The 56,078-nt window shown below is 31.8% G+C and overlaps 8 protein-coding genes across 9 annotated transcripts; 6 read left to right on the forward strand and 2 right to left on the reverse strand.

The window, feature by feature from the left end:
• Positions 1 to 3,046: 3,046 nt before the first annotated feature.
• LOC126675899 (glycine-rich cell wall structural protein 1.8-like) lies at positions 3,047 to 3,661 on the forward strand. Its single transcript, XM_050370241.1, has 2 exons — positions 3,047 to 3,432; positions 3,544 to 3,661. Exons 1-2 carry the CDS (start codon positions 3,047 to 3,049, stop codon positions 3,659 to 3,661), a joined length of 504 nt encoding a protein of 167 aa, XP_050226198.1.
• Positions 3,662 to 3,948: 287 nt separating this feature from the next.
• Positions 3,949 to 7,058, reverse strand: LOC126664208 (acyl-CoA-binding domain-containing protein 3-like). The gene is made up of 5 exons (XM_050356485.2): positions 6,190 to 7,058; positions 5,347 to 5,452; positions 5,155 to 5,252; positions 4,981 to 5,047; positions 3,949 to 4,232 (listed from the first exon to the last, which is right to left on the reverse strand). Exons 1-5 carry the CDS (start codon positions 6,888 to 6,890, stop codon positions 4,221 to 4,223), a joined length of 984 nt encoding a protein of 327 aa, XP_050212442.1. The 5' UTR covers positions 6,891 to 7,058; the 3' UTR covers positions 3,949 to 4,220.
• Positions 7,059 to 13,410: 6,352 nt separating this feature from the next.
• LOC126685827 (uncharacterized protein At2g23090-like) lies at positions 13,411 to 14,143 on the forward strand. The gene is made up of 3 exons (XM_050379796.2): positions 13,411 to 13,611; positions 13,805 to 13,845; positions 13,923 to 14,143. The coding sequence occupies exons 1-3, from the start codon at positions 13,536 to 13,538 to the stop codon at positions 14,040 to 14,042; spliced, it is 237 nt and encodes a 78-aa protein (XP_050235753.1). The 5' UTR covers positions 13,411 to 13,535; the 3' UTR covers positions 14,043 to 14,143.
• A 280-nt stretch (positions 14,144 to 14,423) lies between these two features.
• Positions 14,424 to 19,932, reverse strand: LOC126685816 (transcription initiation factor TFIID subunit 4b). The gene is made up of 14 exons (XM_050379785.2): positions 19,648 to 19,932; positions 19,440 to 19,545; positions 18,221 to 18,741; positions 18,024 to 18,119; positions 17,053 to 17,931; positions 16,497 to 16,621; positions 16,300 to 16,387; positions 16,029 to 16,164; positions 15,846 to 15,901; positions 15,715 to 15,771; positions 15,489 to 15,629; positions 15,267 to 15,332; positions 14,913 to 15,168; positions 14,424 to 14,841 (listed from the first exon to the last, which is right to left on the reverse strand). Exons 1-14 carry the CDS (start codon positions 19,684 to 19,686, stop codon positions 14,669 to 14,671), a joined length of 2,739 nt encoding a protein of 912 aa, XP_050235742.1. The 5' UTR covers positions 19,687 to 19,932; the 3' UTR covers positions 14,424 to 14,668.
• An 848-nt stretch (positions 19,933 to 20,780) lies between these two features.
• On the forward strand, positions 20,781 to 22,972 carry LOC126662967 (protein SYM1). Of its 2 annotated transcripts, XR_007636311.2 has the most exons (5): positions 20,781 to 21,132; positions 21,252 to 21,480; positions 22,038 to 22,162; positions 22,300 to 22,490; positions 22,665 to 22,972. XR_007636311.2 is itself a non-coding variant. In XM_050356396.2 (4 exons), the coding sequence occupies exons 1-4, from the start codon at positions 20,833 to 20,835 to the stop codon at positions 22,381 to 22,383; spliced, it is 738 nt and encodes a 245-aa protein (XP_050212353.1). In that variant the 5' UTR covers positions 20,781 to 20,832; the 3' UTR covers positions 22,384 to 22,972. The 2 variants fall into 2 exon arrangements, 1 of the variants encoding a protein (XP_050212353.1); XM_050356396.2 differs by having other exon boundaries at positions 22,300 to 22,972.
• A 2,344-nt stretch (positions 22,973 to 25,316) lies between these two features.
• On the forward strand, positions 25,317 to 26,570 carry LOC126665740 (uncharacterized). The gene is made up of 2 exons (XM_050358632.2): positions 25,317 to 25,784; positions 25,964 to 26,570. The coding sequence occupies exons 1-2, from the start codon at positions 25,605 to 25,607 to the stop codon at positions 26,423 to 26,425; spliced, it is 642 nt and encodes a 213-aa protein (XP_050214589.1). The 5' UTR covers positions 25,317 to 25,604; the 3' UTR covers positions 26,426 to 26,570.
• Positions 26,571 to 33,214: 6,644 nt separating this feature from the next.
• Positions 33,215 to 34,480, forward strand: LOC126665461 (uncharacterized). The gene is made up of 2 exons (XM_050358282.2): positions 33,215 to 33,562; positions 34,079 to 34,480. The coding sequence occupies exons 1-2, from the start codon at positions 33,481 to 33,483 to the stop codon at positions 34,267 to 34,269; spliced, it is 273 nt and encodes a 90-aa protein (XP_050214239.1). The 5' UTR covers positions 33,215 to 33,480; the 3' UTR covers positions 34,270 to 34,480.
• A 9,387-nt stretch (positions 34,481 to 43,867) lies between these two features.
• LOC126677528 (uncharacterized) lies at positions 43,868 to 45,200 on the forward strand. Its single transcript, XM_050372198.2, has 3 exons — positions 43,868 to 44,362; positions 44,633 to 44,694; positions 44,835 to 45,200. Exons 1-3 carry the CDS (start codon positions 44,260 to 44,262, stop codon positions 45,036 to 45,038), a joined length of 369 nt encoding a protein of 122 aa, XP_050228155.1. The 5' UTR covers positions 43,868 to 44,259; the 3' UTR covers positions 45,039 to 45,200.
• Positions 45,201 to 56,078: the final 10,878 nt, after the last annotated feature.

Consider the following 56,078-nt stretch of genomic DNA (forward strand, 5'->3'; position numbering starts at 1 on the left):
TATTTATATCGTCTGTTAAATTTTGTCGTTTATTTATAAGCGTTTGTTAAATTCAGTATCGTCTGTTAAAATCATTAGTTAATATCGACTGTTAATATCGTCTGTTAAAATCATTAGTTAGATAAAATAAAATTATTTTATATTATTTTTAGTTTATAATTATTTAAATAATTTTTTATTTTTAAAAAATTAATAATCAGCAATGATTGGGCAATTTAGTGCCCGATCATTGCTGCCCCAATGATTGGGGAGACAAAACTGTCTCCCCAATCATTGGGGAAGCGTGTTCCGCATTCCTAGAATGCGGAACACGCTTTAATCAGCTGATTATTAATTAATCAGCTGATTAACTGGTTCCGCATTCTAGGAATGCGGCGGTGGTCCCAGGCACTCTTCTGGAATTAATTCCAGAAGAGGCACAAGACTGGAATTTTGGGTGCCTCAAATATCAAAAACCCAATTTTATACAAATGAATAGCAAGGTTCCTAATTGTCACTATAATTTAGTTACAGAATGAAACCTGTGATTGGCCAATTGATGATTGTGTTTGAATCTCCTTTGCTTCTTTCTGATTTTTATACCACTCCTATGTTTATGCTAGAATTGAGATTTTTGTTTATTGGTCGCGTATTTGAACAATTTTGGATTTTTTGATTAATGACAATATCTAAATTTTATTAATTTTTTTCAGGGCGCTATCTATATCAATTCATAACTAAAATATATTAAAACTATAATTTTATAACTATATATATCATAAATTCTTTTGTCAAAGTAAAATTATATAACAATGATATAAATGCAATACCTAATTTGATTTTTTTTATGAAGCACACAACATATGGACATGGTGGTTATATGCGACACCACGTCAGGCCTGATATGAAAGCGGTTAGAAAAGAGATGGTGGTTCTATGCGATTTATATACTAGACTAAACACTTAACGCGGGGCCACATAAAATCATCATATCTTGTATGCTTAATAGCATTAAAAAGAATTATTCGGTGTCTATGTTGCTATTATATAAGTCTATTTTGACGAGAGGTACTTTGTAAAATTGTAATTCATATATTTAATATTATAGTCACAAATTAGAAGTTAGTTACCGTGCTATGAGAAAAGAAAGTTCATGTTAGCTTGACGCGACAAATTATATATAAACTATATACTAAGTTGGATAGCATTTTAGTTGAAGCTGTCATCAATAAATTCATAGAAGTGTAGGTTTCAAAATGGAAAAGAAAATTACCAATATTAAGTATTCAAATTGATGTGAAGTTTTGTCGGCAATTATTAAAGACCAAAAATTGTATGGTGGGTGGCATTGTAAGATACTAGTACAAAGCTTCAATAAAAAAAATCATAATCAGATGATAAGTAAGTACAACTGTAAATTTGGTGTGATTATATACATAAACCACCAATTGGTACTACATAATTGTTAATCTAGTTGTTTTGTGTGAACCTAGTAGATGGTTAGACATTATGAAATTTTTAGTTATTAAGGCTGATTTGAAAGGTATAATTAATTGATTGAATTGATCTTTCACTGTTCAGGACTAATTTGCAACTAAAAGTTGTGCTTATCTCACAATTTTTTTATTTTCATAATTAGTAGTTTCAAACAAAATTCATGGGTTGATAACCCGTCACTTTCCGATGCATATATACACAATCTTAGTCTAAATAATTGAAAAACAGTTAGCAATTAGAATTATCCTTTAGTTTACTCATTTGGTTAATATACAGTAGATTTAAATGGGATAGGAATACAATACCATGAAAATTTTGCAGATAAACAAAGAAAAAGAAAAACTGGTTCGAAATGTAGACAGCACCATAAATATAATTCTAACAGTGTTCAGGGCTGGTATTGGCTCGGTTTCAGATTTAATAGGTTTCGAGCTGGTTTTGACCGGGATGACTTCAGCCCGAACCAGTCCGACCAGGGCTAGGATAGTCTTTTCATCGGCCTGAACCAATCCGTGAACAGGACTAGGATAGTCTTATCATCGGCCCTTTCTATTTTAAGTTAAGATTATCACATGAGAAAGGGAGCAGTATGTGACAAGAGAATCCTATACCTAAAGCCTAAAATCATATATGATGATGTATTAATCTTCTATCTTTCATAATGTTTTAAGGAGCAATTTTTCACCCAAATGTCGTACCACGTCATTCGTGCAAAATACAATTAAAATGTGTGAATTATGCGAATTTTGTTTATAATAATTACAGAAACATTTAATATTCTAAAATTTGCACATTTTGTTAATTTGCTGCATTTTAGATGATATGTCATAATAATTGGGTGAAAACATTATTCTGTTTTAGTAAGAGATAATCTGAGATTTATATGGGCAGTGGCATGGTTTGTTCATTAGCAAACCATTTGTTGTCTTATTTTCTGGTGTGATGATTGTGATTCCTTAAAATTATAAGTAGCATCCTTTTTTATTAAAATAATTAGGAAAAATTATCTGTCTAAATCAAAATAATAATTAAAAAAAACAAATAAGACACCGCCATGTCAAACATAGCCTCAATCCTCATGTCCTATTCAAGAAAATTCACTAATATTTCATTTCAGTAGTATACATCCAGATTTATAAAGTTACTTAAGTTGTAAAGTGAAAAGAAAAAGTATGCAATAAGATTACAAACGATTGGGGAGTACAAAATGTGAAGGGCTCCATGAAAGACCATAGCCAGGCCTGTTATAGCTCCGCTGCTATGGGTCACACCTATGCTCTTTTCAGCACGTCTCATCCCATGCATAACCGCAGGTTCTTGCCAACTTGTCCAGTTAAATTTGGCACATGCCACACTCGCCCACCAATATCGCGCCTGGTGGTCATGCAAATCGCTTGGATCACCAGAAAAAAATGGCACGCTTCGGCTCATCCCTCACAGCCTGCAGGGATGTTATTTCTCATGCCAAAGTTACATATATATGCACCACTATGCAAAGCTCAAATTACGTGACACAGGTGAATTTCACTTTTTATTTTCTTTGTTTACTTTGACACGGGGAGAAAAAGTCATGGCAAGAAAAAATGCGGTATCATGGCCTTTAGCTCTGCTGGTTAGTTTTCTGCTTCTTGAAGTTGTGGTACAAGGAAGGTTAATGGATGGAGACGTCAATATGGGCCATGAGATTCGCAGAATCAACCGTGGAAAGGCTGGCCATCACCCCCTTGCTGTCGGTTATGGTTATGGTTATGGCTATGGTTCAGGTGGTGGCACGGGAGGATGGAGTGGTCCGGCAGGAGGTGGTGAAGGTGGAGGTGCTGGGGCTGGGACTGGCTTTGGTCAAGGTGGGGGCAACAGCCAAGGAGGTGGTTCTAGTTATGGTGGAGGAAATGGATATGGGTCAGGGTCAGGATACGGGGGAGGCAAAGGTGGTCATTACAAGGCAACCAGTTCTCTGTCTGCTTCAGAACATATGTCTTAACTCTTTTAAACTTTTAACATCCAAAATTCCAATATAGTCAATAAGGATGAATTTTCTCTAGTCATTATAATTTAGCAATTCTGTAGCTTATCCAAGCTTATCGTTAACTCTAATTCCACCAATTTAGAGAAATTCATGAATGTAGATGAAAATCGTTTTACAAAAACTTACTACAAGAAATCCAAATCTAATAAAATTGGTTAATCTATATGAAATGCTGGAATCAGAACCAAGTGATAAGGATTTAGATGGCAAAGAAGGGTCAATGGGACATCATCTTTTAACCAGTAATTTAAAACGTGAGGGGTATTGTTAGACATCCCTCCAAGTAATTTAAAAACTGGTTCACGTAATGTAATATCAGTATTTTCTTTTTCTTTTTTCTTTTTTAAGTCAAAGAATTTAATATCAGGAGATTAAATAAGAGTAACAAAGAACTCACAGAAGCAATCTCGAAAAGAATGAGCATTAACAGAAGATAACAATACTAATTTCATTCGACTATCCCAGCCATCCATTTAATTAAATGAAGATAAATATATTACAGGAAATTTATTTACATCAACAAGTTCTGATTACCACACAGCAATTTTAGACAATATAGCTAATTATAGACAAATTATAGATAACACAGACCAGGGAAATCCCTTACAAACTTGAGATCATTTTTATTATCGGCAACGAGTATTAGTTACACTTGTTTCTGGTCAAGCAAATAGAGAATGACCATTTGGGTTGGGACAGTCGAGCAGCAAACAAAAGCTCATTCTTTAGCCTGAAAATTTAAGCCCGACTCAGTTAAATGCAGTTCAAAAATTGTATTGCAAGAACAACCCAACCATGAGTAAATCAATTGACATAATTTAGCTGAAACAAAAGGAGTGACCTGATATAATAAATCATCATGGAAGTTCACATTTCGAATTTTTGAGTAAACATGTTATGATATAACAAACATCATGCTGAGCGAATCAAAATATGGCCAGAAAGGAAAGTTGGGAAAACTGACTGATTAGTCTACGAGAACAACTAAGCAAGTGCTTTCCTAGTGTACTTGATGGTTGAGTAGCAATGACAAGAGGAGATTACATCCTCAACGTTGCTAAATCACTAATGTACAAACTTACCATAAACTGCATATTGTTAAGTATTATTCTATATTTATGCATTGTCTTAAGAGTTGTAAAAATATTTCAAGGAAAAAAAAATTGCCCAAGAATCTTAGTTGCACCTAAGCTTAAGTTGAAGATAACACCATGTTAGATGTTCCAATAAGAGACGGTTTGATCTAACAATGCAGAGTTCAATCAGCAGGAAAATTGTATAACTATATCATTTTACAAGTAAATTTCTGTCATCACTAGATTTCTAATTGTTCTTAGCAAAAATGAGTATTATGCAAGAGAAAATACAGGCTCCAAACTATTATTAAACACTACATTAATTCAAACTCTTTTTATTTATAAATGAAGGTTTATATTTGATGACATTTAATGATAGAACATAAAACAAAATACACATACCCTGGTTTGCAGGTTTGGACCTTCAGTCGAGTCTTTTTTCTCAATGTGAGGCGTCTCTTCTGAAGTCCTACGGAAGAAAACATTGACAGAGAATGATAAGACTTGAAAGAAGGCTGCTATAAAAACAGATAATTTAAGTCAATTGAAACAGGAGTAATAAATTCCAATCAATACCTTTCTGTAATGCTTGAACCATTGGAAGAAGATGTACTTAAATCTGAGGCCAACACGCCCGGATTTTCTGCCTCAGATGATCCAGGTTCATCATTGCCCTGTAATATAGCATTGAGAAAATGTTCCCCTAGAGTTGAAAGTCAACAAAGGAACCAAAATAAAATTGCATTATGCCGCAATGGAGATACTTACATTGGATGTGTCATCCATCCAACCAGGGACCTTAGCCGATACAAGGGCAACATATTGCTCCATAGCCACCTCCGGATTCATATTTCCCAGCCTTTGCCAAGCATTCCTTGCACAACGTAAGCAGCGCCCTCCATCACTCACACATAGCAGCTGTCAACCCTGTTATTATAACTATCTATCAAACTATACCGTATAATTTGGTATAGGTAGGCCTTATGGTGTTCTTTTTGCAGATTCCGTTTTGTTAATCTTAGGCGGACAGATTTGTTAATAGAGGTGGATGGCTGCTGAAGACATTTTATATGTCTAATAAGCTGTCTAGCTTTTAGAAATAAATGAGGCATGAGGAGTAGGAAAAGGATAAGAAATGGATAGGCACAAGGGAACAAGGTAGATGGTGATAACAGTTGGAACTTGGAACCACATGAGACCATCTCAACTTGCCAAAGGAAGACAAAATGGCTAATACCTAAGTTTTTTTTGTTTTCTTGTTGCTAGAAAACAATCTAGTAGATGTAAGGAGAATGGGATAAGGACAAGAAGATACAAAAATGACATTTTCATTTTACATCCCCCAAGTAAATTACTAATTTCTTTAATGTTTTTTAACAGTCTCATCATAGTTTTTCTGGTTCATGACTCAAGCTTGATTGTTTTTTATGTGCACAGGAATTTGTTGTTCAACTTCAATATATCTATATTGCTCCATTTTCAAATATTTTCTCCATTATTAAAGTTAAGCATCTAGAGTTCATTCACTTAAATGTAACAAACAGCAACAGCAAAACATAACAAAACCATAAAATGAAAAAAAGAGAAGGTATACTGGAAGTATAATAATACCACTTGGCTCGAGCAGCAAAATGAAGCGGCATAGGAGGCTGCTCGCGGCATGGACCTTCAGTAGCTACTTTATGAAGAGCATAAAGTTCCATTCGCAAACCTTCTTCATCTTTCACATCTCCACATTCCACAAATTTAGCTGCTTCTGCAAACATCTTTTCCAATTCAGTCCTCTCAATCCCTTCCCAATCATCATCAATTTCAACGACTTCTATTTTCTTTTCATCCTTTTCTTTATCAAAGTCCAATACTGCTCCAATGATCTCATCCAAAACGACGTCGTTGCAAGCAGAGGATTTTTCTATTTCAACCGTTTCAGTTTCTCTGTTTTCTATAACTAAAACATCTTCTGACGATATTAATTTTGTCTGCAATTCCGTTTCAATTACTTCATCGGCGTAAACTGATTTCGATTCTCCTGATAATTTATCGACTGTCGTTGAAAAATCCTGGACGAATTCGACTCGTTTCTCACTTTTCAACCCCTCAGTTGTCAAATTATCATGAAATGATAGCTCCTCCATGGTAATCTCATCCATTTCTCCACTGGTATTAGCTTGATCGAGATTTTGAGTATTTGATAACTCCGGTTTATTACTATTATTAGAATCAGCAGCACCTAAAGAAACAAGTTTAGCAATGAGAAACGAAAATAGAACAGCGACAATAACCGTCACGAAAAGCTCTTGAAGCAACTCCATTATCTTCGAAAAATGAAGAAGATGTTAATAATAATATTATGAGAAGAGGTAGGTAGAGGGAGATGAAAGAAAAGTAATGACTACGGAATGGAAGTTAATTGAAAATAGGGGATATTTGCTGAGAAGAGCAAAGCATATTCTGCCTGCTTTCTCTTTTTCACTTTCGCCTTTTATTTCTTCTTCTTCTTCTTCTTTTATTTAAAAGACTTTTGATGAAGCTCAAAAACATTGAATATTTTCAAAAATTAAATGCTGAATTAATTTTTATTTAAAGGTATTTTAATTTAAAAGTTTCAGATTATCTATACTATATATAATCTAATACTATCAATTAAAAAATATTAAACTATTAATAAATTATTTCTAATATTAAATAAAATAAATTATTTCTAATTAACTATTATTTTAAATATAATTTGATAATTTAACAAGTTACACTACGAGACATGTGTGAAACACGTAAAGCGACACTAGTAGCTATTAAAATACATAAAATAAATATAATAGTTAGTAATCTATATCTATACTATATATAAAAGCACGGATGGTGGGGGGACAGACAAATTTACTAAATAACCCTGTATAATTTATAACTATTTAGAAACCTATTTAAAGACTTTATAGTCATTTAACAATTAAACAATCAATTTAATTATTAAAAAATCGAGTACTGATGTATTATTACTACTTTAATAATGCAAGAGAGACATGGCTAAATACTAAGTTCATTATCAATACAACACAAACTCTCTCTCGATTTTTCTACAATTCTTTAATTGTTTACGTTCATGTACTATAAACTTCAAAAGCTCTACATTATAAGGAGATCAATTACCAAAATTCTACATGTCTGCTTATTATTTGCTTAATATCCTTGCAACTCTCTGTTAAAAGAACACACAAGACATATTTTAAATAAAAAAATTAAGCTTACAATAATGCATGATAAACATGACATAAATTATTGACATTCAACAATTAAACAGCCATAAACAATTTTATTTTAAACCTAAATTTATATGTGCAAGTATGTGATGATGTTGTTCTGTTAGTTTAGTTGAAGGATATGTGCCCAACTAATTTTGCCAAATGAGATGTAATATTATCGATCTGTTGGTTCATGATTCCCAGAACAGTAATCGGTAGTGACAAAGTAATTTTCTTTTATTTTTTATAATTAAAAAGAAAAATTACATTTAAATTAAAAAAATAATTTTATTGATATAAAAATAAGTTACTGCATGTGATCCTATTATTGCTCTGATAATAATGCTTCCTAATAATAACCATTACAACAATATTTTAGCTACTATTTTAATTATTTGATAAAATATAAAAATACACAATTATTCTATTAGTTTTTTTTAGATAAATGAATTATTCTATTAGTTAAGTACCATTCTTCAATATTATTTTAAATTATATAAAAATATCATGAAAGGTAAACAAATTTCAACTGCAAATTATAAATAAAAGCAATGTAATTGTTAATGGATGTAAGTGTTTCCAAGGATTTTTGAGTCGAGATTTAATTTATTAGTTTTTCATAATCTAATTAATTTAACATTATTCATCTACAAAAATAATTTAGTATCAATTATACATAAAATATATTAATATAATTATAATAAATTATAAATAAATAATATCGATATCAATTAATTTAAAAAATTAAGTATTATTTTTATCTCTAATAAAAACTCTAAATAATTTGAAATTAATCATATGAAATACATACGTTGGTAATAAATATAATAAATCTAATTAATATATAACTTGACGAGTCAAGTTACGAGCCACGTGTGTAGCACGTAATGCGAAACTAGTACTATAAACAAGACTAAAAATTACTATTATTTAATAATTATCAATAACTATAATAATTTAAACTTAAAAAATAAAATAGAATTCTGTTATTATTAGGGAAAGTGGGTACCGGATGGCGAGTGGCGACGTTTAGGAAGTCACAGTGTCCGAAAAGCGCGCAACCTTCCAAATAACGAGTTTCTGACTTGGCGTCAGTTTGCGTTAACCGCCGTCATGCGGCCTTTCTTTTCTTTAACCTCACTCGCCGCTAAAGCTCTTTTTAACTAGAGAGATTTTTTTTTTCTCTTTAATGTTAAAGTTTGTTATTTTTATTTGTTTTGGCCTCTTCCTACAATTGAATTGTAAACATATTAGGATTTAGCTATTAATTTTTTAAAAAGTAATAGATCTAATTATTTAAAAAATTGAAATTATTTTTTATTTATAGCATGACCTAGGAAAATTTTAAATTGTATTTTATTTTCAATTTTTATATTTCATCTCTACCTTAATGAATTGAATTAACCCTATTTCTTTTAAAAAGGAGTTTAAATTAGTTCTTTATTTTTATTTTTTTCAAATAGAAAAAAATATGATATAATCCTTCTATTTAATTATTTTTAATATTTTCATCCACATATTAATTAAATTGTCAATTTTTTTAATTTTGGAGTGCAATGAAACATAAAAATAAAAAATATGATATAATTGAAAATTTTCCTATATCATGATATAAATGAAAAAATGTTATAAGATGGGTGGTTTTTAAGTAATTAGACCAAAATAATGCTATATGATCCTTCTACTTAATCCATCTTTTTTAACATATATGACGTTGCATTAAAAAAATTAAACGACATCGCTTTAAAGAAGGTGGATTAAATTAATGAATTATAAAGCTTTTTTTAAAATGAACTTTAAATTGTAAATTTTTATTTTTATTTTTAATACGCACAATAACAAAACAATTAAATTTATAAAATGCTTTTATAGTGCTTCTGACATCCATTTCTATATGTATATTGCTAAATAATTTGGGGGAACATTCTTATTATAGAGAATTTTTTAGATAAACTATCTATTTAATATGTGACACGTGTCATAATTATTTATAACAACTATTGAAAAGCATATTTATCATTTATCATAATTTTTAAGGGAACAATAGAAAGTCATTATCCGTAACCATGAGGTTTTACTATGTGTGTAAGACTTTAATTGGCTCAAATATGTCCATCACAAAATAAAAAATATATATATCATAACTAAGGAAGGGAAATTATAAGAGGCAATTTTCTACACTACGCTATTTTCTATTTTATTTATAACTTTAAGTGTCTTTTTTATCTTTACTTTTCTAATTTTTTTCTACAAAAAATACTTTTTTTTCATTTCACAAATAACTTTTTTTATTTTTTGAATGATTTAGTCTCTTTTTTTATAGATTTTTTGGTATTTTTTTATCGTGTTTTTAGTGTAACCATGATATATTATAGTGTATATGTTGTGTTTTTAATGTAATTGTGGTGTTTTTATAGTATAATATTAATGTGTGTGTGTGTGTATATATATATAGTATATCTATGGTGTTTTTGTAGTGTTTTTATGGTATATACCATAAAAACACTGCAAATGCACCATAAATATACTAAAAACGGCATAAATATATCAAATACACTATAAATACACAAAAAATATACTATAATGTAAATACATTATTAAAACACTGCAAATACACCATAAATCAATTTGTTTTTTTTACAAAATCAGTATCATTAAAATAAATAAACAAATCTATGAATAAGAGAAAGATAAAATAATTATATGAATAATAACATAATTTTATAAAAAAAATCATAGATCTACAATAAATTATTTATAAAATATTTAAATCATTACAAAAATCTAAAAAATTTATAAAAAGTCTAAAAACGATGTCGCGAAATCCATAGTGCGGACAGAAGAGACAAATGGAAAAGTGCGAATGAAAGAGATGAACGGGAAAGCAACCAGAGATGACGATAAATTTATCGGAAGCAGATGAACAAAAACGTGAACGGAATCCAACGAACGGAAAAATAACCGGAAGAGACAAACAAAAAATCAAACGTAAAAGAATAAAAAAAAAAAGAATTTTGAGAGAAAAAGATAAGAGAGAGAAAAGTGATTGTGATTATGCGAAAAAAGGGCGAAGATGATGAAATGTGGGGTATGTAGTTTCTTTTTGAGGGCATTTGATTCAATTTTTCGATAGAACTTTTAATTTTTACTTTTTAAAAAACTTCATTTAAGCATTTGATAAAGTTTTTTAAATTTTTTTTGGAACTTTTGAAACTTTCAATAGTTATCGCTGTTTTGATTATTTTATTTATTTGGACAAAATTATCCTTGTTAAAATATAGTATTGTTTCTATAACATATTAAGTTTTTTTAAAATACTTTAATTATTTATAAGTTATATTAGAGTAGCTATTATTTAATATTTTTTAATAAATCATAAATTTATTTTTATAAAAAAATTAATTATTTTTATTAAATAGATCATTTGTCTAAGTACTAATCAATGATAGCTGTTAAAAAAATGCTTTATAGTCTACAAACTTATACTTTTTTTTATTATCCTCTTACGTTCAAGATTTTCATTTGTTAATTTTTTCTAGAAAAGTTGGTAATTTAGAAATAAAATTGACATTTTCACTTATATTTGTTGTCATATTAGATAGTATAATAAATAAATTAACAAAAATATATTAAATAACAATATTGTAAAAAAAAGGTTCACAATTGAGATTATTTAGTTTTATAGGGGATAATAACTATTCCATATATTAAATAAGTGGCTATTTTTTTTATTTTCAAACAATTTTAAAAAACATAATTAATATTTTAAAATTAAATATATTTTTTTTGTTTTATTATACTCTTACTAAATACTAGGAGTAATTTTTTATTTTAAAATAATGGTAATAAACGATGAATAAAACTAATATAAAAAGATTAAATTTAAAATTAGTAATTTATTAAAAATAATCAAATATTTATAAAAAAAGTGAACAATTTATTATGGCAAAGAGGAAATGTTTTTTTCATCCTTGTGACTGATAAATCAAGTAGAATTTTCTTAAGTTATAATGAACGTGAGAGGTTAAATTCATTTAATTTTTATTGTAAAAAAAAATGAATAGCGTACCTCAATTTAGTGTAGTTTATACACTTTTTATTATTTATTTTCTATAAAAAAAGTACAAATTAAATGTACTTGCCTCTTATGTTCATTAGAATATGAGACGATTTTGATCCGTGACTGACCAACAAAAAACTGAATAGACCAAAATTATGCAAAAAATTTGGATAGTATTAAAAAAAAAAATTAAACCGAATAAAGATAGTTTATTAATTTTTTTATTATGAATGTTTAAGATTTTAATATTATATCTATATAATTTATTTATTTTTATGTACGATAACTAAGATACGCGATAGATTTTGATGATTATTAATCTTTCTTGAAAGAATATATTTTTAAAATTAAAAAACTAAACCAAATTTAATCTAAAAACATACTTTAAAAAAGATAAACTTCATTAAATAAAGAATGATCTATATAAATAGGAAATGACTTTTCAACAATCATCTACGAGGGCTTTGTAGCTATTAAATGGACCACCCAATGAAAACTACAAATTACAAATTGATATTTAATTTTTGAAAATCCAAAGTTTAGATTAAGGATATCAATTAAGATAAGACTACTTCAGTGATTAGTGTTTGAGTGTTTATCCCATGCAACCGTTGCGCCACGTCATTTTTACATCAAGCCAATGAGCATTTGCGATAGGGAATCTTTTAATTATTACTTATTTTTTTTATCATTCAATTTTCCACATGGCTAACGCATAATTGGTTTGTTGCACGAATAACATGGCGCAACGGTTGTGTGCAATAATTTTTCTTAGTGTTTACCCGGCAATCCTTCTAGACGACGGTCTGAACAACAAAATCAATATTTTTTAAATCAAACGATTTTAATTTTTGTAAAATGGAACCGAATTCACGGATGCGCACCCCTTATTCGGCATAGCGGCAGTGGACATTGTTAGTTGAGAGTTGAGGCATTTATTAGGTTGGGTTGCACTTTGAATTGGGTTTGGGCTCCACCATTACTAATGTGCTAGGAGTGGGCCTAGGTACTACCTAGCCTACAAGTGGACTTCCAGTTGTCTGATCTATATTAAGCTTTGATGAGGACAGCACATAGTATTTAAATTGGACACTATAAATATGAATTATATTAACAAGACACCACAAACACTAAAACTTGACAACCAAAATAAATCTAAAATTTGTAAATCATTCATCCTGGCATGGGAGAGCCATTTGTTTCCTAAAACTCATTTGCATACCATTCTACCAAAAATAAGAGATCTTGTTGATGTCTTTTTTTCATAAATAATAGTAAAAATATGAATTCAAATTACATATAATTATATTTACGAGAAATTTAAATACAAAAATCATGATTTTGAAAATCTAATCTCTATCTAAATAAAGTAAAAGAATCTTCCCCTGCCATTTTTAGTCCCATGCCTCATGACCCTACTTTTGCATCTTGTACTATTTGTCAATAAACGACGTCGCTTAATTCTGAAGCCACAATTTCTTTTATATACTTCCAAAATAAAATAGACGAGACATTTTAGACCGTCATTTCTGGCTCCCACTTTCGCTGCCGTATGTGATATAAATACATACACCTGTGTAGATAGAAATTGCTATACAAGAAGCTTTGGTAGCAAAATTGTCGGTTTCTTTTATTTTCCAAGGCAATCAGAGAAAAAAATGGGCGGTGGTAATGCACAGAAATCCAAAACTGCTCGCGAAAGGAACTTGGAGAAGCAGAAAGCTGCTAATAAGGGTAAATTTTAATTACTAAAACCCTAATGTTTAATCCCACCGCTTGTTTCTCTGTAGATTCATATAGATTTTTTTTTTAGATTGATTTTTTGGTTGAAATTGAAATTTTATGGACCATCTTTGATTATTTGGTTATAGATCGTTTTGATCTAGGTTTTAGTTATATATTGAGTTGATGATCTGATGTTGTACAGGAAGTCAGCTTGAAACAAACAAGAAAGCTATGTCTATTCAGGTACTGTTCTGCCTATTTTTTCAGCTAATTATTTGCGAAAAAATGGTTGGTAATTTGATGTGATAATTTGGTTGCAGTGCAAAGTATGTATGCAGACGTTCATATGCACCACAACAGAGGTGAAATGCAGAGAACATGCAGAAGCAAAACACCCAAAATCTGATGTATTTGCTTGTTTCCCTCACCTTAAGATTTGAACTTAATGTAGAGATGGGTAGAACCCTCTCATATCCTCCTCCTGATTTCCGAACTCTCTTGGTTATCAATTGCTATGTTTATGAAATATGCTTCGTTTTCATCTCTCCATGCTTTTTGTTTTGTGTATGAACTAAAAACTGAATTTGGATGAATCAGCCGGGTCGCTTCATCCAGGATGTGTGATACTAACACAAACACAAATGCTATACTTACAATTCTACACGACAACTTTTAGCTCCACAAGTTTTAGCTTTAATGCTGGTGGCATAGTTCAGCTAATTGAGTGTGAGAAACTAAGACCTTTTTTTTGTTGGAAAATCAACTAAAAAGACATGCTCATTTGCTCATTGTACCAGTACAATTTATAATTTATATGATAATTTATAAGAAAGTTATCCTTTTTATATAAATAAAAGGCCAAATCCCAACTAAGAGTAGCAAATTAACCTTATCAAGAGATGGCCTTCACACTATAAACACTTGCATTTATATAAGTTACATGAAATGAGTTTGAATCAAACAACAATTTCCGGTCAGGACCCATCACTCGGTCCAGTGCTTTTATTCCCCGCAGTAACCTAGGAAGCTCCGATCTCTGGCCATGGTAGATTGAGGGGGAGACGGTCTATTCTGCCGGAGCATCAGACCGGATTCTCTCATAGAGTCGATAAATCAGCGTAGACTTCGACATCTGGGGTTCTCTTTCCAGTGCTGCGATTACATCCTTAACCGAAATGGAACGAGCCACTGCAATTTGCGACACACTTGCTTGGTTTCTTCCAAATTTCCTTCCCCCTCCTGAAAGAAAAAACTAAGGACAATAAAACAAATGTAAAATCAGCATTAAATTGAGCAGTTCTTGCACGCACTTGATGCAGCTGAAGCACTCCTCTTTTCAAAATCATGAACATCCTTTATCGTTTTTCCACTTGCTGATAGAGGTTTGCGGCCACCATGTTTAGTTGACGGAGAACCAGATGTGGCCTCTGTCCCGCCTCCACGTTTCTGGCGGGCTTGCTCAGCCATGAGTTGCCATTTTGACAGCATGTCATCTCCACCAACTGCAGCCCGAGCAGCAACATTTGCAGCTGTTGTCCTCATTTTGTCATCCTCTTCCTTGTTTACCTGCAAATTAATAATTTTCCGTTTCCTTTTCAGAGGCTTCCTCTAACTTACTCGAAAAGGTAAACTTCTAAGACTGAATTACAATGATCAAATGATACCTTGACTAATTTGGCACGACCTTCATCTTTCTCCTTGTCCCCCTCTACTCCATTATCGCCTTCAGGCTGCATTCGTGATTAAGCAGGGAAATTGAAGGAATGTATAAGTAATTATATACAGGTTCGGTAAATATGTAATTTATATCACTCCCAGGGTCTTTGTTTCAGCAAAATTGATGGAAAATTAACAAACATGTCACACAACACATATGAAGTACCCACCTCATTAACTTTTTGGAGCTTTTCTGCTTCAGTTTGCTTTTTTTCCCATTCTTCCTTCGCTTGCCGGTTCATTGTCCTGATCTGTTGCCCGACATCTGAGGTAATTACAGTCCGATGTCTAAGCTTCTCAGCATCAACTCGCTGTAGAGATCTATAGAAAGTCAGGATTTAAAGAAGGAGAACAAGCTATCAGGTTATTTCAAAATAATCAAGAAATTGGGCTCACCTGCTTTGATACCCTAATCAAGGTACCAATTAACCCACGCATTCTTTCCTCCACACACTGTTAGATAGAGTTTCATAAGAACATGGCTCGTAAATATCAATTAACAAAAGACTAAGGAGCTAGTATCTCACCAAGGAGAGGCATCGCTCCACATCACTGTTGATATTCTTCAAACCACATTTGGCCACTGGAATGAGAGGCACACCAGATATTGTAAGCGATTTTACCGGCATTTCTCATTTATAGATCATTCAAGAGCATAAATGAATATAATTAAATCAGACATAAGAATGGTGATGGAAAAAAAAATTAACTGATCTCAGCCAATTTCTTCTTCAATGGAGTTTTCTGCAAAATCAGCCTTTCTTCTTCTTCTTGGACAACCCTCCGAGATGCTTCTGAAACTCGACTGTCTTCCTTAGGCACAGAAAATAGTTGCTCTTCTTCTTCCTATTCAATGAAATAAACAACGTCAGTACCACGACAGAAGGTTTATGAATATCTTTCATAAAAACAGGGAAACATCATTATTTACTAGTGCATATTTTGAAACAAGCAAATTGACATCAAACAGAGAGGACATACCCTTAGATTAACTCCACTGACAGCAGTGACGTCATTCAGTTGTTCAATGCTTTGATCCTGAAATTCCCCAGATACTTTTTGCTTTTTCCTGCATAGGATCCATAAATTATTTTAACATACTCTAGTAAAAAAATTCAGCAAATAGAACTAACACGCTATCTGACATCTCAATCCATATGGTGTTTAGAAGATATTACCCTGACATCGGTGGTGAGGAACTAAGTGCTTCAAATGGCTTCTTCTGGCCAATTATAGGTTTTTTTATAGGAGTTCTTGAATTAACTCCTGTGGTACCAGCTACTGCTGGAAGTCGAGAGCCTACCTATTAATTGTCAAAACAAGAATTCCAAAATCATCAATAAATGACTCCGAGAACAAAAAAGAATGCCAAAATAACAGAGACTCCAAATTCATAAGACTCTAGAGATACAGATAAGAAAATCTGGAAAAGATAACTTTAGGAATTTCAATAATTTGGGGTGCAATATAGCTGTCCTTTATTTTTCTTTGTTGATCCAAATTCTTAGAATAGGAATAATTCTAATGTCCGATTTCTTAAAGGTTTGGGTTATTTTATTACATGCCGACCCTTGTATTTGGAATTATTCAGTTTCCAATGTATAAAACTTCTAAACTTGTTTTGCATTTCAGGATGCAATTCTATGCTACACATAATGCCTTGACCTAAAATGTATGCGCATTCAAATAACAACAGAATCCCAAATAATAAAATGCAGATCAAAAGGAGATTACTTGGATGTTAGGGTCCATTTGGGTCGGAATGGAAGGGGAAACTGAATTTGAGGGCCCCATACTACTTGGTGTAGGAAAACCAACTTTAGAAGACTGCTTCTCTAAAGGCTCATTCTTTAAATTTCCTATCACCACATTTCCTTGCTCAGCAGGTACAACAGACAAACCATGAGGATTAGACAGCAAGGGTTTCTGCTGATGATCGGTGGACTGTTCAGTAGGTTCTTGTTTCACGTAATTTATTGATTGAAATGGCACAGAGCCTTGCTCCTTGTTTGTAGGTAGTTGATGTGGCACTAGAAGTGGCTGCATCGCTGATTTGTTTGTAAACTGCGACATGGAACCACTCTGCACTCTATTTTCAGTAACAGAATTAGGTCGCATATTCATCATGTTCATTGCTTGTGTTGAACCTCCTATTTGAGTTGAACCCGAGGTAGGATGCGACATTTGCCGCATTTGTAAATCGTGAGGTTGTGGTTTCATGGATGATCCGGACGTATTAATGTTTGTTCCAGAATATGTGTGATAAGTACCTCCGCTATTACCACCATACATTGGAAAGGAGTTCTGTGGGAAGTGCAAATGTTGTTGCTGCTGGTGATGCTGTTTACTGTGGCCTGTCACTGATGCTGAAGTGCGCTCCCTATCTTGACCAAGTATGTTAGCACTGGAGGAAGACAATTGGCTTACTTGCAATCCATGAGAGTCTGGCTGATGTTCCCCTTCTCGAGGTTTCTGAGTATTACTTTCTGCAGATTGATAACTAGAATCACCCTGCATATGGACTGCTGAAGAGGTAGGAGCACTTCCAGGCATTCTCACATTGTGTTGACGTGCAAAAGCTTGAGATTGGGACTGGGATTGGTTAGAACCTGGCTGCAAGTATGGACAGACTGCTTTTTAGCCCAATATAAACAGCATGATGCCTAAGTTAACTAAAACAACATCATACCCATCGGTTTCATTACCTGAGATTGTAATTGTGCCACTGCCAGTCTAAGCACTTGGTCTCCTACAATGCTTCTCATGAGCCTGACAAATTGGTCTTTCACAATGTCATTTTTCTAAAAATAAGAGAAGGAAAAATCAGGACAATAGACAAGGTACCAAATCTAAAGAATACAGGACATAATAGAATAATGTGATATTCATGTTAGAGATCAACCCTCAGTTTGTTAAACAAAGTTTGAAGCTGCATCTCTCTATCTTTATCAAGATGGGGCTTTAAGGCAGGCAGCAATAATGCAAATGGTATCTGCTTGCCTTGATTCTTTAGAGAACCAGGCTGCTCCATGCCCGTAGTCTGTTGATTACCAATTTTCTGTACCATCCCAGCATCTGAAATTTGCATTTTGTCAGCCTCATGTTTTGGCATAGGCATTCTTTCAGATACCTGCATACCAATTGTTTGAGGAGTCTGGAGGGGAACTTGTTCTGCACGACTTTGTTGAACGTTATCTTGAGGTTGTTTCTGTTGTAAAGGGAGGTAACTGGATTCCCGATTGGCATCATTCCGCAGTTGCTGATTCTCATTAACAGAGTCCTGCTGCTTCAGTTCTGTTACCGAGGAGTGATGATCTTGCTGTTGTTGTTGCTGATCTGAAACTTTCTTATTTTCATCTTTTGCAGTATTTTGCCAATTTGGGTACGGCGGAGTAGTAGTTTGATTGTTTTGACCGGAAACAACTGCAGTTTTAGAGTTGCATACATTTATATAACCGAAAAGCCTTCACGTAGGCTAAAGATAAAACAAATAGAATGTGCTAAGGAATAATCATAAATTCATCCAGAAATAATTTTTTTGCTCTTATTTGTTTCACTATTGGTTGTCCCACGCATCCTGATGTTTAATTTATCTTCCTATAAAACTGTAAGTACATAATTCGAGATGATAACAGGAGATTAACAGCTCTAACTAGTTGTAAACGGAGTAGCCATTATAACCCGAAACACCCTTCAAGAATAATGCTAAGATAATATCAGGTATCTAAAATGTGGAAACAATGCATTAGAATCAAGTAACCATAGACTCCCATAAACATGATGTACCAAATTCCCCCGCATCCAAGACAACTTCTCCATCCTATTTGCAGCTTAATGCTTTAGCTATCAACCAGGCCCCAATAAGACCTTGTAATTACGGCTTAAATGCGCCATTGAAAGACGCAACTGGCCACTTTTCATCGAGATGGAACTAGTATCACCCGTAATTTTATTTCAAATTAAATTATCAACCGCGAAAAGAGATGACAACCAATGGCATATAATTTCCGTAACTTTTTCATGCTTTTTCCTACTTCATTATTTATATTCAACAAATTTCAGAATTCATATAATTGCAACAGAAAAACGAACAAATTGCAATCAAACTAACAAAACAACACCTGTAGCCGAATCAGAGGGATGAGAACTGGAGGCATCTCCTCCAATATCCCGATTCAATGCAGCCTGAAAGGCGTCCACATCAGCACCGGAATGCAGACTTTCATCCTGTAAGCATATCACAAACGGTCCCCAATTAAACTTAAATAACAAAATCATGCCCTAACAACCTCAATTTCTAAGCATAGTAGATAAAATTGAGCCAGTTACCTCGTCTTCTTCGAGAAGCTTCATTATTGAAGGGTCCATGATGATGCGTCACTGCCTCTCACTCACCTGTCGCTAACACTACCCCACCGACCGGTAACTCGAGAGAGATTTCGTTCAATTAGAATAACGGAGCTTTGTTTTTAGAGGAGAAACATAAATATGCAGAAGATTAATGTAAAATCTGAAGAAAGAAATAAAGTGCATAATAGATAGGTAACTATGTAATATGTTATATTCTGGATTTATAGGGTCGTATTTTTCTTTCGAGTAGCGATATCACAAATTATGATGTGATCGAACTTCGCAATCTGGCCTCCTTATATAGAGGCCGGTGATCTTAGAGCAAAGGGTTATTTTGGTGCCTAAATCTTTTCATCATGAACAAAATTTACATTTAATTTTTTAATTAATTAAAGATAATTTTTTATATACTTTTTTTATAAAAAAATAAAAATAAGTTTATAAAAAATAACGATTCATTATTTATGGTTAAATTAATCAAATATTCTTTTTAAGTTTAAAAGTGAGTTATTGTGGAGCCATTATATTTAATACTCATATAATAAGATTATAATGGTATTTTAATAATTTTAACTATAATTAGTATTAAATATGATAATTTTTTTATCTTTTAGGAACATAAAAATGATAATTTTTTCTATTTTTATGGGATATGGACTATTGATTAATTTTTAAATTATACAAAATAAATGAGTTTAAAGTTCCAATGACCTAATTTAAGAGTTAATTCATCTAAAATAAAACAATATCATCTTTAATTAATCAATAAATAAAAAATATCATCCTTAATTGATTATAGTAACAGAATGTGAGTCAATTGACCTAATATACAAATTCAAGATTCACTATAACCCTTTATTCAATGTTCTTATATTGGATTTTCTTTTCTAAATTCAGTTATTTATAGTTTATATTTGAAAATATTGTTTGAAAATATATTTTTTATATTAAATATTAATCAGTTTATAAATTAATCTCTTAATATAAAAGTTATAAATAGCTATTTTTGTTGACAAACCAATGAATAGCCCATTTGTTTATCCACAGAGACATTGAGGAAGGTGTTTATGAAGTTCCGGCCCACGAGTCTTTGGAAGTTTCTTCTTTTACGCTCGAAAGCTGAGGAAAACTAGAAAAACCCATTTTTATTCTCTTCCCTTCAGAATGTCCCCAATAATGCAAAACATAAGAAATGTTGGCAAAAGTTGCTTCTCAACCATATTTTCCCCTGAAGCTCGTCTAACTTCAAATCAACAATGGAGGTCAAATTTCTACACTCGCTCTCCCACCACAACCAATCCTAGGCTCATCTCTCCCACTCTATCACGTCATTTTTCTACACCCCCTTCGAAATCCAGAATTGGATTTATCGAATGGTATTTGGAGAAACTCAATTCCCGCCCAATACTCACCAAAACCATCACAACTTCTCTCATTTTCGCCGCTGCTGACTTCACTGCTCAGGTAAACCGCACAGCGTTACTTATTTTTCTAGTTCGATAAGCATTATTTCTGAATTGAGATTCGGTAATTACAGCAAATTGTAACCGTTTATTTATTTGTTGTGACATGTTAATGATTAGATGCTGTCATCTTCTTCAAGTGGTTCATTTGATTTAATAAGGACAACACGCATGGCTGCTTATGGATTACTAGTATTAGGGCCGTCGCAACATATATGGTTCAATTTAATGTCGAAAACTTTCCCAAAACGTGATGTGTTGTCTACCTTGAAGAAAACTTTTATGGGACAGGCTCTTTATGGACCTGCTAATGCCAGTGTTTTCTTCTCCTACAATGCCGCTTTACAGGGTAATCGACTAATCGGTTTTAGTTTTTGCCAATTTAACTTTCAGTTCTTGCTCATGTTGTTGTCTGCGTTTTATTGGAGGGCCGTGGTAATTTAACTTTCGGTATGCCTATCATCAGATTAAGATAGTTGTCACTCACTTTTAATTTTGACTTAGATCGGATCTATAGGATATATACCTGTAATTATGTATGTGTGTGTGTATATATATATATAGATTATGCTTTGCCATTATTTATCATGTCTGTCATACAGAGTCTTTTCGTTGTCTTGCTTGATCTGCAACAATTCAGTGTAATCTCGAATAGAAAGCTAATTTTTTTGCTGTCTTGCATGAACTGCTGCAGTTTAGTGAAGCCTCAAACAGAAGGCTATAATTTAGTTGTGCTTAGCCAGCTCCATTTTACTTTTTCTTTGAAATTTTAATCAGCACCATCCGCTGCTTGCATGGGAGAGATGCGAAATAAACTGAGACATTGTCTTCTGGTTTAGCTGTGTAAGATGCTATATTAGTTCTTTGATATTCTGTTTGAGCTATTTATGTTGGTGTCAAACTCAGGTGAGAGTGGGGATGATATTGTTGCTAGATTGAAACGTGATGTGCTCCCAACTTTGAGAAATGGTCTTATGTACTGGCCTATCTGCGATTTTTTCACATACAAATTTGTTCCAGTTCATCTACAGGTATGTTTCTCCATTTTTTATCTTGTCAAAGATGTGTAGGAGTCAATTCTGAGACTTCATTTGCTTTGCCTATAGCATGAAGATGAGGTTATCCTGATTGCTAATCTAACATGGGTATTTATGATATTTGTTTGCAGCCATTGGTCAACAGTACATGTTCATATTTTTGGACAATCTATTTAACATACATGGCAAGCTTACAAAAAGTGGAAACCAGTTAGTGTTTGTCTTTTGATTGATAGCTTGTACCCATTTCAAGTTTATTTGAAGGAAGAGAGGAACCCTGCAATTCTACAATCTTGCCATCTCTATCAATCATTTTTTTATGGTAAGAGTTCTTTTAGTTCTTGATTATTAACCTGTGCTAAGGAATTTAAGTTTCATATCCTATTATGTACAGTTTTGGAATTCGAGTAGTTTTGAACAGGGTCAGGGAGGATTTATGTTATATGGTGTCTAAAATAAATCACAAGCTGTTCATTTCTCTTCTTTCTCATGACAGGACGAGATTGCTATCATAAGTGTATGTGTTCTACTGGAAATTCTGTAGACAGTTTGATGATGATCACATTTTTAATTTGGTTACTTTCTCTTCGCTAAAATATTCATGAGTTCGGTAATGTCGGTTTACTCTTCTAGCTCTCTTCTCTAGGAATAATAAATATCTTCAGCCGCCAGTTGGCAGCAAACAATGCATTTGCTATGAGCGAGTAACTGAGTTTCTTATGTTGTGATATTCATACTGTTTCTCCTTTAAACAATTGACGAAATTCATCAAATCATTTTAAAAGCTATATACATTTTTATGTCTTGACATGTGTTTAATACGGAAGTTATATAATTAGATTGAGATCTAAAGTACTTGAGTTAAAATGCTGATGTGCTTTCTGCAGCATAATCCTGCTCATTTTTTTTTATAAGATCCATCTTATTGTAGTATGCATGATGATAACACATTAATACATTATGCATTGCTATCAAATATCAATTTATGTTTATATCATGAGTTGTTTACATCCAAATACTAGGATTTGGATCAGTTGTTGCATTGAAAATGATAGTTGAGAGTTGTCATATTCATACCTTGTGTTCATCATTCATTTTCATCTAACAAGAATAAGGTGAAATTGTGAATGTCAGTTGTCATTTGCTCCCATCTCCCAGTTGGTTTGACGTGGATTATAGTGAGCACTTTGATAACAACTCGGATGGTGACAAACTTTAAAGGGGAAAGTACTTGGATTTTTTTTATTTGCATAGGATACATCTAAAAGTAGAGGCAATTAATAAATTTTTTATATAAAATTTAATTATACTGTGACAAATAATCGATTACACATGACAGGGGAAAGACTATATAGTATATACACTCCAATGGGGTGGGCAAAAAAAAAAACCCGATGAAACCTAAAACCGGAAAATGTTGTCAATAAATTTAGGTTTAAGTTTTAATTTTTAATGATTATGGTTAATGTTTTTAGGTTTAAGATTTAAAGTTTTAAGAACTGTGTTTTATCAAAATATGTAAAATATGTAAATTTGCATATTGTGATTAAGGATTTAATAAAATTATTGATCTAGTTTTTTAAAAAATTTAATTATATATCAAAATATGTAAATTTGTTTGCTTTTTTTAGATTTTATAATAAAAAGCAATCTTTCTAATAATATGCTTTTAGTATTTTATTGATATTTAAAAATTAAAAATAGAAAAGAGATGCATAAAATTCTAAAATTACTTTTCACAAATTAGTATAATCAACTTATTCTTTTTTTTTTGTCTATAGTCCTGAATTTTAACAATAATAATAATAATAATAATAATGATAAATTATGGTGGATAATATTGATAGAATTTTCATCATATTTTATTAAGTCTTATTCATATTTTTGGACAATTGTATTAATAATAAAACTTTAAAAAATGATAAATAAAATTATAATCTTAAATAATAAGAGTAAGTTTAAAATTTGAATAAGAAATTATTATTAAAATTATAAAAGTGATATAAATTATTATATTCTGTTGCATCGCGCAAATAAAATACTAGTACTATATGATTAGAGATATTTTAGTGGGTAAACATCTACCTATTGTGTTTTTTTTCAACTGAGATAAATTTATTTAAGAAGATCAAAGTACAAATATAAAAGAAATATAACAACAAGCAATTATATGGTCTTTCTCAGATATTATAATCTAATAAGATAATATGAAACAGTAATTTTTTTAGTAAAAGATAGTAATCGGAAAAAAAATTAAGAACAAAATCTTGCTAAGGTGTCATCTTGGTGCGCAACAAAAAATAAAGTTCCGCTTGAACGGTGTTTTAACTTGATTCTCGATCGATTATATCGATAAACCGTTTTGATTCTTTAAGCTTCAAATCTTGTAGACATATTCTTCATTATGAATTAAAAGTTAGAAAACCATCAACAACTATCGAATTAAATATTAAAAAAAAACATCTAAAATAAAATATCGAAAAAATCTTCAATATTTAAAGGTTCATGAATCATCATCTAAACAAGAAGTTTTTAATATGTAAACCAAAAAAAAATTAAAATTTCTTTTTTGGATCATAGATACTTAACATGCAACTCAAAATATCTTGATAAACCAAGAATTTTCAAAAAGTGTCAAAAAATGAAAACACAAAAGCATACCATGTAGAGGTGGCCACGGTTCATAACCCGGCGGTTCCGGTTCAGAACCGTCGGGTCACGGTTCAAGAAAAAGTGGAACCGGCCCGGAACCGCCTAAAAGACGGTTCCATGACGGTTCGGAACCGGACGGTTCCGGTTCCGGTTTAAGACGGTTTAGATAAACAATTAAAAATTGAATTAAATTTTAATTATTAAAAAATATATTTTAACAATAAAATAACTGACGGAGATAGTATTATAAGAAAATAAAGAATTTGAAAAAAAAAAATTAGCATATTAACCAAAAATTTAATTAAAACAAAATATAACATATATTTTAGGGTTTTTTGTATGATATAGCACATACTTTAGCGTTTTTTTCGTTTTAAGCACATACTTTAATTTGTTTCAACCGGTAGCACGAACTTTCAAATATTTTTATTTATTAGCCCAGACCTCATTTCCGGGCTGATTAATCCTACGTGGCACGCCGGAGGTCCATGTCATCTTCCAGCGTGCCTCCACCATACGACGTCGTTCCCTGCTCCCTCCAATACGCTCTGTATTTACTCAATACGGCGCCGTTTTTGTTAATTAAAACGGCGCCGTTTCACTCAAACCCAAATTCCCCCCTTTCTCCTCACTCCCGCCCGACCTAATTTCTATTTCCCTCTCAAATCCCTAATAAAACCCCTAATTCCCCTCTGAAATCCCTAATTCTCCAAATCCCTAATTCCCCTCTGAAAAATCCCTAATTCATATCCTCCTACACTTGGTTTCTTGTTACCAAGTTTGAATGACGAAGCATAATTACGAGACAAGTACCGGAAGCAGTGCCGTTTACTCTGAAGCAACGAGTTCAGAATTCAATGCCATTCCTCAGAAGCATTGCTGCCATGACGTTGCTGCTTCTGTGTATACGGCATACACGAAAGGGAACCCTGGAAGGAGGTTTTACCGGTGCAAGTTTAGAGAGGTAAATTTTCTTATGACCTGCATTTGATAAAGTTTGTGTCTGCTCTTGGATTTGATAAATTTTGGGTTTGGTCTTGTAGTTGATAAAGTTTGGGATGGCTGTATGTTAGGGTTGTGACATTTAGGTTGATAAATTTTGTTGTTTTGTCTAACTATTATGCATTTGATGGTTGTGTGAAGCATGATGACTGTAATTTCTTTGAGTGGATCGACCCAGAGGTAACTGGTCGTGAAAGAAAAGTTATGACCAAGTTAATTGATAAGAGGGATGCACTGGAAGAGGCATTGAAGGTGAAAACTGAGGCGGAGTCAAAGCTTAGAATTGAGCTGCAAAGCAACACATGTAGGATGACTGCTTGTCGAGGACTTCTAGGTGTGATGAATCGGAAAGTGGAGGAAGCTGATCGTAAGAACCTTGAGCTGCAACAAACGGTGAATGAAATGGCTGAGATGAACTCCAGAGTTGGGAAGCAAGCTGATAAGCTTGGAGGCATCAAGGCTAAACTGTTACAGGACAAAAGGAGTCTACAGAAGAGAAATCAAGTGTTGATGAGGATCATTTGGTTCATAATTATGCTGCTTGTGATTGTTTCAGCGATTTCTTTCAATTATTGTCAGACTGTTCAGAAGCTGCTGGAGTAACCTTGATGGTTGTTAGTTTATAGTAATGTTATGTTGATGTTAATGTATTTTGGTTGTAGAATGCTGGTCCTTAAGTTGCTGTTAGAATGTTAATGTATTTTGGTTGTAGGATGGTTTATTCTGTTTATTATGCAACTTTATTAGGATGGTTTATTGCTGTTAGAATGTTCAAGTATTTTATGCAACTTTATTATGAGTTTATGCAACTTTTGAGTTTATGCAACTTCAAATTCATACCATATATAAAGCATTGCAGATGCAAAATGGATACAAAACTGCATAACCTAAATAGCATAACCTGTATTAGTAATAGAATGTATGTAACTAATGTAATTTACAAACTGTCATTCTATCAAAACCTGCTACAAGCAGGTGCAAAAAATGGGTCTAGCAGAACCAGCAACAATCAGGTTCCACAAAACTAACCTATAAACCTGCAACAAGCAGGTGCAAAAAACTGGCATTCCAGTTGCAAAATAACTGTTCTAGCAGTTACAAAAAGCCTGCATAGCAGTTTCAAAAAGCCTATACAATTTCAACTAATCTAAGGCTAAGGCTTAGTTACACTAGCTTGAGAACTGGAGGTCCCATAGTTTGGCACTCCTCCATTTCCAGTAGCCCTTCCACGTCCTCTGCCGCGTCCAAATCCTCCACGAGGTGGCTATAACAAATTACAAAGCAACACTATCAACACATTGTTTACTTATTAAATGGTTTTGCAAGTTAAATTATGAAAACCTTACCCTTGTGTAGATGTTGCCACCAGGTTCTGAATATAACCTGGTAAAGCCACCATGTGTTGGAGCTGTGGCAGCCATATTTGGCTGAGTTGTGGTAGCCATTCTTGGCTGCTGGTATGGGGTGTGTGCAGTCATTCTGGTTCTTGCCTGAGATGAAGCTGGTGTACTTGCACTTCGAGTAAGCCTGCCTCCAGGAGCCTTTGCAGCAGGTCCCTTTGCAGCAGGTCCCTTTGCAGCAGGTCCCTTTGTAGCAGGACCCTTTGCAGCAGGTCTACCCCTCTTAGGTTTAGGTGCACCTGAAGATTCACCAGGTTGGGCTATAGGATGCTTTCTAGGTCTCCCTCTTGGAGCCTAACAAATACAGAACACACCAAATTAACATCAAAATATCATGATAAAACATAGCAAAACACACAGAATTTACAATTAAATAAACTCACAGGGGGCTTGTCTGGTCTCCTAACTGCATTGTTATATTTTGCGAGACAAGTTCTTTTGTTATGCCCAACTTGATTGCAAATTTTACATGTCATTTGAACACCATGCCTGGTCATCTTGTCCATTTCCAATTCCTCAATTCCCCTTCTTCTTTTTTTCTTGGGCCTCCCTGGCATCTTCTTGAAAGGTGGGGGTAAAATATTGTTACCAGTTGCTTCAGGCCACATTTTTCTCCCATTCAATGGTTGTAAAGCATACCTATAGGTTTCAATATATAATCCCACACTATAGCAGTTGTCCACAAAATCTGCACAGTCTTTGTGCTGCCAGTGTATACTAGCACATGCATGGATACAGGGTATTCCAGAAATTTGCCAGGCCCTACATGCACATGTACCATTGTGCAGGTCCACCACAAATCCATCCTCCCCAATGCTAACCTCAAATGTGTCACCCACTGCTGGCTTGACAGAACACATCCTACTGTAATATTTAATTTCCTCTAACTTTTTTCTAATCCTAGGACAAATTGTATCAGTTACCCCACACATATGTGTCAGTTTAGTGTGAGTCCTCTCCATAAGATTAACCCTAATGTCCTCTAGCATGTCTATAATGTGCTTGACCCTAGCCCTAACAATGTACCCATTGAAGGTTTCACATATGTTATTGTCTATCATATCATTTTTACTATGCTCAGAAACATAAGCCTTACAGAATTTGGTGGGATCCCTTTGTATGAAGTCCAAATAGGCTGCCTCATTTTCATCCATCAGTTTTGTCAAAGCCAACTTCAAGCCAGCCTCATAAGTTTGTCTTGCTGCAATCCAAAATAATTTCTTCAATGCCTGACCCTTGAACTCTTTCTTCCAATTGCAGTACACATGTCTTGCACAGTTTCTGTGTTGGGCCAGGGGTGCCAGCTTTGCTATGGCATTGCAAAGGCCCTGTTAGACAAATATCCAAAACATGCCTAAAAATTAACCCATGTCAAAACATGCCAAAACATTAACTAACAGTTTATAAGCATTTAACATTAACAGTTTATAACTAACACACTAACAGTTTGCAATAAAATAGGGTTCATACCTTCTGTTGATCACTTATAAAAGTCCAGCCTAGCCCATCCCCAAGATTTAGCTCCTCAAAAACAATGTTCATAAACCAAGTCCAAAAATGTTCATTCTCACTTTGAACTACTGCCCAAAACACAGGATACATCTGATCATTCCCATCTTTTGCAACTGCAGCTAATAGGGCCCCACCCAATTCTGTTTTCAAAAAACACCCATCAAAACCAAGCACCAACCTGCAACCTCTTTTGAACCCTTCTCTTAAAGCACTGAACCCAATAAAAAAACCCTCAAATGTACCATCAGCTTCATTAATCAAAAAATCAAACCTGCCAGCTCTATCAACCCTCATTAACTCTGCCTTGTATGACCTCAATAGGGCATAATGTTCAGTAACTGAACCCTTTAACATTTTTGTAGCCTCATACCTAGTTCTATAACATTTGGATTTTCCTGCATCAACTGCATACTTCTCCATCAAATCACCTGCCAATTCCTTTACATCCCAATTAGGATTTCTCCTAAATTTTGAGATAAATTCCTTTGCAATCCAATTAGATGTAGCAGCTCTATTCCTTGTTACTCTACTGCATGTGTGATTGGGTTGTAGCTTCCTAATAGCAAAAGTGTTTTCCTCCCTTATCAAGCTAGCATACAATCTCCATCTACATCCCTCATGACACACAGCCTCAAACTTATTGAAATTTCTCCTAACAATTTTCACATTACGTCCATTTACAATTCCCCACTTCTGCACAGCCTCCTTTAATTGTTGGCAGCTTTCAAACCTCATGCCTACTACAAACTGCAAGGACTTATGATCACATCTAGGGTCATAGACCTTCCTCATCTTCCTTTGCAGTTTATCTACCTCATCCAAGTTCTCTTCCTCAGATGTGCCAAGAGAATTCACATCACACTCACTGTCTCCATAATCAGAAGCATACCCAGCCGCCTCATCTGCATTTTGAATTGGTACCTCAGCACTATGATCAACAGTTTGTCTACTGAAATTATCCAGACCAGACACTGCAACATGGTCATTGGATACTACATTTTTATTTTTCTGGTGGAGTAACCTTCTAGAGCATATGTATTCTTCGTCGTCTGACATCTCATCGTCGTCTAATCCATCATCAGTTTCAGACCCATCAGGATAGTAGTCTGCATCTTCAACCTCATCCTCTTCAAGTTGTGCCAAGCCTGCCCTTGTATCTTCTCCAGTTCCAGCAATGGGTGCCTCCAAACCACCAACATCTTCATGTTCTTGATCATTCTGTTTCTGCTTCTCATTGCTTGTGGTTGCCTCAAATACACCTGATAATGAAGTGGCTGGTTCATTTTCAAATTCTACCCCTGCTCCACTAGCATTGTCAACCCCTGCTGCACTAGCTTTGTCAACCCCTGATCCACTAGCACCTAAATTGTCATCTACATTGTCTAACACTATGGAGTTTTGAGTAGGAAGATAGTCAGCCACTGCTTCACTCCCACCTGCATTGTCACAAGAATCCAGTTTCTGCCCTTCCACATACACATCTATTTTATCATTCCCAAGCATAACAAATTTCACCATCTCCAACACAGCTTTATCACAATCTAATGCTCTTAATCCACTTTTTAACGGCATACCAGGGACTCGATATCTAATTTTACTGTCTTTAAACCCTAGTTTTTCAGCAAACTTTTGAATACATAAAAATTGAACCCTATCTGGACAGTAACCATAATCTGCCTCTATTCTTCCCCCCATGTAAATCATATCACCACTGAAAGTATGAAAATCCCCATCATAATGATACCACATAGAAAACCCAGATTGCAATATTCGTTGCTGCATACATATTTTGTTTATCAATTAAAATGTTTCTTACCCTATAGAATTCAACTAAAGCAAATAACAAAATCAAAAAACTTACCTCAACTAGAGATGGAGTGAGAGGACTTCCACCAGGAGGAACAAACACATGCACTGGATTCTTCTTGTTCTTTTTCATAGCGATCGCAAATTAAGAGATCATGCAATGGAAAATCGTTTTAGGGATGATAACAATTTTAGGGATTTCAGAAGAGAATTGGGGATTTTAGGGATTTGAGAGGGAAAATAGGAATTAGGTCGGGCTGGTGAGGGAAAACGAGGGGAAAGGGGGAAATTTGGGTTTGAGTGAAACGGCGCCGTTTTAATTAACAAAAACGGCGCCGTATTGAGTAAATACGGAGCGTATTGGAGGGAGCAGGGAACGACGTCGTATGGTGGAGGCACGCTGGAAGATGACATGGACCTCCGGCGTGCCACGTAGGATTAATCAGCCCGGAAATGAGGTCTGGGCTAATAAATAAAAACATTTGAAAGTTCGTGCTACCGGTTGATACAAATTAAAGTATGTGCTTAAAACGAAAAAAACGCTAAAGTATGTGCTATATCATACAAAAAACCCTATATTTTATTGTGAAAATAAAGATATTATATGATAAAGATATAATATGTATTTTAAATATATAATGTATATTTTTTATCAACGGGTTCGACCCTTAAACCGCCGGTTCCGACCTGGAACCGCCGGTTCACGGTTCAACAAATCTGAAACCGGCCCGGAACCGCCCTTTGTACGGTTCCGGGCCGGTTTTAGTCCGGTTCCAGGTTTGACCGGTTCCGGACCGGTTCACGGGCTGACCCGGCCCATGGCCACCTCTAATACCATGCTCTATCTATGGAGTAATTATTTGAAATAAAAACAACATAAAAATGGAAATTAAAAAAAAGGTGGTGGAAGAGGTAATTTTTCGATTAAGAGACTAGAAACCCACCTTCTTTAGACTACATTTGTTGAGTTTTAGCTAAAGAGAAGATAGAGAGATTTTTAAAGAGAAAGAGCTCCCACGAACTAGTGTACTGTGGGTTCAATTGAATCTTAGAAAAAGCCTACCTATTGTGTTAAAAAATCTAACAACTGAAAAAAATTATTAGATAGACTCGGTTCATCACGTCATTCATGAACTGAACTAGAATGATTATAAGGTTGTAATTTGATTCATTTTAATGACCTATTATACAATAATTGACTGAAATTATGAATGACGTGGTGGACTAAATCTACTTAAAAAAATTCTCATTGAATATTTATTGGCTATACTTTATTTATGCTTCACCAATTATTAACTCAATTTTTTTTATTTAGGAGTTTTATAGAGGAAATCTCTATACCATAGCTGTTCAATCCAGCTTTTTCGTTACAAAATAAGCATTTTTTCGACTTGATCAAATCAAGCTAATAATCTTCTAATTACAGCTCAAAATAACACCATTGAATTAGTAATTCAAATTCACAATTTTGTGTATGCTTTGTCTTTGGTTATGTAATAAGGGGAAATGGTATGGAGCTTGTAATTCATAATTATAAGAAAAAATTAAACTAGCGGTGTGAAATTTTTTTAATTTTATTTTAGTGTTTGAATTTTATTTTATTTTAAATTATCATTTTAACTTTTTAAAAGTTCATCAAACGGGTCATTTTAATTTCGATTGTCGAACTATGAACAAGTGCAAATATAAATTTTAATTTTGCTGATATGATTTTCCTTTTTGATTTCACATACATAATTTTAATTTTATTTTGCACACTGGTGATCTAAATATGATTAAAGATACTTAAAATTACTTGTTTGATGTATTTTAAAAATATGAAATAGTAATATAAAAGAAATCAAAATTCAAATACCAAAATAATTAATTAAAAAAATTCCACCATGATGTTATTTTTTCTTATTTTAAAGTCTATTAAGATGAATCAACCTTAAATGAGATCTTTTGAGTTATTATTTTATAATTTTTAGAGTTTGAGGTGTGCATGTTCATTTTTGTTAAGTTGAATTGTAACAACTAACAAATCAGTGATTAAGACTCGGTTAACAAATTCAAACTCTTCCTCTCATCGTTACATTAACAATCAAAATTTCCAACATAAGTAACTACGTGTAATAATTCCACTACCCTCCATTGATTCAATATTATTTTTTTCTAATTTTAACTTATTGTCCCATTTCAAAAAACAAACAACAAAAATAATATCTTCGCGTGCCGTTGTACGTTGGTGACATAATTTCTCCGACCAACCCGTCTTTAATTGCCACGTTTCTTACTCGTGACCACAGATAACACCTAAAGTTAACACTAAACTCACCCTTCTCCATACCGCCTTGCAAACACGCGGCAATTTGTTTTGCCAATCTCAACTAATCTGACCTCACGCGACTAAATGAGAGTGGGACTTTTGAAATACACTGTGTCTCAACTGGGACCCGTTCAAACGATTAAGAAGCAGAGGAAGGTCATCGAGTCATAATATCTTCACATGGCTCGTACGATCTCAAAAAGTGACCTCCTATAGTTACGTTCCACGTGGTCATAAAATATCAAGCATCGGTATATTCTCAACCTAAGCATTGGATCCGGACACGGACCCATCGGACACGTGGCGCTTTTATAAGGCCTGTGGTGTAAGCTGGAGTCACAAATAAATAAAATAATTGTGAGAGATTTGGAGGGAGGGAAAAGAAAGGGAAAGAGAGAAGGTGTAGGCAAGTGAATTATTAGAGAAGTTTCAATCTGATTTTGTTTTTGCATAATAAATACAGGAGATTTGTTCATTTATTTGTGTTTTTTAAGTTTGTTTTTGTCAATTTTTTTTGGTTAATTTGCAGTAATATCTGCATCGTCTTCTCTCTTTCTTTCTCTCCTTCTCTTGGCCGGAGCCGGGGGGAGCAAACCGGAGAAATAAATTAGACAGTTCCGTGGGGTTATATAATGGAGTGGTTGGATAAGGTGATGCATCCTATGCGAAGAGTGTGGAACGGCGTAGCTTTGCGTATCGGAATTCGCAAACGAGGTAAATCTTGTTTTCTCTAACCTTCCAGTGTCGTCGGAATCGTTCTCTTCATTGTTATGTTGCCGACTGTTGTGTGTGAAGTATTTGTTGTATGGTTGATTAATAGTATTTTTTTTAAGTGACATGATCATATTTTAATGCTTTTACAGTGTCCCCTGTCTCCATTTATTTGATTTTTTTTAAGATTAAGAATGCGACATAGGCAGTTCTGTTTCGAATTCTTAAGATATGCAGTAGGCCATGTGTCGGTCTCTGGTCGCCGGCCGGTGACTGTTACAGGTTGTGAAATTGCTTACAAAGTTATAATCCCCGCCGGTTCTTATGGTAAATTTGAAACTATAGATCCGTTCACTTTGGTCAAATTATGACAGCTGTTGGTTGATTGCAGTTATATTTAGGCCTAAAAACTATATAAATTACGAATTACAGCTAAACCTTTTATTTTTTGCAATTTTGTCCTAATCTATCAGGTTTACTGCAATTATAGTTAATAATGAATCGACTTTCATTTGACAGGGCTGTTGAAGCTGAGATATGATGTTCACGCATGTGAATATGAGGATGTGCGTATAATGTGGGAGATGCTGAGACAGAACGAAACTAAAAATGGACGACGATCAGTAACCAACTTGAACCAGAAGAGATGCTTCTGGAATTGCTTCAGCTGGGCAAGGTCCACTCCGTATTTCGGCCGCAACTACTGTTAAATCTCTCTGTTGTGTGTGAAAATTAAGCTCTTAGAGACTAGTCGTCCGTTGCATTTTCGTCTGTAATGGGATGTGAATCGGGTGTTCATTGCTAATAAAATTCGAGATAGTCTCATTTCCTGTCTTTTTGTACATGGCATCACCTTTAGATGAATGTGACTCTTCCTCATTGCTGTGCTTAAATGATATATGATGTTATGTATTTCTGCTATTTCATTATGTGTTTGAAATTAGTTTTAATTTGTGATCGTTTTCTTTCAAACTAATTCAATCAACGTTTTTCGTTTCAAAAACATATTGGAAACTTGATGTTTCATTTTAACATATAAAACTTTGAAATGCTACTGTTTTGCCGTATCTAGGTACAAGTGTTATGTCTTTCCGTATTTGTATACGCCTTGCATAACTTTCAATTTTCAAACTCTAATTTTGGATCTGTTAAATCGGTATCTGTCCTTGTCCTTGGTGGTTGGGCTAATCAAATCACACGGAATCATGAAGCTTGATTTGGTGAGCAGATTGGTGAATTATAATAATTTAACTAAGGTTTTCAGCAACGTATCAATTGTAGTGGTGTGAGAGTTTTGAAAGCAATGGTTCTTTACTTTTGCTTTTAGCAGCCTTCCTCTTTTAACTTCTTTTAGCAAGGGATAGAAATATGGCCAAATGTCTTAAAAAGGTCAAACTTTTCATAAAAATTTCACAAAAGTCCTGACCTTCTATTTATCTATTTTTCAATTTTCAAGTCATTTTTTAGTTTTTTCCCAGTACCTCTACTTACAATCTTTTGACCGTACTATTTTTACCATTAAGTTTCTCATAGTGCTTTAGTGGTACAGTCGAGCCTAGTTCTAAATACTGGTAAATCTGAACTTTATTCGATTTTAAAATCTAAAACTTTAAATTTAATTCGAATTCGTTCGAGTTTTATTTTAGGAGTTCAATCGAACTTAGTAGAATAATTTATATTCAAAATTGACTCGATTCAGTTTATAAATATATATATATACTCTAAATTTCATCCGAACTTGTTTTGAGTTTTATTTTAGGAGTTTAAACTCGAACTTGGTAAAATAATTAAAATTCGAAATTACTCGATTCAATTTAATTATCTATATAAATATGTAATTTTAAATTTTAACATAAAAATAAAAATATTATCTTAAATATATAATTTTAAAGAGTAAAAAATAAACTAATCAAAATTTAATTATGCTCGCGAGTCCAAACTGATTATCTTGATATTTGAACTCGACTTAATAGTTAATCTGAGTTGTTCGCGTTCTAGCTTGTCTCAAATATTTTTTAAGTCAATGTTAAATAGTTGTGAATTAGGTCGAACATCCCAATGATAAAGTAAGTTTCTTGATCATACAATTAGAAGAAAAACAGAATTTTGATCGAGTAATAGCTTTTTTCCCTTTCACATATCACATATGAAATGCGGTCATCTTTCACATCATCGATATCACTATATATCAGCGTGTAGTTTTCTTCTCTAAATGCATTAGTTATCATCATTTATTGTGGAAAATTATAAGCTGCCGCTAGAAGATCAACACCGCTTTATTTTTTTTTATCATCACTTTTCATTTATTTCTTGTTGTAAATCATAAATTTGCAAGTTTTATTTATCAACTAAAATCATCTTTATTCGTTTATTTATTAAATTTTTATCTTTTTATCGTAAATCATAATACATAAATATTATTTATCAACTAAAATCATCTTTATTCGTGTTGTTTGCATAAAAATAATCCGCCATTCGAATCTTTTAATTTACGATTGGGTTCTGTCTCAATTTGATGCTCTAATCGGTTAAGTCGATCAGGTCTCGCAGAACATGTTTTGCAAACAAATCATGCAAACTTGTCTCGCAAACCAGTCTTACAAACAAGTCTCACAAACTTGTCTCGCAAACTAACTTGTCTCGCAAACTAACTTGTTCCGCAAGCGAACTTGTTCCGCAGTCGAAGTTGTTCCGCAAGCGAAGTTGTTTCGCAAACTTGATTCGCGAATTTCATATGCAAACTTGTTCCGTAAAAAAAATAAAAGTAACCAAACTATACTAAATTTAACAGTATCGATCCGGAGGTTAAGAAATCTAAGCGGGATTGATATCCATCTATTCCTAAGTTAACCAATCGTAGGGATTGAGAATAGAAAAGCACATGATTTTGAATTGGTTTTTGTTGATTGATTTGAGTTGTCTCTTTATTAATGAAAAACATGATCTATTTACAGAGACAAATTCCCATGATAGAGAAAATAAAATGAATTAGAACTGAACAACTAAAGAAAATCTATTGTAGTGAGACATAAAGTTTTTATTTTGATTTATCCAAAAACTAACTAATAAATAATTAAAAAATAGATAAATAGCTCTTGTGCTCAAAAAACCGAATTAGCTCACATGAGCTCTTTTTTGGACCGGTGTAAACACATTTATTTATTAAATTTATTGCCATAGCTCATTGGAAACTTCTTTGTCCCTAATAATCAACGTTTACATGTGACAACATTTAACAATGGATAGGGGCTTGTATGTAAGATAGGCTGGTTGTAATTGTCATGACTCATAAGATCTAACTAGAGCTTGTAAAAAGCGGTAGGATTTGAGGGTTTGCCCAGTTCTAACGGTTTCTGTGGTTTTCACGGTTTCTTCTGGTTCAAACGAATTGAATTGGAAATCCGAGCTTTAAGTAAGAATTGAACCGGGGAGACCTTTACAGTCGTATCGGTCGAACCGGTTAGCCTGATCCGGTTCCTAAAACCATGTTATATATGTAATCCTTCAAAAAGATTCGAAATATCCATTGGATATTCTAAAGTTTTTTTTATTTCATAGAGTAGTGTTAATTAAACACAAAATTATTAAAGCACACTTAGAAACTAATCATATTAATATTAAATGTGCATTTTGATTTGTGCAAGTCATTAATTTATAGATTTATTTCACGAAGTTATAAGGAATAATTTAATAATATTAATATAAATTAACTATAATTAACAGCATTCTTAATTTGTATAAAAATGTTGTGTTTTTATGAGATGGAGATGAAGTGAGTATTTAGGGGCGTTTGGCTTAACTATGAGTGAAATTTTTCGCTTTTACTTTTCAAAAGGTTCTATTTAAACGTTTGATAATTTTTTTAAAAAAAAATGTTACTAGTTTTTTCTAACCCCCAACGGATATTGTTGGACAAATTATATTTTAATTTTTTTTACCAACAATTGATAGCTGTTTTGATTTATATTATAGTAGATATAATTAAATAATTTTCAAAATTAGTAATAGAATTATTAAATAATTTAAAATTAAACATTTTTTTTATTTAACTTTATATATTTTATTAAATATAATACAATATATTTATTATATAAAAAATAATTATATCTTTTCAAGTAATTTAATACATCGACAGTAATAATAAATAAAATCCAAAAACGTGTATTGTCTATCGGCTGACAAGTTCAGTAATCAACAATATATATTAGCTATTAGCTCGAAGTAGCGGCCGAACCAAAATGACCTTAAAAGACCTTTAATCATCTAAATAAATTCATCAAACCCAAACATATACTCCCTCCGATCCATAATATTTATCACATTTGACTTTGGTACAAGAATTAAGAAAATAATTAATATGTCTTAATTTGTAAACACTTTTACTAAGTTAACCCTACATTGAAACTTGTTTTCATTTATGACTACCATTTTTATTTGTTTATTGTATTCTTTCAATAAATTAATTGGGGGGCAAATATGGAAAAATAGCAATTAATGCTCTCTTGATATTATAACATGACAAATATTATGGACCAACACAATTTTTCAAATACGACAAATATTATGGACCGGAGGGAGTACATGTTAGTCTGATTCAATATTGTGACATCTTAGGTTGTGCTTTTTAAATTTTGAATATTTTTCAACCAAACATATCAAATTAAATTAAGGGTTAATATATAAAAAACATGAACTTTACACGTTTTCTCATTTTAACCACGCAGTTTAAATTTTTTCATTTTCATGCACAAACTATCACTTTTTCCTAAATTCATGCACGATGCTGAGGTAGCATTCATTTTATTGGTGTATAATGACCTCCACCTCAACAAATTGCACCAATGGAGCCGTGACATCTCAGCACCGTGCATGAATTTCAGAAAAAGTGGTAATTCGTGCATGAAAATGAGAAGATTTAAACTGCGTGATTAAAATGAGAAAACATATAAAGGTTGGTGAATTTTTATGACATTAACCCTTAAATTAATGAACATAATTGAATTCAAATTTTGAGCCTTGCGTAAAATAGTTACCTGAATAAATCTGGAGTTTTTGACGGATTAGTGCCTATAAAATTAAAAAAATTCATTTTTATGCCTGTGAAAAAAATTAATTTCCATTTAATGTTTGGGTCCACTCAATCACCGATCCATGATTGCAGATTGAGTGGCAATAGATCGTGGATTGGGGGTTTTTGATATTTTTGTTCTCCCTAACAAGGGGGAATTCCTATTTTGTGCCTCAGGCCACAAAAATTCTATTTTTGTGCCTGAGGCACACCAGCCCGCAATGGCTAATAACGGGCTGGATACCAGCCCGCAATGGCTGTTTGCGGGCTGGTCTCTCCCCATGATTGGGGAGAGAGTAAATACACTCTCTCTCCAATCACGGGGAGATATTTTTTTTTAAAATTTATATACTATTTAAATTTATATATATTATATAAATTAATGTGTAGATTTTTTAAATTTATATATATTATATAAATTAATGTGTAGATTTTTTAAATTTATATATATTATATAAAAAAAATAGTTAAATTGTTGAATCAAAAATTTAAATTTTGTATGATTAATTTTTAAAAGTCTAACAAATAATAAAAATAGAAAAGAAATGACGATTAATAAAAAAGATGATTTTAAACTTACCATATATAAAAGAGAAACATTGAAAAAGGTAAGCAATAATACACCAAATTTTTTCACCATAATTTACACATTAATTTTAGAAGTCCAACAAATAATAAATGAAAAAAATGGCAATTAATAAAACTATTCTACAATTTCGATATTAAAAAAGAATTGAGCGTTTTTCCGAGTAATATGTAAGCGATAAAGATAAATTAATAATAGAATTATACATAATAATAAACAAACCATAACCCATAATTAAATTAATTTTTTTATAATTTTAGTATCTCAATTATTAAACGTATTTATGTAATTTAATTTTTAATTTTATAAAGTATAATATAATTATAATTATAATTTTATCAAACTCCAAAATTTGTACAGAAAAACTCCGCATTACATAAATTCTCTATAAATAATAATTTGTAGTTCATACGGAATTCACGAATACCATTGAATTGAAAAAATTATTTTATATAAAAATGAATAGATTCAAACAACATTTCCATGCAAGCACAAACGTCATACTTCGATATAAAATTTGCTATGCTCAAATTTATCGCATCATTTCGCTAAGTCACGTCTATATTCATCAAATCATGTCTAGGTTCATTCTCCAACAGTAACCATTTCCATTATTACAAATAAAAACAACACGCATATGAATGTTTCCATTCCCTCATCTCAAACAAATATTACAAAAACATCAAAACTCCCACTTCAAATAGGGGATGCTGCCCGCAATGGCTGTTTGCGGGCAGCATTAACTGGCCCGCAATTAGCCATTGCGGGCCAGTTAAACACCATGATTAAGGGTGATTAACTGGCCCGCAATGGCTAATTGCGGGCCAATTAATGCTGCCCGCAAACAGCCATTGCGGGCAGGTGGGCCCCAGGCACAAATCTGGAAATTTTGTGCTCTGGGGCACAAAATTGGAATTCGCCCTATAAGGGGGGAACAAAAATATCAAAAACCTGTGGATTGGTGTGAAGAAGCAATCTGCAACCTATGTTTGCAGATTGTTTCTAAATTGTTTGGTTAATTTATCTTTTTGATATTCAACTTATACCAATGATTATTAATTTTTTTTTATTATCAATATGAAATATGGTTAATGGTCTCCTCAATCATTTATTTTTTTTAATTTATACAATGTTTTTTTTAAACTTTTCAAAAAACTTAACGATCAAATACTCGATTAAACTCGATTACTTACGTATTATTTAAGTGTAAATTTAATTATAAGTGTCCGAGCAAGCAGGTCGTAGTTATAGAATTTTAAAATTTAAATTTTAATAATCGGTTTTGAATGGAACAAATAAAGTTTATAAGGTAAATAGATTATAAATTAATATATAAATGTACATCTCTAAATGTAGAGTTAAAAGTTTCGGATAAAACCTTGATATTAAAATGTCGAAAATTGAAAGTTTCGACGTAATTCAAAAGTATATAAGTTAATATATATATATATATACATATATAAAAATTAAAAAAAAGGAAAAAAAGAAAAGGAAAGAGGTGTGGAGTATGGGTGGGGATGAATAAAGTTTAGAGATTAAATTGAACTTTTTTCTTTTCTTTTTATTTATTTATTTATTACATATATATATATATATATATATATATATATATATATATATATATATATATATATATCTTAATTTATATACTTTTATATTACGTCGAAATTTTCAAATTTCGACATTTTAATTTCGGGGTTTATCCGAAATTTTTAACTCTACATTTAGAGATGTATATTGATTTATTAATTTCTATTCTGTTTACCTTCTAAACTTTATTTGTTCTTTCAAAATTGATTATTAAAATTTAAATTCCTAAATTTAAATTTTAAATTTTTATAATTAGGCCTACTTCCGAATACACCTATAAATTATATTTACACTTAAATAATACGTAAGTAATCGAGTTTAAGCGAGTATTTGATCGTTAAGATAAAAAAATAAAATAAAAGAAACATTATATAAGTTAAAGAATGAAGGATTGAGGAGACCATTAACCATATTTCATATTGATAATAAAAATAAAAATAAGAAAGAATTAATAAATTATTAATTTAAGTTAAGTATTCAAAAGATAAATTAGCCAAATAATTTATAAACAATCCGCAAATATAGATTGCGGATTGCTTCGCGGTCTATTATCACGCAAGATCGCGGATTGGATGGACTTAGGCATTAAATGAGAATTAATTTTTTCACAGATATAAAAATGAAATTTGCTAATTTCCGTAGGCGCTAATCCATGAGAAACCCAGAAATCTGAGTCATGGGCTGAACCCATTACTATATGCTCATTGGCCTACAGAAAAAATAGTGTGATACCAAGTGTAATGCGGTGCGTTTTGGGTAAAAAAGTGGGTCACGTGCTTAGACCTAGACCTATAAACTTCTTACCAGTTTCATTTTTTCACCCGCAGAATCAGAGATATAGGGTTTTAAGCTCTCCATAGAGGCGGCTTGAAGCAAAGTTAATCTCTGAAGTCAGACAACAATGGGTCATTCAAATATTTGGGGCTCTCATCCTAAGAACTATGGTCCCGGTTCTCGTACTTGGTACCTTATTATTGGATGATTATAATTGCTTTTTGTATCTTTAATTGCTGTTGATTATGTTTACATTTTTACGTGTTTGTATTCAGTTTGTGCTTATAGTTTAACATTTGGTTTTATGTTTGGGATCATGTAGCCGGGTTTGCGGAAATCCTCATGGACTGATCAGGAAGTTCGGCCTCATGTGCTGCAGGCAGTGCTTCCGTAGCAATGCCAAGGAGATTGGATTTATCAAGGTAAGTTTCATGTTTGCTGATGATGTTTCGTTTATTCTTTAATTGTTTAATTTTCGCATTTGCCTCGCATTATTGGTCATGTTAAGGACTAGAGTGGAGACTACATTTTTAACAGTATGGGAACTCTTCATTTAATTTATTGGAGCTTCTTGTTTATGTTTTTATATTTTATCCCGAAAAATGAAAATTGGCGTAGAATTAACCCTGAACTTGTCTTTGAAATTATTGAATTGCTCTATCCTAATTTATATCTGGGGAAGCTTATCTTGGATTTTTCTGTTTCAGTACCGTTAACTGTCCGGTGGATCTGTTATTGATTTCGCTAGACTGATCAAGCATGGTGCTGAGAAGATTTCTCTTTTTTTCCTCTCTTGTTCTTTCTAGTGATGTAATGCCGGATTATGAATATCTAAATTTAGTATGAGATGTTTAAAATTTCAACAGCAGTACAGTAATTTTGTTCCCTGGATTTTACTTAAAAATATCCACCACGTATTCTGATGTTTTTCTCTTAATTCTGTATCATTTTTTGTTTATTATTTAATATGGATGATTCTGTAGAAAGGTAATATGTTAGCCTAATGTTGGTTTGGTTTGGGTGTCTGCTTCTTCTCGTAAACTATTGTTTTGATATCGAAACTTCTACACCGTGTTCCCCTGTTCCTTCTACGTCCTGTTTACTTTTAATGTGCCGCTGTTGATGCTATATCGTTCATATGTGCATGTTTTTCTGGTTTGGGTTGGCATACAGTACCTTTTTGATTCAGTAAAGAACGAGTTTGATAGACGTATTTGTAAGTTATCCGCAGTAGCCTCCAGCCTCACATTCTGATTGATTATTTTTGCTCTCAGTATGTATTTTATGGCATTTCCTTTCAATAGACAGTAACATGACAAATTTATATCTGATTGCTTGCATACTTCGAACTTCAAAGCACATGCTTTTTCGCTTGCTTCCATGCTTAAAATTGACTAGAAGCACATAGCCCATAATGCTGTTAGTGCTATGGAATGTTTGAATCAACAAGTATGTAGTCATCGTATGTGCCATGTCTCAACTTGTTAATGATGTCCAGATAAATTGACTGGTAAGTAACTAATTATTAGCAGTATTTATTTTCCTTTTATTATTAAAAAATAATTTTTATCAATATTTAAATAATTTTTTTCTAATTTGTTGTTTACTACGTACTCTTTCCTTTTCATTTTTAGAAGACTCACTTTCCATTTGGGTATGTTCCATTTTGAAAATTCTATTTCTATTTTTATAATAATTTTACATTAAATTTCTTTTTTAGCTTTCTTTTGTAGTCTATGTTAAAATATTGTATTTTTTAAAAAGAACTTCACTAACATTAAGAAGGGTGATGTGGGAACATATTTTATTAACTGTGTTTTTAATATTTGTTTGAAATGAAATGAGAGTTTTAAGATGTAACGGAGTGAATATTATTTTTATAGTATTATCTTTTGAAGCATTCCTATGCCAAATGAGAAATTGTATTAATACGAAAAAATTTAATTACATGCACCAGTATTGTCAGTTTTAAAGCATTTCCTAAATACATTATGAAAAAAAAAAAATTGACTCAAAGAAAAACAAAATGCTTCAACAGGAAATTCTGAACTCTGGAAAATTCATAAAGCTCCAAATAGAGAGCGAAATTTGAAGTTGGTAAAATTCATAAAGCTGTTTACGTATCGAACCCTGTAACTGTTGCATGCAAAGCGAGCCGTCCACCACATTACCTTTAATCAGATTAATTTATTTTCAAAAAATTTGTGTGTTTTGCGCTAAAGAACAGAATAGCTTGGGTTTTGGCAATTGGCGCTAAAGCTATAGTAGCAGTAAACGTGCCCAGCGGCTCGCATTCCACCGCAGTGGTGTGATTACAGAGCATTTATGACTTCTCAATGATTCTCCATTGTTTCTGCTGCTCATTTATTTCTACATTACAAAACCCAAATTTACTCCTTCTTCTCCAGCAGAGTAAGACAATAATACCCACATGCTTTCTTTTATTATCATCACTCCCCTTCTTAAATACCATTTCAATTATTATTTTATTTTTTTTCAAAAACATACATCCATTATTCAGATCCTCCTTTCTTATCTCCACGGATTTTCTGCTTGACTTTCATATTCTTTTTTTATTTATATTTTTTGTCACTTTTCTCTTTCTTAAAAAGTTAGAAAATTCTTGCATTTTGGGTTTGAAGAGACGGGTCGGCGAGTTTCTTCTTCCGATTTTATCACATTATGAAGGTTTCGGGGATCTGGGTTTTGTATTTTGTTGTTGGGACAGCTTTAATGTTCTTTAATTTCTCTTGCGCCACTGCATCAGCTAGCTTCTCAATTTCTGGTAAGTAACCGTTTCTTCACTTGTGTGCTTTTGTTTACATTACCATTTGAAGACATGAAACTTTGTTTGTTTGTTTCTTATGTCAGGCGAAATATCATGCCTTACAGAATTTTGTGTTGTCTTTATCTGTTTTTTTGTTGTCTGAAATTTCCTTTTTCAGGCTATTTGATTTTACTTTCTTATTTGAGTTTAATCATAGTAAAAACAAACTGTTCAGGTGAAAATGAAAAAGTTATTCTTCTAATTGAGAACGCTAACACATTATTTCAGATATGGTGCTCATGGACAGGGGTGGGGAAATGATAATGGCAGCAACAAACAGGAAGCTCAAGGTACAACAAAGTCAAAACCATTTTAATTCAATCTGCAAAAATGTACATTGTTTAAGCTGTTTTAAAGGCCATAATGTGAATTTATTTTTGTTTAGTTATTAATACTGTGATTTAAGCTTTGTTATTTCTTGAAATTGCAGGAGAAAAGCTACAATCCGAGCGTTATGAAGAAGAAGAAGCGCGATGCTGGATTGTTCAATCTAGATGATTATCATCCGATAGATCCAGTTCCAAGTTCAAAGGCTTCCATAAAACCTGGACCGATCGAGCACGGGACTCCTCTGAACCCATTTATTCCCAAGCCTTCTCCTCCGAGCCCTGCTCCTCCGAAGAAGGTCGGTTAGCTTAACTTTCCAGGTGATGTATGATAATAACATGAAGAATTGTGCTTCAGTACTTGCTAATGTTGTTTCTAGTGGTTTGTTTATTGTATGGTGTGCATAAGCCAGATGAAACTATAGGCAGTCTGCTTTCACATATATATAAAGATTACTATAAAACTGCAAGCTTATGTTATGTCATATTTTAACTGCTCTCCATCTGCACCTTAGTTCTAATGTGATTGTGTATGTAAATGGAACCATTTCTCCACCAAGTAAGTGAACCTCCGTTTTTATAGTACACATATATACTTTTTCTTCCTAATTGTAGCAAATAGAAAATGGGGAAATGACATATTTTACAAGAATAAGTTATGATTGTTGAGTTGAAGAATTTCAGAAGCGGTTTCAAAAATAGAACCGAAAAGTCAAAATGGAACGTCAAAACATTAGACAGAAGAAGTTTTTGTACAATATAGATACCACATATACCAGTATTAATCTTAGCAGCAAATTAAGAAAAAATATATATGTGGTAGTTGGTTTCGATATCTGCTTCTTTTTAGCAAAGTCGCAACCTGTTAAAGGTGCTAGGTGCACTTAAAGCGCGAGGCTTCATGTAGTTCCAGGCGCTAGGGGCCAAAAGAAAACACTTGTCCGAGTGAATATAGGTACATATATATATATATAAAAATGGCCAAATGTCGTAAAAAGGCCAAACCTTTTATAAAAGTTTCACAAAAGTCCCGACTTTTCAATTTTGTCGATTTTGGCCAAAAACAAATTATTTGGTTTCAATTGTGACCAACTCTCAATTTGATTTCAATTTGCCTATGTGACGCATATGTGGCGCCTATGTGGCATGTTAAATATTGAAATGTCAGGACTTTTGTGAAACCAAATAATCCATTTTTGGCCAAAATCGACAAAATTGAAAGGTCAAGACTTTTGTGAAACCAAATAATCAGTTTTTGGCCAAAATCGACAAAATTGAAAGGTCAGGACTTTTGTGAAATTTTTGTGAAAAGTTTGGCCTTTTTTCAACATTTAGCCTATAAAAATTAATATTTTGATAATAAATATATGCATATATAATAAAATATATGCTTCTAAGTTCTAACAAAATAACAAATCTAAGAGTCTATTTAATTCAGCTGGTAGATGATAGTTGATAGACAATATTTGTTTGATGAAACATGAATACTGTTATAGTTGATATATTAAATGATCTAATTCCTCCTTGGAACTATTTTATTTAGGGATCTAATGGAATTCATTTACAAATGAATTCTACCGTTTTAAATGAAAGCATGCAAGTTATAGAATTGGAGTGAGTATTGTATTATCATTTTTATTATTATATATAAATAAATTGATAAATAATAAAAAGAGTATTAATATAATAGATGTTTTATAAAATAAATAAATTGTAAAATAATTAATTAGTACTATTAAAGATAATAATTTAAATAATCAATTAATATCATATTATATAAAAAATATTAAAATAATTCATTTATAACATTTTTTAATATATTACTCTCTCCGTCCTATTTTAAAAGTTCTATTTGCTTTTACACACATATTAAAAATATATTTATTACAGTATCTTTGTCTTTTTGTGTTTTTTCATATTTTGCCATTATTAATGATAGTGAAATTTTCTATAGATTTTATTTGATATGATTAAATAAAGGGTAAAAAAATAAATTCAATATAAAAATACTCTAAAAATAGAAATGTAACATTTAAAATGGGACGGAGGGAGTATTCTATTTTTATTATATTTTATTTAAATTTAAAAATAATATTTTTTTATTAAAATTATCTGTTACAAATATTTTTTTTAATATTTTATTAGTAATTATTAATGATATTTACAAATTAAATTGAAAATGAAATTATTAATAAACTTTTTGCATTTTTTGCATATAAAATAAAATCGATTTAAAATTAGAAATTTGTCATTTTAATATAGCATTATAAATTGGAGTTAAACTCTAAAATTTACACTACAAGTACCATTTTACTATATCATGTGTTAAAAATAGCACAAAATATAGCATACGCAATGAAAATGCTCTAAAAGTTGTTCGAAAAGATAAATCAAATGCCAACCAAAAAAACTACTAGCCTACCGCTAATGGCGATTTTAGAAATAACTAATTTCTAGTTATTTGTTTGGTTTTTTACTTTATGACTGTTTAAGATTACTTCACTCCCAAAATGACAAACATCAAAATAGAATGGATCAATTTTTGATCGCAGAAGTCAGTATGTTTTTAAATGCAGGAGTGTATTGAGTCAGTTTTTAGTAGTTTGATAACATGTTTCAATTTTGTTTTGATTTACTTTTCTGTTTTGATTTTTCCATTATAGCGAGCATGTTTCTATTTTATTTTTTAAAAATCCAAAACCCAATATTATAATAAATAAAAAAATAGTTTTTTTTAAATTCTGTAATTGTTGAATAGCTAATCTCTCGCCTCAGCGTTGCTACACTTCTATCACCTTATCGCCATTTAAGCGCACCAGAGAAAATTGGTCGCCCTGGATTATTGTTTTGGTGCAACCCTTCTGTCTGGCGCATTTTTAGCGTCTAGGTGCGAGTCGGGCGCACTTTTAACAACTATGCTTGTAACAATCCTTTCTAAATAAATCAAGACATGATCTATAATTGTTTTTTTTTTCTAAAACTTTCAGTTCACATGTTTTTCCTGGTATATTGCTCAGAAACGTTGCCTGAATCAGATTTTATGTCATTGTGTCCAGGCTGAGTATTAATATCTAAGTGAGATATATTTGGCAAGCAGCAGAAAACAAGCTGAAAACATGGAGAGAATAAAAATGATGGTGTCCCCAAACATAAAGATGGCTTTCTAAAGATGAACTGCTTTAGTGCTAAAAATGAGTAGTTGCTTTCGCCTATGAAGAATGGCCAAACCAAACCAAAGCATAACAATTAGGAACATTTGGAATAATCCTTGCACCAATTTAATCATCATTGAATTATTTTAACTTTTTAACAGAAACGATCAAATTAATCCAATTAATACAAAATGAATCAACTTAATTAACTGAAACCTTAAAACTGCAAAGTCGCACCGACTAAAATAGTCGGTTATTAATATGGCTAATTCAGTTAAATGGATAAAAATATAATGAATAATTATTAAAAAGAAATAATAAATTCAATTAATCTCTTAATTTGATCAATTAAATTTTTAAAGCTTTTAACCGTAATGAAACCTAAAAAATTATGAATCAAATTAAATGGACTGAAGTAACCGAATTACTCAAAAACTTTTAGATGAACTAATCAACATAGATCAGTTAATTCGATTTAACCGAATTTTTACTCCAAATGAAATCGAGGCTTGCAGACATTTTGAGGAGCGTGGGCACATTCTCATCTAATAATTTTACATCTCTAAATTTAATTGAACTTTGATTCTTCTCTTCTTCTTCAAGCGAATTTCAACACCCACCCATTTTTTCCCTCTACCTTTAAAGACCATCAATCAATATCTCACCACCAAGTGCATAATATGGATAAATTGAGTATCAATTATGAGAATACTAAAAGGGAACGCAACTATCTTTTTTGAAGACCCAACTGTCACACTTTTCTTTTTCAAGGGTTTTTTGCATAGTGGAAAAGAAAAGAAGGATCATGCTCACTAAAGCAAAGGGACCAACCACAAAAGAAAATCAGTTTATCCTAACTTTCAATATGGGTTTTATTGTACTTAAGCTTAGCAAACATTACTTATTAAGGTTTACTTACTTTCAAACTAATTATGATAATATAAAGTATTGCTTAACTCACCAATCTTTCAATATCATCATTTGTTGATTAATAAAGATTGGACTTAAACTAAAGTTCATCTTTTTGTTAAGTTAATTATTAAAGAATTAGCTTACAGAGTGGCAGATTTCAGCTTGGACCCTATTGCTGTCCTATCTAGCTGTCATTACATCATTGGCTTGCTCATTTATCTATTTGCTGTCTGTTTATAAATTCATTTTTAGCAATAATCTTAATGCAAATTTTTTTAATATCTGCAAGACAATCTCAACTTTTTTGTCAAAGACAAGACAATTTGATATACCATAAAATTATGTTTGGCTTATGGAATAGATGATTATTCTATAATTTATAGAATAAATATTCATTTCAGAAAATAAAAACAACTGCATCATTCCGTATCCATTCTATTCCATAGTCCTATAAGAGAAATCGGAAAATTATTGCACGTAACCGTTGTGCCATGTCATTCGTGTAAAACAAAACCAATGATGTGATAGTCATGTGCAAAATTAATAATAAAAAAATTAAATAATAACTAAAAAATTTCCTATCGCAAATACTCATTGGCTTGTTAACTTGATATTTGATCATGATCTACCTTTAAAGTGAACAAAATAATAAAATAGAAACTTACAGATGAATTTTGACAAGACAAAATGAAATATATAATTCGTCTGCTCAAAGTTTTCAGTGCATTTTTTTATTTTAGGATATTTATTTTTAAGGATGTTCAATTTATGAACCTTTTTCAATAAAAAAATTAAAAATATTGATCAAATCCTCTTGATCTAACTAAAAAATCTTCAAATATTTCTCATCCAATACAAGCACAAATTTAAAAAATCTTAATCATAACTCATTAAATTTCTTAAAGATCTACCACATGCAAACAAAAAATAAAATACAAAATAAGAAAAACTCTCAAATCTTCTAATAACGTATAAATTTTAATCAAGTAAGAATTTTTATTAAATACACACTAAAGAGAATAAAACTTCATAATTAAGAAATTTATTGATAAGAAAATTAGATATAAATAAATTAGAGAGAAGGGAAATGGTATGCTGATAAAGAGAAGTATTTACTGCAGAAGTTAGTAAATTTCTTATAAAAATTCAAAATGAGAATGTGATTATTATTAAAAAACATGAAATGCATGATTAAAAAAATAGAGGGCAGTAATTATTTGTTGTTATTTTCAATTTGATGTTGGGCTGTATATGTAATAGAAAAGGAAGAAAAAACAAGGGAAGATGATGATGATTTAATACAAGACTTTGAATTCATGACAGGGATTTACCACCGTCTAAACTCCACAGTCACCAACAGACACTGGAATGAGGACTGATCATAAAAGTTAGAACCCCTGCCAATGCCTCATATAGTTGCAGTCCCACTGCCTTTTCAACAAAGGGAGGGGACCCAATTCTGTGATCAACTATAATATATAGCCATGAAACTCCAGAGTTTTATATTTTGACGTTTTTTTTTTCTATTTCCGTAAAAATTTATAAAACTTCAAAATTTAATATTTATATTAAATAACCAATCTGTCTAAAAGTTCAAGCCATGAATGAAGCTCAAACAATAATAGTATTATTTTAACACTCTCCCTCACGCGAATGTCTATTGGATGTGTTAAGATATTTTAATTAATTAAATGGGAGTTACCAAGAATTGAGACTCTAGACTTTTTGATCTTAAAAACTTTGATACGTACCATATCAAGTAATAAATTCATCCAAAATCTCAAGTTGATGAGAGAGGTATCAACAATAACAATATGTAACATATTTATACGAAATATATGTATTGTTCGTTTCCGATTTATACATTTTGTTTCAGTATTTCCGTTTATGTCTACAAAACTCTACATTATTAAACAAAATTGAAAATGATTTGATATGAGTGAGTTGTTTCTGAAGCTGTAAATCTTTATATTTCTACAGTAAGTCAGTAAGTATCTGTATGTTCGTGATCTAAATGTATTGTCTTTTAATTGCATTTTGGTATTATATTTTACCAAAAACATACTGAATTTATAACAAGAAGTGATAGAAACAGACAACATGAGACGAGCATTCTACAAAGAGAAACATCTTTTCTCAAAAATAAAATAAAAAATATTTAGCTATCTACAATATCATGTTATCAACCTCAATTAAATATATCCACGACTCATTTAATGGTTGATGTACTATTTGTCTATATATACAAAACAATCCTACATGTTGTATGTAATATCACGCCCTATCGCTTTAAACAGGTCGTAATTGACAAATGTTCAAACGATGATGATAAATATATTGTAAGTTCTAAAAATTAAAATTTATTATAGAGAAATGATAAAAAAAATTAAGAGATACAATTTTTTTATGTCCGTTTTGTGTTGTTCTTCCAATTGACCAATACAGTCGTGATTATATCGAAAAAATATTGCTTCACACATAATTAAGTAGTGTTTCACTAAGTAATTATTAATATTTCCTTCATCATCGTGCCTCAATAATAATTATGCCTCTATCTTTAAATTGTTACATTTAACGTATTGACTACAGTTCCAACAATCAAAGCCCTTATTTTAAATTGTTAGACACATATATTTTTTTTTTATCAAAAGTGGAAATCAACTCTTCAGAGTCTCATGTTAGTTGTTAGTTACCGAGGCGTGGCCCACAACCTCTCGATGCACTTAGAGACGCCTTAACCATTCAGACTAGACCCAAAATATTCTATTTCTGCAGGATTAATAATAAATTTTACCAAAAAAAGGTTATAATAAAGGTAAAATCTCTTAAAACAATGCCCATCTTTTAATTCCAAACATATCCCGACTTTGTAAAGTTACATCTTTCACATTAAGTTATACTCCCTCCGTCCCAATAGAGTTGTCCACTTTGAGAAAATTTTTTGTCCCAAAATTCTTATTCACTTTCAAAAACTAACCAACTTTTACATTCAATTTTTCTATATTATCCCTATTTAAAATCCACTAATTAATAAAATAAAAGTAAATTGCAAGTGGTCCCTACATTAAATAGGGGTATGACAAGAAAAGTAAAAAAAATTACAAAACCTATAAATAATAATTGCCTTTCTTAAACTGTGTGATAAAGGCAAAGTGAACAATTCTATTGGGACGGAGGGAGTATCAAATTGAATGGATTCAAAACGTCATTACTGCACAACAAAATTATGGAAATCTATGCGATGCAACGGGCCTTATTCACAATTGCTAAATTGACTTCAAGAGAGAAAGAAAAGAGAGGAAAGTTTTTTCTTTAACAAATCCAATTCCAATTATCTTGTTGATAGAAAAAAGAAGAAAAATCTTCATTGAATTGAGTGCTAACGAAGGAAAGGTTTTGTACATAAAGATGGTACGTGGTCCTTCAGTGCATTGATTTATGTTAATTATACACCTCACACTTGTCCATTCAACAAACTGTGCATAACACCATATGCTTCTCACCAACAGACTATTTTTGTTCCTCCGTCTCTAGATAGTAACCAGTGGTCCAATTAGTTTTATTTGTTAATAGGTTCATTTTTGTTTAATGCTATATTGTTAGTTTAAATTAGAGGTGGCAATTTTCACCCATATCTATTTATCCACCCATTGTATAAAGGATATGGATTATAAAAGGATAGTTATATGTTAAATAGGCAGTAAATGGGTAAAAAATTTCCAACCCATTAAAATAAAGGTTATAAAAGGGTTTGACATGGGTACCCACAATCTACCCATAATAATTCAATAAGCAAAATTGGATGAATGACACATGTCAATTTAAGAGTATTTGAGTTTTTTTAGAATATCAAATAAATTTTAAATTTCAAAATTAATATTCAAAAGTTATAATGAATTAAAATAATTTTTTCAAAAATAATTTTTCCAGAAAATATTTTTTTTTTCCAGAAAATATCTTTTTTTCCGGAAAATATTATTTTCCAGAAAATAATATTTTTTTCAGAAAAATATTTTTTTTTCGGAATTTTTTTTTTAAAATATTTTTTTCTCGAAAAATATTCTCTCTAAAATTCATTAATTCTCACAAAGATATACAATTAAAATGAAATATAATCTAAATTTTAAAAAGTCAATTTTCACATTATGCATATAAGTGGGTTAAATGAGTGGGTTAGGGTCATATAGGGTTATAAGGATATGGGCACCCATCTAAAATTAAAACGGGTCATAAATGGGTAGATTACCCATTTATAACCCTGCCCATTTAAACCCAACCCATATCCACCCAAACCCACCCATTTGCCACCTCTAGTTTAAACTATAAATTACGGTTTATAAGACAAAAGAGAGATCATATTGAAAACTTCTATTCTAGCTTATATATTGTAGTAACATTTCAGATAGTAATAAATCTGATGTAACATTAATACCGAATCTTTGGTATCAATGGTCGTAACTGGTTTATCATCGGATTGATATTAGCAGCGGAATCGACACTATTCAGTAGATATTTAATTATGTGTTTGATCAACAAATAACGATATAGTAAAATAAATAAATAACACAAGATATTACGTGTTTCGGCATTAAAGCGTACATCCACGAGCGAAAAAATCAAATTTGTATAAATATTTAATGTGTTTGATTTTTATTTTTTTCTTGACAATATAGTTTGGTTTAAAATTTTATTATAAAACTAAAATCGAATCAAACCATGTTCGCCTTTATTTTTATTTTTATTTTTATTTTTGAAATGGAAAAAAAAATATAGCCCCCATTTATGAGACTTAATCTTACCTATTGTTAGGGTTGGTGTATGATGTTAGATAGAGGGCAAGAATAAATATATAGGCTTCCTGTTCAACGAGAAGTATAGTTAGGGTTAAATACTTTGTAGGTTACTGAACTATCAATTTTTTTTAAAAAAGTTACCGAATTTTAATTTATTTTAAAAAGGTTACTGAACTTTTAAATTATTTTAAAAAGGATATCGAACTTTAATTTATTTCAAAAAGGTTATTGAACTTTCAATTTATTTTAAAAAAGATACTGAACTTTCATTTATTTCTAAAAAGTTATCAATTAAAGTTTTTTTAATTAAATTGAGAATTTATACACGTATAGTTTATATGGCGAATAATTATTTTAAAATTGTCTCGTATGATTCAGATGATTAAAAAAAATAATTTTTGATAATTTTTAGTTTAAGTCCAATCTTTATTAATCAAAGTCCAGTATCCTTTTTGAAACAAATTGAAAGTTCAATAATTTTTTTAAAATAAATCAAAATTGAGTAATTTTTTTGAAATAAATTGATAGTTCGTTAAAATCAAATATTTAACCCAGTATAGTTAATTATCATAAAGGCTAATCTCCATCTAAATTAAGAAATGCACTTATTCTTAGGCTTTGGAAAGGGACAGTAAATTTTACTACATGATATATTATAATTTATTTTAATCTCATTGCCTTCTTTTTTTATTTTTCCGGTACATAGTGCATGATGTTTTCTCAACGGCCTTCAATTATAAAACGACAATTTTAAATTTTTCACATCCAGACTAAACTTCATGCGATCGTTTAAATTTATTGTGAAAGGCAAACTCTTATGCAGCCGTTTAAATGTCAATCTAATATTATTGTACTCTCTTCGTCCCAATAAAGTTATCCACTTTTCTTTTATCACACAGTTTAAGAAAAGCAATTATTATTTATGGGTTTTGTGAATTTTTATTTACTTTTCTTGTCATACCCCTATTTAATATAGGGCCCACTTGCAATTTACTTTCAATTTACTCATTAGTGGATTTTAAATAGGGGTAATATAGAAAAATTAAGTGTAAAAATTAGTTACTTTTTGAAAGTGGACAAGTATTTTGGGACAAAAAAATTTCTCAAAGTGGACAACTCTATTGGGACGGAGGGAGTATAAAATATCATTTAACTAATTCATTTGATATATAAATATAATTTATTTACCATTATCTTTCAAAAAAAAAGTATTAAAAATATGAAAATATGAAATTATGAATCATGATATAATAAGAAAGTATAGGATTGGATAAAATGTAATATTTAATTCAAGTCAACATATAATAATTTTTATTTAATAAAACAATAAAAAATGCCTCACGCATATAATTTAATAGTTAGTCTAACTCATATTATTAAACTATATATAAAAATAAATTATTTATAAGGAAAATTCATATTAGATTGTATAATTTATATAATTAAAAAAAATATTGATAAAACAAATTCCAATATTTTATTTTTTTTATCAGTTTAATCCCAATGTTCAAGACTTTACGAAACAAATATTAACATTTTCAATATTTACAAATTATAGTCTAATTTCGATTTGCATCTAATTTTTGCATATGTGGACTGTCGGAGAGCTACATCACTTTGAAAACTTAATTTACTCGCCCAATTTTGCAAACATATACTTCTTTGTTGGGTTCTAGACGAAGAGCTCATCTTCTTCGTATGGATTAAGAATGGCAATGAGTAAGGGTGGGAGTGGAGAAACTATCTCCATCCCCGTCTCCGTTTTTACAGAGAATCTCCATCCCTATTCTCATTTATTTGATAGGGATTAATCCATCCTCATCCTCATTTTCATAGATTCTCCATCCTCATGGGGATCCCCATTTCTCTATATAATTTTGGTATAAATATTTTAATAAAATTACTAAAAATTATAAACAGTATAATAAAAATAGACCGAATCCCCATGGAGACGGGGATGGGGATCCGCATGGGGTGGGGACAACACCCCCATCCCCTCCCATCCCCCGTGAGGGGAATAATCTTCCCCTATTCCCGTATCATGAGGGCTATTGGTGGGGATTCTCCGCCCCATTAGGGTCGGATCCCCATGGGAGTCGGGAAATCTCCTCCAAATTGCCATCCCTAGCCTGAATAACCCACAAGACATTTCCCGTCAATATGAAGAGGGGGCCGGCGGATGGGAGGTGGTGGAAGCTATTGGTGCTTGTCTAGGTAGCACGGACACGGACACGGATACGGAGAAACGGGACACTTGAACACGGCGAACGGTATAATTTTAAGTTTTCTATGTACAAAATGAAGTTTCATGTCCGAAACGTCAAGTGTTCGAAACGTTTCCGAAACGGGAAACGTCGATTGAATGAAGTGTCCGCGCTACCTAGGTGCTTGTAGAAGAGGTATGAATAAAAGAAACAAGACTATTTTTTATTTATTAAGATTATGTGCAAAGTTAAAGGAGTGAATTGAACTTTTTTGGAGTGATGTGATA

Source organism: Mercurialis annua, linkage group LG1-X, assembly GCF_937616625.2.
Source record: "Mercurialis annua linkage group LG1-X, ddMerAnnu1.2, whole genome shotgun sequence".
NCBI lineage: Eukaryota > Viridiplantae > Streptophyta > Magnoliopsida > Malpighiales > Euphorbiaceae > Mercurialis > Mercurialis annua.

Bases quoted from the DNA above. Each gene is read 5' to 3' on its own strand.
- LOC126675899 (XM_050370241.1), top strand. From the start codon at position 3,047: ATGGCAAGAAAAAATGCGGTATCATGGCCTTTAGCTCTGCTGGTTAGT. The intron at 3,433-3,543 runs GTCTGCTTCAGA...GCAATTCTGTAG, and splicing joins TACAAGGCAACCAGTTCTCT to CTTATCCAAGCTTATCGTTA.
- LOC126664208 (XM_050356485.2), bottom strand. From the start codon at position 6,890: ATGGAGTTGCTTCAAGAGCTTTTCGTGACGGTTATTGTCGCTGTTCTA. The intron at 5,453-6,189 runs GTATTATTATAC...ACGTTGTGCAAG, and splicing joins TTTGCTGCTCGAGCCAAGTG to GAATGCTTGGCAAAGGCTGG. The intron at 5,253-5,346 runs GTAAGTATCTCC...GCTATATTACAG, and splicing joins GGATGGATGACACATCCAAT to GGCAATGATGAACCTGGATC.
- LOC126685827 (XM_050379796.2), top strand. From the start codon at position 13,536: ATGGGCGGTGGTAATGCACAGAAATCCAAAACTGCTCGCGAAAGGAAC. The intron at 13,612-13,804 runs GTAAATTTTAAT...GATGTTGTACAG, and splicing joins GCAGAAAGCTGCTAATAAGG to GAAGTCAGCTTGAAACAAAC. The intron at 13,846-13,922 runs GTACTGTTCTGC...ATTTGGTTGCAG, and splicing joins AGAAAGCTATGTCTATTCAG to TGCAAAGTATGTATGCAGAC.
- LOC126685816 (XM_050379785.2), bottom strand. From the start codon at position 19,686: ATGGACCCTTCAATAATGAAGCTTCTCGAAGAAGACGAG. The intron at 19,546-19,647 runs GTAACTGGCTCA...ATATGCTTACAG, and splicing joins AGCTTCTCGAAGAAGACGAG to GATGAAAGTCTGCATTCCGG. The intron at 16,622-17,052 runs GTAATCTCCTTT...GACAATTAATAG, and splicing joins AAATGGACCCTAACATCCAA to GTAGGCTCTCGACTTCCAGC.
- LOC126662967 (XM_050356396.2), top strand. From the start codon at position 20,833: ATGTCCCCAATAATGCAAAACATAAGAAATGTTGGCAAAAGTTGCTTC. The intron at 21,481-22,037 runs GTAATCGACTAA...TGTCAAACTCAG, and splicing joins CTACAATGCCGCTTTACAGG to GTGAGAGTGGGGATGATATT. The intron at 22,163-22,299 runs GTATGTTTCTCC...ATTTGTTTGCAG, and splicing joins TTGTTCCAGTTCATCTACAG to CCATTGGTCAACAGTACATG.
- LOC126665740 (XM_050358632.2), top strand. From the start codon at position 25,605: ATGACGAAGCATAATTACGAGACAAGTACCGGAAGCAGTGCCGTTTAC. The intron at 25,785-25,963 runs GTAAATTTTCTT...GGTTGTGTGAAG, and splicing joins ACCGGTGCAAGTTTAGAGAG to CATGATGACTGTAATTTCTT.
- LOC126665461 (XM_050358282.2), top strand. From the start codon at position 33,481: ATGGAGTGGTTGGATAAGGTGATGCATCCTATGCGAAGAGTGTGGAAC. The intron at 33,563-34,078 runs GTAAATCTTGTT...TTCATTTGACAG, and splicing joins TATCGGAATTCGCAAACGAG to GGCTGTTGAAGCTGAGATAT.
- LOC126677528 (XM_050372198.2), top strand. From the start codon at position 44,260: ATGAAGGTTTCGGGGATCTGGGTTTTGTATTTTGTTGTTGGGACAGCT. The intron at 44,363-44,632 runs GTAAGTAACCGT...ACATTATTTCAG, and splicing joins AGCTAGCTTCTCAATTTCTG to ATATGGTGCTCATGGACAGG. The intron at 44,695-44,834 runs GTACAACAAAGT...TTGAAATTGCAG, and splicing joins CAACAAACAGGAAGCTCAAG to GAGAAAAGCTACAATCCGAG.